Here is a 72,089-nt window from a genome sequence, read left to right on the forward strand (position 1 = left end):
TTTTTGTTTTTTATTAGTTCATTTATATGAAAATGACTAATTTCATCATGTTTAAAAATAACTTATTAAAAAAATATTTAAAAATCCAAAAATTTTATATGTGACAAAATGTGGTAACATTCAATAAAAAAATACATCTATTAAATATAAATATTTATGAAAATTAAGTGTTATTATATAAAATATTTATGAAAATTAAGTATCATTATATGAAGTACTAAACTAAGTGTCATAACATTTAATAAACAATATAATTATCAATTCTATTTTAGTATTTTTTTAATGTTTTTTTACTATATAATTTTACTAATAAAAATATACAAGACAATAAATATAATCATTCAAATATTATATTATATTATTTTTAGTTTTTAATTAATAATTAGATAATAAATTTAATATAAAAATATAACGACAGAATTTTTAATTACAATATTCATTTAAATTTATTTATTTGCATAAAAAATTTAGTAAAAATGTAGATTCATACCAATAGCGGCATGCAAGAGAAATCCATACCAATAGCCATTTGCTGTAGAAGTAACAAATATGCTTGAAAATAATGCTTTTTATATTATTTATTTCGTTCAATAATTATTTAACAAATTTATTGCCTTTAAAATTTGGATGCATAATTTTTAATTTCACCCATTATGATATATTATTTTTAAATATGATTATATGTTAAATAGAGCATTTATAAAAGGTTAAAGTTAATGTTTTTTAAAAGTATATAATTATATTTTGTAATTTTAGTGATTTTTAAGTTGCAATTAGTTTAGAAGGGTTTTCGATTTAAGATTATTTTTGGTTAGTTATAAAAATTGGTTTTTTTAATTAATATGTGAGGTATTTTATAATGAAATATTTTTAATAGTAGTCAGTAGTCAATATAAAGGTTTGAGATTTATCTCAAAAGTATTTATGTTATTTTTCTCTTTGATTTAATTATAACAAATATCTTATACATAAGTGTTATTGAACTCTTCTTGCTTTGTTTCTTTATTAAATTTTTCTTGTTGAATTTTCTTTTAAATGTAGATATGTTTTATTTTTATAAGTTATCTTTGCATTGCGATAGAAAATATTTACATTAATTTAACAAACCTACTACTTTTGGCTTGCCAACTTGGAAATCAGACGAGAGGAAAATAACAACATTATTGAACTGCAGAGTATGTGATAACAAGAAATTTACTCTGAGCATGGAAGTAAAGGAAAATAACAACATTGTTGAGCTACAGAGTCTGTGATAACAAGAAATTTAAACTAAGCATGGAAGTAAAGGAAAATAACAACATTGTTGAGCTACAGAGTCTGTGATAACAAGAAAGTTAAACTGAGCATGGAAGTAAAGAAAAACATAACTATAGCCTAGCTCCATTTATTTCATGTCATTCATGTTTAGGTGGGGAAGGGAGGAAGGAAGACCAAGGATAATGGTTGAACATAGAGAGTGTATCACAACATTTGTCATCTAATAGATTTGTGAAATGATTAGACGATCTACATATATGTGAGGGGATGGCAACATGGATTTGAGGAAGGAGTTGTTTGATGAAATTCAGGAAGCTTTAGAGTCTCCATCTTTTGGGGATTTTGAGAGAGGAGATTCCATAGAGGAGCCATGTAATGAGAGAAGTAACAAGATGAGTATCACCTTCGAGGATAAGGTAAGAGAAATTGAGGGTGGAGGTAATCCTCAACCCTAATTCAAGAACTTTGAGTTCTGGTGCATTATTACTATCGTGGCCTATTTAACCAAAATATAGATGAATATTTCTACTATTTCTGAGCAAAATACTCCCCCATAACCTACAAGACCAGTGTTTCCCTTAGAGGTGCCATCGACATTTAGTTTGATGAATTTAAGAGGGGAAGACTAGTGTGAGGGGGAGGAGGGAGTCAATGAAGTAGGGGGAGATGTGAGTTGGGCAAGGGAAGAGGGAATATTGAGAGCAATGACAATAAATGCCTAAGAGTCTTGGACTTTTTAGTATGAGTCTAACCAATTGGAGATAAGGATGGTTTCTTTGAGATTACAAAGAAATGTGTTCCAAAGACATAGGATGGATTCTTGAAAGTTACAAAAGACACATTCATTGTGTTCTTTCCAAAGAATCCATAGGATAAATCTAGGTGTAAGAATCCAATCTCTATTGAGAATGGGATTGCATAATGGAGAAGAGGCCAATTATTGATCAATTCTAGGGGAATTGTCTCCAATTTGAAAGGTTGTCTAAAGAGATTGAAGAAATGGTTCCAAATATTTTGAACTAGAGGACAAGAGTGGAAAATATGTTCATGGTTTTCTTCACTAGATCGACATAAGAAATAGAAAGAGACCATCATAACCCCTAAGAGAATCTTTTCCCAAGTTAATATTTTTCTATGGAGGACAAGCCTGGGAAAATACGCTATCTTGGGCCAATTATTCTTCCACCAAATTTTAGAATATATCTATTGATTCAGAGTGTGAGTGTTATTGGCCACAAGGAGGTATGTTGATTTAATGGTGAAAGAACCCTGTGGTCAATATCTCTAATGATGTTTTTCAAATCTTAAGAAAAATGGATTTTTTGTTATAGAAAGTTTTCCTTGAATTGTTCAAGGGCTTGGGCTAACAAGGGGATGTCCCAAAAGGAGGGATATTTCCATTGTGCTAATTGGTCTATGGGGTGATGTTTGTAACAACCCTAGTGAAAATTCCATGTAAAAATATATGTAAGGCCATAGTGATGGGACACATATTCCAAGCTAAATGGTGGGGGAAACATCCTAATGGGTTTTGATTCGATTTATTATGGCTAAGGAAATTGGCAAAGGAAATGGAAAAGGATTTAGAAAGGCATGAGGCATTTATTGGCATTTTATTTATGAAAATATTGGAAATTAGGAGAAAAGGAAGGTGAAAGGTCACAGGTTGCATGTGAGGAAGAAATTGAAGGAAAATAATGGAAAATGAAGAAAATAGAGGCGTCATTAATAAAAAGGCTTCTAAGGATCAATGGGCAGGACTTGATAAGTTCAGTATTGGAGCTCTCTCATTATTCTCTCTCTCTCATACTCTTGGATACTTAGATTTTTCTTGGAGAACTCTTGGAGGGTGTGGCATACTTGGAGTTTTGGACCAAGAAGGAAAAGGAAGAGCAGGAAAGTGCAAGAGGGCATCAGTATCAGCAACTATAGTGGGTTTTGTTGCAGGTACCGAGCTGCATGTATGTCTCCTTCACTAGCTTTCGCATGCATGGCATATGCATGAGGTTTGTTGGTTGTGATATGTCATTAGCATGGAGGATGGTTGGGAATGACAGTGGATTGCCTAGCCTTGCCATTTCGTGGATTAGCATGGTGATTGTGAGTTTATTTCCTTGTTGTGTTTTTGTTGGTTCTCATGTTTCCTTAGCTTGGGTTGAGCTATTAGTTCCTGGAAGCCTTGGTTGGACAAACGCTCTGGAGCCCTGTAACAACTTGGGTTGAGTTACTAGTCTCGTAGCCTTGGTTGGACAAATGCTCTGGAGCCCTTGGTGGGTTGAGTTACTAGTCACATAGCCCTGCTAGGACAAACGCTCTGGAGCCCGGTAAAAGTTGTGGGTTGAGTTACTAGTCTTGGAAGCCAGGTTGGAACAAACACTCTAGAGCCTTGGATGATTGGGGATAGAGACCAATATGATGATGGTTTTGTGATGTTCGACCGTGAGGTGGAATTAGTGTTTGATGGATTGAGGTAGATGGCCTCTAGAAGCCATGGATGAGTTTTGATTGATGTGTTCTATGAGATCCCACATTCGTGCTTGGAATATGACACGAGGGTGAATGGATGAATAGAGATTTGGCTCAGCCATTCTACGGTTGGGTGGAATGTGGAAGTTCCATCCCGGGTTTGGATTTTGCATCATTAATGAAAGGTGATATCTCCTGGTATTTTTGTGACTATTATGATGGATTATATGTGGTGTATATGCCTGTAATTTTATTAATATTTCTGTCCCTATTATGTTGGTTATGTATGTATTTTATGACAACAGTTATGTATGGCTCTCATCATGTTCTTACTTGTTATTGAATGATCAATGTGTCTATGACCTAATGGATGGAATGGAAGCTAATGTGATAAGGATACAATGCTTCATAGAGAATCTTAGATAAGTATGAGACCCCTATGCTCAGATTTGTTATTCACACCTGTAGGTTGCATATTTACTAAGTATTTGACAAAATGTCGGTCATGGCTAGTAGGGGTCCCGTCAAGGTATTTAACAAGTATTTGCTTTAGTACTATCATTTCCATTTTATTTTACTGATTTGAAGAGATGGTTCAGTTATGGGCAGTGACCTGGACTCTGGGCCTGAAAAAGTGGCTCAAATCCTAGAGTCGCTAGCATAGCACTAACAATTTGGATCTTTGGTGGCTGGTAAGCAAGCCTGTGAGAGTGAATTTAGGGTCACAATCGCATGCATGCCTTGTCATGGGAGCAAATTTGGGTTTAATTCATCTAAATGCTAGGTTAACTCAAGGGTGGATTAGCTCTTGGGGGCCCTGAAGCACCTGAGGGAGATATGTAAGGGCTTGTTTTGTTGACTCCATTTCCTTAAGGTTACCTAGGAGGTTGAGTCTTATCATATTGGCCTCTTGTCGCATGTTTACCCCTACTAGCCGGTTGCTTGGGTAGATGTGGGAGGAGGGTGTTATAGAGTGGTATCAGAGTTGGTTACGCTCTCCTTGGGTTGTGTGTTGATCATGCTTTCATGCTGGTTGCATATGTTTTCCTTATGCATGTAGTCCATGTGCTTGTTGCATTTGCATGGTGTTGATCATGGTTCTAGTGATGTCTCCCTGTGAAGGTTGAAGGTGTTGTCGTTATGTATGTCTTCATGTGTGAATGGTTGATTATGTAGTTGTTAGCATGTATGGTCTTGGTTATAGTTATGCATGAATAGTAGGGAAAATATGCCTTGTGAAGTCATTATAAACAATTTAGGTCATCATGGTGATATTGGTTGTTATGATGCTAATGTGTTGGCTGAGATAGAATAGGAGATGCAGATCATCATAATAAGGTTGCAACATTGGACTTTGGGGTAAGAGAAGATCATCATACAACTATTGTATGTTTTGCATGCATGTATGTAAGTCAAGGATTGTTATATGTTATATGCATTAGGTTTATATGCATGTCTTTTGATGTTATGGTTACATTCATGATAGATGATAGTTGATTAGTATAGTCATATGCACATGTGTCAGATAGTCATGAATGATAGTAGCATGTGGTTGTATGCATTGTTATTTTTTTATGTTAGATAAATTGATGATCATGTTATATGTTGTTGATGGGTATGCTATAGGTTAACTTGTTGTTGTTATATGTTAGTTAACTTGACGATTAGGGTTATGACATTAATATTTTGATGTTATATGTATCATTCTAAATTGGATTGGACTATGCATATGGTTATGGTTGCGATATTCAGGTATGAGTCAACATATTTGTGATATGGTGTTGTACTAATCTAGATTGATTGTACATATGTGAATGTTATGCATGAATGACAAATGCTTATGAGCTTATGATGTGAACATGTTATTTAGTTACTATTATGGATATCATGATTTATGGTTAAGTTGATATGTTGTGAAGTCATATCGTGCTAATCTGGATTGATTGTGCAGAAAAGATAGCCTCCCCTAAGGTACACTAAGGTATGAGTTTTCTTATGCAATATACTTAGTGCTTAATTCTTGATTATTTCATCTATTTGGTGTTTGAGTGTTTGGTGTCTAGTTAATTTATTTAACATGGTATGTTGCAAGTTGGTTGAATGTTTGATGAGTTGCATAATATGAGTATGGCTTCAAACGATTTTGTTTTAAGATGATTGTACTAACATATATGTGATGAGACAGTTGATATGTACTTGAATGTAGTTGACATTTGTAGTAATGTGTCTAATGACTATGAGTTGACTATGGATTATGACATGATTATTTGTAAAAGTTGATTCCAAATTGATAGATATGATTGTCCTCATATTTGGAACATGTGGTTAACATGCGTGAGTAGTTGCAGGGTAACATGCTTGGTATTAGCATGACAAGGTAATAGTTGACGTGCTTATATAACTAACAATTGGGTGATGTGACAGTACTAGTAAGCCTTGATTGCAATAGAATAAAAAGGAAAAAGGAAGGAATTGGACAAGAATTCCTTTGGCTATGTTTCAAAACCCTAATTCCAAACGAATAAGTGCTTGCATACAGGAAATATTCTTAACCTTGATTTTGTCTGACATTATGTGGATACCTGTTATATTCATGAAGACATACTTGACAGGTATATTAGCTAGTTTCTAGTTACAGGTAGATCCGTCAAGGGAATTGGAGTCCCTTGAGACATGGCACAAATGTGTTCAGCTACAAGGCAGTGTGCTTGGCATAACAAGATAAGGTAATTGGTGTATTGTTATGTAGAAATTGCCATGAAATTTTGAAGAAGGCTCAGGTTGTGCTTTCCTTGGGAACCATGGGGATTGAGTCATGGTGTCTGTTGCCAGACTTATGCTTTTGGTATTTTATGAATTGTTGAGCTTGATTGTGGTTTTTCTTATGTCTGGTGTAAGGCCTTGCCACTTTGTTGTGGTGTCATATGTTTATCGACTTTCATGGTTTTCTTCTTAGTTGTTTCTTGTCTTGCCTTTTATGTTTTGAGTCTTGGAAATTGTTTGGGAAAGAGGAAAGTTGATGGAGCTTGGGAGAGTTGTGTGGTACCCAAAAGGTAATCTAAGATTCATATGAGGCTTTGTGCATGAGTAAGCGCAACGAAGGGTAAGACTATGACATCCATTTGGACTGGCTGGGTCCATTGGTGTAAATGGACAATGATAAGATAGGCAGGAGAAAGGTAACCAAAAATGGTAAAGTAAATGGACCTGAGATGTCGGATGTCTTGACCAAGTTGGGAATGGTGGTTATCAATGTTGTGCATGAATAAATGAAGTTCTCTTAACCTTGACTTTGATATCTAATATTTATGTTGTGATAATGATTTCTTTATGCTAATTATTATATGCATATATGTATGTATGTACGTTGTTATCTGACAGGGTCATCATGGATCATGATTGTTTTATGCTAATGTTTATGTATATGTATGCATGTTTCTATGTATCTATGTCACTGTCTGACAGGATCATCAAGAATCATTCTTGTGGAGGGATGATTTCTTATGCAAACAAATGACATGAAGAGGTTCTTGGTCTTATGAGGAATCAACTGGGAAGAGTAGTCATGAAAAATATATGAGGTCAGTATTATGTGGTTATGAGTTGATATTATGTGATTATATTATGTCTATGTTATGGACAAGTAATACCAAGGGATACATCAGTGAAATGAAAGCAGTGTGGTCTGCAACATGCTGGGAAAAGCATGGATAAGATAGTGGAAGCAAGGTTGCTTGGTGAAGACAATGTGTTTTTGAATGTATGGTACTATTTTTGTGCATATGTTGTATATGTTGTACATGTTTCATCTGTGATGATTATGCACATCCATTATTGTGCATATGTAGTGTGTGTACATGTTGTTTATGCAGTATTATCTACAGGGTGTTAGTATAGATAGTGTTGTATGAATGTTGCATATTTAGTGTTGGGTATAGATGGTGCTATGTACATGTTGGATATACGATGTTGTGTACATATTGTACTGTGTGCATGATGGATATGCGGTGTTGTATGCATATGATGATCTGTGCGTGTTGGATATGAGGTGTTGTGTACAGATGATGCTATGTACATGTTGGATATACGGTGTTGTGTACATATTGTACTGTGTGCATGATGGATATGCGATGTTGTATGCATATGGTGCTCTGCGTTGTTGGATATGTGATGTTATGTACAAATGATGCTATGTACATGTGGTGTTGCATGCATGTTGTACATGTGGTGCTATGTACATATGGTGTGGTGTGCATGATTGTAAAAGTGGCTCTATGTACATATGGTGTTGTGTGTAGGTTGTGTTGTGTATATGTCTTGCATGTGATGATGTGTACATGTGGTGTCGCATACATGTCGTCTATGTGGTACTATGTATATGTGGTATTGTGTACACATTGTATAGTGGTGTAGTGTACATGTTGTGCAGGTGGCGCTGTGTACATGTGATGTTGTGCACACGTTGTGTAGGTGGTGTCGTGTACAGTTGGTACTGTGTACATGTTGTACATATGGTACTAGTGCACATGTGGGATTGTGTTCATGTCATACATGTTGTGTTGAGGGCATGTGGTACTAGGTATGTGCATTGTGTAGGTGCATGTATTGTGTGGTGTTGTATATTGGGTATAGATGTATTGTGTTCTATTGTATGCCAGATGTAGGTGTATGTATTATGTTATGCACTCGATGTCGGCGTATGTATTATATTGTATACATTAGGTGTAGGTGTATGTGTTGTATGTCAGGTGTATGTGCATGTATTACATGGAGTTGGATTTTGGGTGTGGTCGTATACATGTGTGTGATGCACATTATGTATATGTGCACCTGGTTGAGGAGAAGGAACTAGGTGTTTGATGGGTATGGAAACCGATCCGGTGTGCATAGGAAATAAGAACAAAGGCAGAAGTAAGGATCGATTAAAGGATAAGTATCAATATATTATTTCAGTTTTATTATTCATGTGATTTATGATCCTGGTATATGATGATTACATGTGATCTATGATTTTGGTTTATGATGATTACATGTGATCTATGATTTTAGTTTATGATGGTTATATGCGATTTATAATTTTGATGGTTATTTTTTGAGCTAACCCGATGTGATATTTTTCTACATGTTGATTTGGTCAAATATGTTAGTTTGACTTGTTGTGATAGGAGGAAAATAGGATTGCAAATGTACCTTATTGATGAGCTACCAATGAGGTATGATGTGAATTTATTTCAATTTATTTTGAATCTAATGGAAGTTATGTGCTTGGTATAGGAATGCATGAACATGCCCAGTTGGGTGGTTGAATCAACTGCAAGAATTGGCAACAGTAACAAAAGAAATTGGAACATGCAGTAGTATGTTGGTAAAGCACTTCGAGAACAGGGCCATTGTGGGACACTGGTACCCAATTGTTTCCATTGATTTCCATGAGAATTCTATGACCGGTATGATGGTTTTGAGGCAGGGATATGCCTTAGTTTTTGTATCTTCTGATATGAGGAAGCCTTGACAAGGGATGGACTTACCAAGATGGGGGTGCCAGCAGAAATTGGAAGGTGAGTGACTGCACAGAAAGGGTGACCGGAGTGCCTCAGGGGCTATGTAGCAGAGAAGGGAAGGTAGAGGATGGAGTTTTTTTGGTCATTAGCATTACTAGGTGGATTCAGATACACATTGGTAGTACACCCTAGAAAAATGAGACGGTAATTGTTCACTAAGAGGACAAGTGTTGGAGGATTATAGTTTTGGACATTAGATGCAGTTTGATTATGGTAGTGGATTCTTGACTTCCTAGGAAGGAGGTGAATCCTAGAATTACTTGAGGGTGGACGTATGATCCTTTAGATTCCCTTGTTGCGGGTGCAGGCATCATATATTTTTATTTGATGGTTGAGCAAATGTATATATGCATATATTATTGTAAATGTTGTATCGAGATGTATTTATAAAAATCAATAGATAGTATGGTTATTTTCTGGTTGAAGAAAATGTGTATTTGTATATGTGGTTATTGTAAATAACGTAATGAGCTGTGTTATAAAGCTCCAGTAAACCGCATCTTTGTCATGTTTCAACATTGTTCATTGTAAATATTGCAATGAGCTATGTTATAAAGCTCCATGGGAAGTATGTTTTGTTTTCAACAGTCTTGTTGGTTATAGGTGTCATTGAGCATTGAGGACGGTTTTCCCCCAAGGGGGAGGGTTCTGTAACAGCCCTAGTGAGAATTCCATGTATATATATATATATGTATATATATATATATATATATATATATATATATATATATATATATATATATATATAGATATATATATATATATATATATATATATATATATATATATATATATATATATATATATATATATATATATATATATATATATAGATAGATAGATAGATAGATAGATAGATAGATATATATCTATATATATATATATATATATATATATATATATATATATATAAGGCCATGGTGATGGGACATGTATTCCAAGTTGAATTGTGGGGGAAGCATCCTAATGGGTGTTGATTTCGGTTTATTATGGTTAAGGAAATTGGAAAAGGAAATGGCAAAGGCTTTGGAAAGCCATGAGGGATTTATTGCCATTTTATTTATGAAAATAATGGAAATTAGGAAAAAAGTAAGGTGAAAGGTCAAAGGTTGCATGTGAGGAGGAAAGTGAAGGAAAATAATGGAAAATGAAGAAAATAGAGGCCTCATTAATTAAAAGGCTTTTGAGGATCAGTGGGCAGGACTTGATCAATTCAGTATTGGAGCTCTCTCATTATTCTCTCTCTCTCTCATACTCTTGGATACTTAGATTTTTCTTGGAGCACTCTTGGAGGGTGTGGCATACTTGGATTTTTGGACCAAGAATGTAAAGGAAGAGCAAGAAAGCACAAAAGGGCATCATATCAGTAGCTACAACAGGTTTTGTTGTAGGTACTGAGTTGCATGTATGTTTCCTTCACTAGCTTTGGCATGCATGGCATATGCATGAGGTTTGTTGGTTGTGAACTATCATTGGCATGGAGGATGGCCAAGAATGACAGTGGATTGCCTAGCCTTTCCATTTCCTAGATAGCCATGGTGATTGTGGGTTTATTTGCTTGTTGTGTTTTTGGTTGATTCTCATGTTTCCTTAGCTTGGGTTGAACTATTAGTTTCTGGAAGCCTTGGTTGGAAAAATGCTCTAGAGCCCTGTAACAACTTAGTTTGAGTTACTAGTCCCATTGCCTTGGTTGGATAAATGCTTTGGAGCCCTTGGTCAGTTGAGTTACTAGTCCCGTAGCCTTGGTTGAACAAACGCTCTGGAGCCCTTAGTGGGTTGAGTTACTAGTCCCGTAGCCTTGGTTGGACAAATGCTCTGGAGCCCGGTAAAATTTGTGGGTTGAGTTACTAGTCCTAGAGCCTTGGTTGGACAAATGCTTTGGAGCCCGGTAAAAGCTGTGGGTTGAGTTACTAGTCCTGGAAGCCAGGTTGGAACAAACACTCTGGTGCCCTCGATGGATGGGATAGAGACTGATCTGATGATGGTTTTGTGATGTCCGACTGTGAGGTGGAATCATTATTTAATGGGTTGAGGCGGATGGCCTCTAGAAGCCTTGGATGAGTTTTGATTGATGTGTTCTATGAGATCCCACATTCATGCTTGGAATATGGCACGAGGGTGAATGGTTGAAGAGAGATTTGGCTCAGTCATTCTATGGTCGAGTGGAGCTTAGAAGTCCCATCCCAGGTTTGGATTCTGCATCATTAATGAAATGTGATATCTCTTGGTATTTCTATGAATATTATGATGGATTATATGAGGTGTATATGGTTGTGATTTTATTGAAATTTTTGTCCCTATTATACTGGTTATGTATGTATTTTATGAAAACAATTATGTATCGATATCATCATGTTCTTACTTGTTATTGAATGATCAATGTATCTATGACCTAATGGATGAAATGGCAGCTAATGTGATAAGGATACAATTCTTCAAAGCGAATCTCAGAAAAGTATGAGACCCCTATGCTAAGATCTGTTATTTACACCTGTAGGTTGCATATTTACTAAGTGTTTGACAAAATTCCTGTCATGGATAGTATGGGTCCAGTCAAGGTCGTGAACAAGTATTTTCTTTAGTACTGTCATTTCCATGTTATTTTACTTATTTGAAGAGATGGTTCAGTTCTAGGCAATGACCCGGACCTTGGGCCTGAAAAAGTGGCTCAAATCCCAGAGTCGCTAGCATAGCACTAACAATTTGGGTCTCTAATCACTAGCAGGAAAGCTTGTGAGAGTGAATTTAGGGTTACATTCACATGCATGCCTTGTCATGGGAGAAAATTTGGGTTTAATTCATCTAAATGCTAGGTTAACTCAGGAGTTGGGCACCTAGAGTGGTGGATTAGCTCTTGGGGTTCCTGAAGCACCTGAGGGAGGTATGTAAGGTCTTGTTTTATCGACTCCATTTCCTTAAGGTTACCTAGGAGGTTGAGTCTTATCATCGTTGCCTCTCGTCGCATGTTTACCCCACCTGGCCGGTTGCTTAGGTAGATGTGGGAGGAGGGGTTTACAATGTTTCCCAGTAATTAGACGTAAGAATCCCCACATGAGATTCCATAACATAGTGTATATCTTGAATATGCTCCTAGGAAGAATGTTTTCAAAATCGATGCCAAGAATCATCCCAAAAGTGAGTAATTATTTCATGCTTGACTTCCTAGAAGAAATTTTATTGTATAAAATGTTTTTCATTACAAGCCAGATTCCATATAGATGATCCTCTTGGAAATATAGTTGTATAGATGCACTATTCATTAGAAATGCAGTTGTTGTATTTACTGGACCATATTTTCTTCCAAAAGTCTTGACCTTCTTGTAGCCAACACCACCAAAGGTTTGATCCTAAGATAATGTTCAAGTTTCTAAATCCTAGAATCCCAATACATCTGATTTTTTGGGGATATATACTTTCTCCCAAGAAACTAGTTCCCATTTTTTCTCTTTTTTTGCTTCTCCCCATAAGAAAGTTCACCAAAGGAATTTGATTAGATGAAGGATGATTTTGGGAGTACAAGGGAGGAGAGAAGATACATGGGTAAGAGATGCAGGACAAATTTAAGGAGGATAGATATGTTAATTGAGCAGAAAGTCCATCTATACAATTGGTTGGTAAACTTTGAATGAGGTTAGGCCAAAGTTTGGTACACATGGAACTGGGATCTAAAGGGGAACCTGGATAGGTAGTGGCTAAGGTTCTTTTCTTGAAAACAAAGATATCACTGAGATGACAATGAATAGGAAGGGGAGTATTGAAGAATAAGACCTCAAAATATTGCAAATTTATGTCCATGCATAAGGTAGCTAGGAAATCATCCAAGACTTTTCAAAAGGCCAATGATTCTTAGATAGTTTGAATACCCATGAGAATCGTATTATCCACAAATTGTTTGTGCGAAGCTTTCTCATTAGAGTTGGAGAAATGTAGACCCTTGCTAGCACAAGTAGTAATAGTTTGTTTTAGGTCTTGTCCCAACCCTTCATCCCTTAGGTTGAAGATAAAGGGGGAAACATGATTTCCTTGATGAATTCCTCTAGGAGGTTTAAAGGCCTTATAAGGAGAGCCACTAACTAAGATAGAGAAGAAGCCATACGAGATAACGGAAATGATCCAAATGATCTAGGCTTCCAAGGAAGCAACAATCTAATGTTTTTTTGAAATGTAACACTAACTTAATTTATCAAAATCCTTAGATAAATTGAGCGTGATGAACATACCTATTTTTTTGAAAGATGAAGGGAATGAACCAACTCTTCAGCCACTATTATCCCATCCAAAATCTGTCTTCCTTCAACATAGTATATATGCTTCAGAGAGATGAGTGATGGAAGAAGGAGTTTCAAACGATTGGAAATGACTTTATAGATAATTCTGTAGATAGTGTTGTAAAGGGAAATAAACAAAAGCCATTAATGTCCTATAAATTTTCTTTTTTTGGCACAAGGGTATGAAGAGTAGCATCTAGGGAAGGTAGGGAAAATTTTGTTGATCAAGTTTCCTCAACAACTATCTAGACATCCTCTTTTATGAATGGCCAACATGCCTAATAGAAATTAGAGATCAAGCCATCAGGCCCTAGTGCTTTTCTTTTAGGCATTCCAAAGGTGGTTCCTTCTACTTCTATAGTAGTATAATGAAGTAGAGCCTAATTTTTCTCCAAAATGACTAAAGTAAGGATGCAAAGGTGATTTTTCTAATTGCTTCAACTTTTAAAGGGGAAGAATCCAATAAGAGATGTTGGTAACATGAAACGAGCTTATCTTCAATATGGATGTGCTTTAGAGTTTGATGCCTACTGAAATTCTTAGGGAGAAGATTTTATTTCTACTTTTGCGATTAAGTATTTATAAATGGAAAATTTTAGAATTTTTTGCACCTTCTTTGAGCCATATTATGCATGATTTCTAATGCTAGAGAATCTCATCCTAATTTTTTTGATCTTCGAGATGAGTGATGAGGGTTTCTTCCTTTGTCGCAATGCCTTTTTATCTATCACCCATGATGATTTTTTGTTTTATTTCTTGGATGCAATCTTCAAGAGCTCACTAATCCTGCAAGACGTTGCCAAATTCATTCTTATTCCATATTTTCCCAAATTCATTCTTATTCCATATTTTGATATAGCTTTCTAGATATTTGAGTTTTTGCTAAAAAGACTTCATGGGAAAGCTTGTATCTGAAGGATCATTTAGAATATAAATGTTTAAAAAAATTGAGACCTTAGAAGCAATTTCTCCTTTGATACAATTTCTACTTTATTATACAACTCTTTAATATAAAATTTATTTCATTATCATGTAATTATGTTAGTAATATCTAATCAATTTATTTCATTATCATGTAATTATGTTAGTAATATCTAATCATTTCCTAAGACAACTTTTAATTAATTATCATCAATTACATTTATAAGTTTATTTATTAAATCTCTTAACTTTTATATTTATATTTATATAATTTTCAAAATATTTATTTATATTAATTATAAATAATAAATATATAAATATGAGATTAATAGAATTTTTTCACTTTAAATTGTGAAAGATTAAATATTTAGAAATATATGGAAGTGGTAATTATATTAATTTTGATATATAAATATTTTTTTATATAATTTTTATAAATTATAATTTCTAAAAATAAAGAAAAGTAAATACTTAATATTTTGAAAAGTAAATACTTAATATTTTATTTTTAAAATCAATTTAAATTTAAGATTCCATTATTAAATTGTATTTTATATATTATTATTTTTTTAATATTTCCTAAATTAAATCCCTTTAACAATTGAGTGATAAATTAAGTTTAATATATATTTCTGTTGTTTTTTATTTTTATTTTATATATACATATACATATATACTCTATAACCCTAAATATATTTTTATTTTATATATACATATACATATATACTCTATAACCCTAAATAACAAGGGTAACATTGCACGAAAAAAAACTAACTTTATTTTACACCTTATAAAATTAAATTAAAACATAAAATAAAATAAAATAAATAATTAATAATTAAATATATATAAGAGAGATAACTTTTAAAAAAATTAAAACCAATCAAAATCTATTTTAAATTAAAAAATTGTTAACATTATTTTTGGAGAAAGATGGTTCGGATTTTCCACACTATTACTTAAATTTTGTCAACAATTGGACAGAAGAGGATTCTTCATCAAAACAATGAATGAACATTACTAAATATTAATTTATTAATATATAAATTCATTATCGTGATTTTAAATTTGATCTCTATTATTATTTGACCAATCAAATTTATAATGGATCTTAACTAACTTTTCAGCATAGCATTTTGTTTGTTGATTAGTTTGTTGTGATAAATTCTCTGTATTGAATTGTAAAATATCTTGGTACTTAAATATAAATCACTTTGAAAAATAAGAAAAATTTCGGTAAAAATCACATCATTAAAATTTTGTTGACGTGTTTCCAACTATTTAGTTTGATTTATTTTGAAAACAAGATAAACCACAATGGATAGCTCAAAAAGCGTCCATAAAACTTTGATAATATGATTTTTACAGATTTTTTTTTACCTTTCACTTTTCATAATATAAATCACAAATCACATTATATAACCTAAAATAAATTCCATGCCATCTGTATATCGAGATTGTAATCCTTTTCGTGATCTAGTTATTACGATGAGTTCATTTTATTAAGGGGGTAATGAAATCTTTGAATCTGAAACGAGCAGTCGAAAAGTTTATTGTTTGTCTGAGGATTCGATCAGGTGTCCACCGATCTGAGTAGGCTAATGTGAATATCTGAGCAGGCCAATGTGAATGTGAGGTTGCTGTTGATAGTCAACAAGGTCTACTGGCATAGCGGCAGTCCCTGCCGATGTGCAAGATGTGCAATTTCAAAACAAAAATGCAATTTCAAAACATAATTTTTTGTTGCTTGAATGTCACAATATTTATGTTATTCAACCCACTCTGTTATACATATTTTGTCCGCTGCCATCATTGCGCAGCATGTCATTGCACATCGCTTAACCCTTGCTACATTCACACTTTATCCCGCAAGCAATATAATGAAACAATGCACAGAAAGTCAATCTCATTAATTTTTGTCAATGCACACATCAATATATAATCATTTTGATTCCATTTCTTTGTGTAACTCAAGTAGGCACAGCGACATCAATCACGCTCTCATCAATGGCCCCATACCTACTTTGTCCAGTGCAAAGGTCAAATATGACTCATATATTATATGAGGCAGTGTCAGCAGAAAATCATAATTATGATTAACCTTACATTGGAAAATGTCTATGAACGCGGGTCCATACGTGAAGAAAAAGATAACCACGTGGTCGTTCATTTGCATGTACCCAACAATTGTCTTCACATGGCACTTGCATGAAACAAACAATGTTCTCGCATGGCACTTACATGAAACAAACAGTGTTGTAGGATGCCATTTCCATGAAATGGCAAGAATGAAGATAACAACATCGATTATTATTGACAATCTTTTTCTTTCGGCCTTTCGAATATTTTTCTTTTGGCGTTTCACCTCTGTGTGCAGCGGCCATTATTGACAATATTTTTCTCTGTACCCAATTTTTAGGGCTCTGCAATAGCCATATATACTCCTAACTGTGCCTATTCCCTAGTTAGTGGTGTGAAACATAAAATCACCCCACATGCATGATACTTCTCTTGGCTGTGGTATAGCTTTGGACTCGCTCTTTCCTGGGGATGCGAGGGGATATAATTCATTTGTAGAGCCCTGAAAATATGTGACTGCATTCATGCCGATATGGTCGATAAAGCTCATCGACTTGCAAATTCAATCTCGGAACAACATAACGACCAACTCGTAGCCATTATTTCCCATATTCAACGCTCATGTCATTACCAATAGTGTCATTGCTAAATTTAGAAGCTTAAAAACCAAAAACAGAGATAGAGTCAGTGGATGTAACATAGATATATGAATCTAAAAACGATGCATCGCTACATCATTAGTCAAACCAAATCTAGAAGCGTAAAAACCAAAAACATAGATAGAGTCAGAGGAGGTAACATAGATATATGAATCTAAAAGCTCTGCATCGCTGCATCATTAGTCAATGGGGGTCATTGTCGACCATCCAACACCTGCAAGCATTGTATGACTATTTAAATTAAGGACTGCAAGTAGGAAACATCTATTTCTAAACAGATACTCCTTCGACGTGCCTTTGTTTCATCGCCTAAGATAGCCTATGTAGAAAAAAATTTATAACACGGTGCATCAGTCGATGGCTTCTTCTGCTTCGTTACTTTATGGATGGAGAAAATTTGGGGAGGGACAAGTTACTCTATGGATGGAGTAGCTTTGGAGAATGACAAAGACAGGTATGAGGAACACGTGGAAGGAAAAAAATACACATGCATGGCCAAGATACACATGCAAGGTCATGCTATGTTAGCGTGGAAAAGAGGTGAACAGATGGGCACATCCAAGACATCTCCTGTCACCTAATTTTGTGATCTTCACCGTTGGTTGATGGTTAATTAAGGGTTGTGATAATTTGAGGTACATGCATAGTCAATTCCAGCCATGTATTACGGTTTTTCTCCATCCCTGTTCTCTTATGACACCCACACCAAGCCCCTTAATCAAAATTAACAAGAGGCAGTCGCGAAGACCGTCTGAGAATCCCATAGGAAGCAGATCCACTGGTTTAGGGGCTATGGTAGCAACTGATATGGAGGCTAGATTGGGACGGAGGCGAAGGCGTCAGGGAAACTTGTTGTAGCAAATGCCAGTGGATCAACTTGACCAGTGAAAAGATACAAGTGTGTGGGGGTAAGCTCAACGAGGTTGCACTCGCCAGGTTACTGTGTTTGGAGAAAAATGAAATATAAAAATCATGCAGGAGCCCTAGCAAAAGACAACTGCTTTCAACATAAACCAAGGCTGGTCGAAAGAAATTGAGAGCTAGTCCAACCTTCGGCTCAGAACATTTAATGCCTTTGGCTTGACGCAAGTTGAGTTGATGCATCGAACCCATTAGTTGGGAAAAGGGTCGGTTGGTTGAAGTAAACCTAGGTTGGTCAAAAGAAATTGAGGGCTAGTCCAACTTTTCTCAGGCTCGAGCGGGTTTTGGTTTATGTAGCAATATTTGATGCTGCTAAACATTCATTTTTATGCATTTATAAAACGTTGTTTATATTCTTACTGGCTAACGCATATGTGTATGGTTATGCAGGGGAGGGTGTTAACTCTTTGTTAGATCACGTATGCATTTATGGTAGTAGTTGCAGATATGTGTTTATACCAAGAAGATGCAAACTCGTATGCATAATGATGAGGTGACGTGACTCTGTTCAGAGGTTCAGGAATTTTTGCACCTTTGTTATACATGCTAATGCGATGACGGAAGAGTCCAACTCTGCAAATTATAACAATAGAGGTATGAATAACCAACATTTTGAAATGCTTACAGATCATAACAGAGTTAAAATGCTTATTCCTTCCTTAACATTTGTACCTATGATTGAGGCCACCATTTACCTTCTTATTCAACATTGAAAGCATCAAAACGAAAACAAAAACATTGTTTTCCAGTTTTTCCTTCCTGCAAGTTTAAATTACATTTTTCTTCTTTCCTAAACATATTTAGGTATGACTGAGGCCACCATTTTTTCCTTCGACCATTCTCTCTTTGTACATTTGCACCAATTCCATTCCCTCTTTATATATTTGTATGAAGTTATGTAGTCTATGACATCAACGCCAGGGAATGATACAGTGAATAGAGATAAAGTGATTTGCAAGTATAAACAAGAAATAAAACCTAGAAAATGTAAGCATGTATTGCTATTGCTTTTTTTTAATTATAACAAATTACTGGTGATTGATATTTTTACTCTAGCTCTTTTACTATGTATTGAATAATTGTTAAAATTTGAACATACCTTTCAGTGTGTTGGTTTCAGTTTTTCCATTGTCTTCGTTTTTGTTTTTTTCTTTGAACATCGTTGAGCTTGCCATGAACACTTTTGGGCAACTTTTGGGATTTCTTTTTTCTTTGAAGACTGTTGAGTTTGCTATGAACACTTTTATTATCAACCCTATAATGAATAATACAATATCTACAATGTAAATTTTAATGTTTTTTCATTTTTTTTATTTACTATTTTTTATTTTATTGATGATGATGATGATGATTAAAGTCCACTAAGATTAATCTAGACCTCAAGAAAAGAGAGTCTAATTGTCATTCTTCAAAATCTTGTTTATGTGATCAAATAACAAGGGAAAAAACATTCCAATATCGCTATAGTTTGGCGGGCATAATAAGTCAAGAATATTGGAGGTGGGGTTGATGATAGGGAATTGAGAGATGATATGGGCAAGAACCAGGCACTCTAAAAGGAAGTGTTTTTCATCTCCCACCTTCATATTATCACAAATCTGACAAATTCTATTGTCCCACAGAGTCTTGGGAGTAGACCACCTCCCAGTCTCACTCTGAAGCTCAAGAGAGTTAGTTCTAATCCTAGCAATGTTCATTTTTTTCTTGGTGCTAGTCAACTCTCAAGCTCATGAGAGTTAGTTCTAATCCTAGGGATGTTCATTTTCTTCTTGGTGCTAGTCAACATAGAGAGATAATTCTGGTTATAAAGGGTGGAGTTGATAACCTCCTTATAGTACCTTAGCTTCCTTTTACCCTCCAGCTCCTTAGCATCTCACATCTTGTCCTTAAAATTGGAGGTACTAATATCTTTGATATTGTCCTTGCTTCCCATGATAATTTCTTCCTTAATCCCCAAAGGTTGAATCAAGACTGAGCTAGTGCAAGTGGGGGTTTTGACTAAAGTTAGAAGCAATTTTTGAGAGCCTCTTAAATTCTATATTGTAATGATTAGATTTAAAGACTAAGTAATGATTAGATTTAAATATTAATTTTCATTCAAAAAAAAAAAAAAAAATTTCCTGAAAAATAATATACTTAAAACATTTATATATAAATATTTATATCTAAGTTAAAATAGTTATTTACATATAAATATTTATATCTAAGTTAAAATATTTATTTATATATATTATATGTATGATAAAATAAAATACTTATTACTATCGATTAAGATTATATTTAAAAAAAAGTCTCATTACATGTACAATCAATTTATGTTAATATAAAAAAATAATATTTATTGTAAATATTTAATTAAATACTTATGAATATTTAGCCAAATTAATGTTTGTATATTTTTTCCATTTATTAATAATTAAGTTTAAATATTCAATTTTCACACATAAAAATCTAAAATAAATATTTTCCAAAAAATTAATATATTTATATCCCAGATAAAATATTTATTTATATATTATATCTTATATAAAATATTTAATTTAATAAAAACTTGTTATTATTGATTAGGATTATATAAAAAAACTAATTATGTGTTTTTAACAATATGTTAATATAAAGAAATAGCGTGGGTGGAATTGTTTGACGGTTAAAAGATTTTTTTCAAAAAATATCGCCCTGTTTGAATCATGTTTTTGATGGTGGAATAGATTCAGCACCATCAAAAACCTCTGGAGCACCCAAAATCTTGAAGTTTGACAATTGTAACCTTGCTAGGTGGTTAGGCTACTACTTATTTATTCTAAATATTTAATTAAATACTTATGAATATTTAGTCATATATATATAATGGTTAAATAAATGAAAAAAAAGTGTAGTGTCTCACAAGGAATTTTCGTTGAAAGCAGGTAAAAACATTTAGATTGTATGAGATTCAAAAGTCCTTGTAAATTAGTTTAATGGAAGAGTTGTCTTAAGAATCCTTCATTTAGAATTGTGGCAAAGGAAAATCTTCTAGCTATAGGAGCAATCTAATAAGCAATATAATGATGTGCAAATTTTTCATACATAGAGGGAAAATAATGCTTTGGGGTGTGTTATCCAAGAAGCTTTGCTATTAGATCTTGGGTTAGTATCCATCTCAGAAGTGTCTAATGGTAATGCGTTATCTATTTTGTCTTTTAAACTGTTTGATCCTGTTCAAATAAGATTTAGTTAAGCTTCATGATATGTTTAAGATATAAGATATATCTCGGATTTTGTTCTCAACTCAGTTTTTAACTTATCATGTTTGTTGCTACGAAACCAAGAAATTGTTTTTTTTTTTTTTTTATATGAAATATCATAAGTGTGTTTTCTTTTCTTTTCTACTTTTAATTTTAATATAAATTTATATATATATATATATATATATATAAAACAAATTATATTATTTTTATTAATTTTGTTGAATTAAAATTATAAAAAAATATTATTAATTTATTCATTACAATAATATTGTTGCTAGCTTTTTCAACGTTATTATAGATTATTATTTTGATTCATTACGATAATATTGTTATTCACTTGTGCTACCTACAGCGTATGAAAATGGCAAACATACGAATAATTTTTATAAAAAGGCTTTGAGAATTATCTTTTCAATTTTAGTCGATAATAAAATTTGACTATTTGCCTATAAACGTGTTTATATCGACCCCGCCATCAATCACCAAAATATTTAAATCTGTGGACGCCCGCCATTGAACCCAATAGAATTTTTTTCGTCTGAGTTCGAGATCAATGGCTATGGCGGTGGGGACCATGAACCGTTGTTGTGAAAAATATTGTTGCCCATCTATGCCAAACTTTTAGACTCATGCGTCAGCGGGTCCACTATGTCGCCAGCACAATCACAACCAAGCTGCCATGAGATAGTGATTAATTAATGAAACATTAAACAATAATGAAACATTAACATTAATGAAACTTAATTAAACGTTAATGAAACAATATTTAAACATTAACATTAACGAAGCATTAAACAATAATGAAACTTAACATTAATTAAATGTAATTAAACATTAGTGAAACATTAACATTAATGAAACGTAATTAAGCATTAATGTAACAGTAATTAATTTTTTTAATTAAATTAAACAAATAATTAAAAATTAAATTAATTTATTTAAATTAAAATGAAAAAATTGAAGCACCATATTTGTTTAGAGGATTCTAAGGTCTTCACGAGGGTTGATTATTTCCATCACTGAAAATTAAGAGAAGCCATTGAAATTGAAAAGAGGAGAAAAACACTTAATAGGGACGATGGATGGAAATTAAACAACTAGTGGGTCCCTTTTCCTTGTTAGTTTTTTTTTTAATCTATCATTTTATTTATTTATTCGATATATACAAATATATTTTTATATCTTGATTTTATTTATTTATTTGTTTTATTTTTATTTTTATTTTTTTGATTATATATATATATATATATAGATATATTCTTTTAATTGAAATCTGTTATTAACAAAAATTAGAATCTAATTAAATTAATTAATGAATTTAATAATAATAATAATAATAATATTATATTTACATATAGTAAAAAAACATCGTTTAGGGCCTCAAAACGGCTCAGGAATTTCAAGACCCGAAAAACTGCCAAAAATAGTAAACTGTGCTACAATTAAGGAAACTGAAAAACTAAAAGAAACAATGATGGGGTTCATGTTGAATAGGCGGGTGACCACCAATATCCACCTGGATCATTCTTCCCCCCTTTGGAGGCAATGGTCTCCATTGCATTGAGTTCCTCCGTGAGATGAGGAAACTTCTGCTGAACTTGGTCCCTAGTGAGCCATTTTCCTTGGTGCAGGAGTTGGCCGGCTTTGACAACTCGATACAGTTGGATCTTCTATTGGCGAGTGTTCTTGATTTGCATGTCCATGATCCGATCAATTACAGCTTGTTTTATGCAGTCTAGATTTAACTCTGTTGGTGTGAGCTGTTCTGCAATGTTGGATGTGTCCAGTAATGGTGGAAGTATGGCCGAAGGCGATCCATATTAAACACTAGGTGCATGCCAAGGAATGGAGGAATGTTGAGCTCAAAAGCATTATCTCCCACAACCTTAGTTATTGTGTATGGCCCATATCGAAGCAGTTGAATCTTGCGGTGGGGCCTAACGAGGCGCTCCTTCTGCAAATGTTGCCAAACTTTGTCACCCACGTGGAACTTGTGTGGCACCCGATGCTAATGATGCGGCTACTTGTACTTAGCACTGGATTTGTCCAATATGTCATGGACCTATTGGCGGATGTGTTGAATGTGCTCAACGAAGCTATTTGCCTTGTCGGTATCGGACTGGACATGAGTCGAATCTGCCTGAGTCACTGCAAATGGTATGGCCACATCAATGGGACATAGTGGTTGGAATCCTAAGCCCACCTGAAAAGGGTTGTGGCCAGTCGAGCTGTGGAGAGCCCAGTTGTAGCTGTGCTGGACATAGGGGAGGCTCTCATCCCATGTGCGTGGATGCTTTGAGTTGTACATGCACAAAATGTGTATGATCATCATGTTGACGACCTCTAGACAGGACCCCTCTGCACGACAACAACAGATGGACAAGGTTGTGGAGGAGTACGAGGACATCTTCACCTCCCCCGTAGGGGTGCCTCTGCACTGTCAGGTCAAGCACTCCATCGATCTGACCCCAGGTGTGTCGTTACCCAATAGACCAATCTATTAGCGCTCCGTTGATACTCACACCAACAACTAACACCAACATATTTAAATCCAAAATGTATGGAACAAGCTGCAACTGATCGGATCATGGACAAGTAGATCAAGAACACTCGCCAACAAAAGATCCAACTATATTGAGTTGTCAAATCCGTCCAACTCCTGCACCAAGGAAAATGGCTCACTAGGGACCAAGTTTAGCAGAAGTTTCCTCATCTCATGGAGGAACTCAACACAATGGAGACCACTGCTTCCTAAGGGGGGAGGAATGGTCCAAGTGGATATTTGTGTCCACCCGCCTATTCCACGTGGATGCCCACCATTGTTTCTCTCAGTTTTTCAGTTTCCTTAATTGTAGCACAATTTACTATTTTTGGCAGTTTTTCGGGTCATGAACTTTTGGAGCCGTTTTGAGGCCCTAAACAATGCTTTTTTGGAAATATCTCTTCAAGCGATTTCATTGAAATCACATTTTCAGTTGTAGTCCTAGGAGAGATCTTTCCAACGAGGTATCATGTGCGTCAAACAGAGAATATGACCAAGTTACGACCTCGGGAAGTTGGCTACCCAACTAACACCAACGGGGCCCATAAAATCTTGGTGTTAGATCTCCTCAGGTTAGGGTTTTGGTTGTTTATGGTTTTCTCTTATTGTTTAATAATAAAAAGGCCATTGAGCCTCATTGTAACTCAGTTCAGAGGCATGTAGCTATCACATCTCTTTTCAGAGATAAGCTACCATCGCCCGAGCTAGTCTCATTTCCATTCTGTTTGTAAGCATATTTCATTATTTGATATTAATGAAAGATAATGTTATTTCTATTGCATCTTTGTATTTATGTTTATATCTTTAATTTGTTGTGTTCCTGTTTAAATTCGGATCATACTAATAGATAGAGTCTGAATAAATTGAAATGATAGACTTTTGAAGAATCAGTCCACCAACATTTTTCTTATTTTGTTTCTACTTCTCAATAATTTGTTTATGTGAATCTTCCCTTGATTCTAAATTTGAATCTATTCTTATTCTCATTCTCTTTGATGTTGAATCACTTTTATATTACTCCATTGCATCATATTCTTGTCTATTTTTCCTAAGTACTTCTACTTTCCTTGTAGTCTCCATGATATAATCCATCTCTTTCATTGTTTTCCCATTATATGGATCCACTACCATTGTTGCAATAAAACTCACTATTTAACTTACTATGTTTGAAGGATAGTCATCATCGATTGAAATAATCCCATTCAATATCTACTTCTTATGGGCTAGTTCTTTTTAATTAGCTTGTCTTACATTTGATATAACATGATGAGTTTGTAGAACCTCTTTGAACTTCTAACAAGCTCTTCTTATTTGATAATATCCCTATTTTCATATTAACATGATGAATATAAAGTGCGAAGCTAATGAAAACTCTCAAGTTATAAGTAACCTTATATGTATGACAAGTCCAACCCTTCCCTCGTATAAATTAAAAGATTTCATAAATTTCTCCACCATGGGTAGAGCATAATTTATTCTGATCATAAAAGAGAAAACCTTAGTAGGTAAGAAAAAATAATATTTTAAATTTTTGTAGCAAAATAATAAAGAATAAGTTTAATATTTGCTTAATATACTTGAAAGGAAAAAATTCTAAGAGTTAGGAAAACTTGAAAGTAGGGGTGGTTGATCTCTAAACCAACTACTTTATTACTCTAAAATCAAGATTCAATTGAAACAGATGTTGTCATTCTAAAAATAATCTTAGTGTGTACTCATAGTGTACACATGTACAAACAATAAATATGATATCATTTATAAAAAAAATTCAAAATCATTTTCTTAACCTTGGTTTTGGAACAATCCTTGTCCACTCTAAAACCAAAAAAGGTTTACCATGCTAATAAATTGTGTACAACCCTAAATGCTCAAAATTAGAAAATTGGTAATACATAATCAAATAAATCAAGTAGGATGGATAACTAAAATATTTTAGTCAATAAAACTAGGAAAATTGATCATGGATGGCATTGGATAAATATTTGGCATAGCTTACTAATTTGGACTATGATACCATAAGATAAACTTTATGAATGTGTTATCAATAGTGTATTCATTATTATATCCCATTATTAAACAAGACATTGAAAGTTGAGTAGTGTTAGTTGAGGAATGATTAAATTTTCTAGTAATAAATTTACCAATAAAAATTTCCTATGTTCAATTAATAGGAAAATTGAAATATGTAATCAAAACTTTTTTATTAAGAGATTTCTAGCTATTGGGTAGTAGAAACATTTCAAATATGGTATCTAAATCAATAAGAAAACAAGTGTAATTCAAATATGGTATCTAAATCAATAAGAAAGCAAGTATAATATGCAGGGTGGTTGTTTAGTATTTGTCTCTTATGTAAAGATAAATTAACACTTTAATTAAAATAAAAACAATAGGCATATGAAGTAGAAAGAGCCATGGATATTCAAGCCCCAAGAGTTAGCTCAATCGGTCAAATCAGTGCCTCACCAATCGGGAGGTCACAGGGTCAATTCCCGAAAGCTCTTGGGGTCAGGTCAGCATAGGCCGAGGGGTGTGCTCCCCTTCGGGGTATGAGCTACCCAGTTCTTACCGTGGACGTAGCGGCTGCCCATTGACCATGGGTATCCGTGAACCACATGTGAAAATAAAAATAAAAATAAAAACAATAAATAACTAAAATTGTAAATAGAAAAATGTTTTCAACAATAAATAAATTGGTTTAAATGATTATATTAAGAATAATAACATTATATAAAATATTAGTCACTAGGTTGTTGTTGGCATGTGACTCTTAAGAAATTAGTCACTAATCATTTAAAAATCCATGAGGTAAACTTTGGTAATATGCCTAATTTTATATTTCACATTTCTAACTTTCTAATAAATTTACAATTTTAATAGCTATAATAATTATTATAGTTTGAATTTTAATTATTAAAATGATATTAATAAAATTATTATTAATGGTATTACTTCATGTTTTTTATTGTTGATTTATTATTATTGTTTAAAAATTCACATTATATTAAGTGATTTATTAGTAATTTTTAAGAAGATAACATAAATATGTGAAGTAAATTAAATTGTCTTTTTAAATATACAATTGAGATTCTTATAGTTAAAATATAAAATATTTGAATAATGTGTTGCTTAATATAAATAAGGGAGATGTATAATTATTTTTATAGTTAATATGAAGTTTACATATAACATTTTAAGAATCAACTTAAATCTATGTTAACTCTAGATTCATCACACATAAAAAATGATCAAAATTTGAGGAAAGGTTTGTAGACTTAAGAACTTAATCCCTCACAATGCATGGTAGCTAATACATTTAAATAAAGTGTTACTTAGCATGAGATAGAAGTGTAATATTTTCGTAATAAACATGGAGTTGACAAGTCACATATTAATAATTAACATAGATCCATATTTAATGTCAAATGAAAAATTGAAAAAAAAAGTACATCTCTATGAATTTGACCATTTTTTATGTACCAGTTATTTTCTAGAAACATATATTTACAATTTATCAAATTTTAAATAATTATAAATAAAAAATAAATAAATAATATATATACTATATATATAATTTAAAATAATTTTAATTAAACGAAAATCTAAACAATAAAAAAAATTGCGATTTAAAAAAATCAAATTTAAAATATATTTAAGTAAATCAAAGTCTAAATGGAATGAAAAATTAATCTGTTTTTGAAGTCGAAAAAAGCTAGATTGCATTTATATCAGAAATATAAATAAAACATTATAAATAAAAAATTAATCTGTTATTTTGTTAAATTTGTACAATTTGAGGACAGTCGGCTACTTGATAAAAGTTTCCAAATACTCATTAAGGTTTAACTAAATCAAAGTCTAAACCGAATGAAAATTTAATCTGTTATTTTGTTAAATTTGTACCATTTGAGGACAGTCGGTTACTTATAAAAATTTCCAAATAATCATTAAGGTTTGATAAGTGACATTTAGATCATCTTGTTCGGGAAGAAACCTCCAAAAGTTTCAACATTGCTGTAATTGTTTTTTATGTGACTTATATTTTTTCATTAATTTTAGTGGCAGAAAATCGTTTTTTCATTACATTTTGAGGGGGAACGATTTTGAAGAACAAATTTGGCGGTAATGGCGGATGGCAGACAGTGATCAGCATAGGGGCTGACTGACGCAGGTTCTTGTACGGTCGTACAAATCTAGGTATGAGTATACCATGAATGGTATCTCATATAACACAATTACTAAGTAAATTCATGTAAATTGGATACGGGATTTACAAAGCATGAGTTAGCTTTAAATGATGTCATTTAGCTTTCCATTTTGTAAAGGTAAAGGGTGATTAATTTTTATTTTTTTTTATTATTATTTGATTTTAAGGTTATAGCTAAGTTAGATATCAAATTGGTGTATAAGATTTTTTTGTTTGTGTAGAGATTTGACTATCAGATATCAAATTGACTACTAAGTCATATATCAAATTGGTGTATGAGACCTTTTTGTTTGTGCAGAGATTTGACTACCAGATATCAAATTGACTACTAAACCAGATATCAAATTCTTGTATGAGACCTCTTTGTTTGTGCAGAGATTTGACTACCAGATATCAAATTATATCAAATTGGTGTATGCGACCTCTTTGTTTGTACAGATATTTGACTACCAGATATCAAATTGACTACTAAGCCATATATCAAATTGGTGTATGAGACTTCTTTGTTTGTGCAGAGATTTGACTATTAGATATCAAATTGACTATTAAGCCAGATATCAAATTGTTGTATGAGACCACTTTGTTTGTGCAGAGATTTGACTACCAGATATCAAATTATATCATATTGGTGTATGAGACCTCTTTGTTTGTACAGAGATTTGACTACCAGATATCAAATTGACTACTAAGCCAGATATCAAATTGGTGTATGAGACTTCTTTGTTTGTGCAGAGATTGACTACCAGATATCAAATTATATCAAATTGGTGTATGAGACCTCTTTGTTTGTGCACAAATTTGACTACCAAATATCAAATTGACTACTAAGCCAGATATCAAATTGGTGTATGAGACCTCTATCAAATTAGTGTATGAGACCTCTTTGTTTGTGCAGAGATTTGACTACCAAATATCAAATTGACTACTAAGCCAGATATCAAATTGGTGTATGAGACCTCTACCAAATTAGTGTATGAGACCTCTTTGTTTGTGCAAATATTTGACTACGAAATATCAAATTGACTACTAAGCCAGATATCAAATTGGTGTATGAGACCTCTATCAAATTAGTGTATGAGACCTCTTTGTTTGTGCAGAGATTTGACTACGAAATATCAAATTGACTACTAAGCCAGATATCAAATTGGTGTATGAGACCTCTTTGTTTGTGCAGAGATTGGTACTAAGCCAGATATCAAATTGGTGTATGAGACCTCTTTGTTTGTGTAGAGATTTGACTACCATATATCAAATTGACTACTAATCCATATATCAAATTGGTATCAAATTGACTACTAAATCTATGAACGCATACATACTCTACCCCTTTTTGGTTTTGAACCTGTAATCTCTTAAAATGAAACACATGCTCTTAACCATTAAGCCCACTCAAATTATATATTTAGAATTTTTTTAATATACAATTACTTTAATTTCAACAATTATTTTATGTTTTTTTTATTCACCATATTTAAAATTTTGACATTAAATTTATGATTAGTCAAAAATAATTCTTTGAATTTAATCAAACTTTTAGTTCCTTTCACAAATATTATCAATAATGAATTTTAAACTACAATTTACCTGAACTTTAACAATAATCATAATAATATTTAAAATAAAATTTAATTGAACTTTAACCATAATCATAATAATATCCTCATAAGAAGACAATTCCATTAGTATATAATCCTTAATCGTGTAAAATCAATTATAGTGGTAACATCGAGCTCTAAATGGGATGATACTTCTCCATGAAGCATCAAAGATTGTACTTCAATGCCTAATTTATTGGGTAATGGAGTCCTTAACAAACTTTCACATGCTGCATGAATTAAGCATCAAATGTGTGATTATCAATTAATCTATCTTTCAAACTTCCAAACGTATAATAATTATTAACTAATAAATGAACATTGAATTATTAAAAGCATTGATATGATAGGAATTTCTTTTTCATTTTACTTTCAAGATTGAATAAGTATTTGTTTAAGATTAAATTTTAATTTAATATCCTTTAAGAATTAGTTGTTACTTCATTTTTTGCGCTTATCCGCTTGAAATGTTGATGAATTATTTCCTTCAATCTAAATGATTATACTTTTATGGAAGTTGTGGGTCTATAATATTGGAAAATTGATCATTTAAATTCAATGGGAAATAAGGAATTGACTTTAGAGAATATTGCTTATTTTGCATGAGTGAATTATGTCTTCAATGTTCTAGTTTTTATGGAAGAAAGTCTCCTAGACAATGAGCTAGCAAGGAAGAAACATTGACGTGCCAAAAGGAATGATAATGTGAATGGAGATATGCATAATGATGAGACTCAAAGATCTAGATCAAGGCTTATTCCTAATTTCAATGCTATAATTGAGAGAAAGATTGATATTCTAATGCCAGATGTTTGTTAAAATCAAACGACTGTTATTCAAATGGAAATGATCAGACGACTAGGTTAAACATGTGTCTAAAAATTATGTTTTTTTGTTTTGAAAGTTATAGAAATTTCGTTTATATTTTGAAAAATGGAGATATGCATAATGATGAGACTCAAAGATCTAGATCAAGGCCTGTTCCTAATTTCAATGCTATAATTGAGAGAAAGATTGATATTCTAATGCAAGATGTTTGTTAAAATCAAACGAGAGCTATTCAAATGGAAATGATCAGACGACTATGTTAAGCATGTGTCTAAAAATTATGTTTTTTTTGTTCTGAAAGTTATAGAAATTTCGTTTATATTTTGAAAAATGAGGCAGGGATTTTTGTAAATCCATGTAAAAGTTGTTAAAATTTATAACTTTAGGTGCTTTAGACGTTTTTGATGGTGATGAATCCATTTCCACTATCGAAAACATGATTCAAACACTGCATCTACAAGATTTTTTGAAATTTTTATGCCCAGATTCCGGCCACTTTTGGCCGTCCAGGCAATTCCTCCGCCTCCGTAGACGACTTTGTAAGCTAAAATTTGTACCCCATTAAAGATATCTTTTAAATAAACAATTGAAAATTATCTTGTTTTTATGCTATTATTATGATTATATATCATCTTTAAATTGTTTGGCTACTATGTAACTCAATATTTCCTTTTCTTTAATAAAAAGTTATGATGAGAATTTATGTGTGTTTTTTTTCTTTTATAGGGTTTCAAATATGAATAAATGTTATGTATTATTGATAAATGTCAATAGTGGTTTACATATTGAAATTAAAACAAAAAAAAAAATATTCTCAATATTAAATAGGTTTATGATAAAATGATGTATAAAACTATATTAAATATTGAATTTTCAATTATAATAGTATAAATGTTTCAATTTTATTTACTTATTATAATTTTTATCAATTATATTTATAGTAAATGCTTAATTTTCAAAAATTTTAAGAAAATATTTCTTTTGATTAATAATTTTTTATTCATTAAATTTATTCTATATAATTATTTTGACATAAATATCTATTTAATAATTGAAATATAAATATATTTCTTATTTTTATAAGATAATTTAGTAAAAAATACTCAAAACATTATCTTCAAAGCATATTGAAATTTCAGAGTTTCAATCAAAAGCATATTGAAATTTGAGAGTTACAATTAAAAATTCTATATAAATAGGTCAATTATGTCTTTTCAATATTTCTTTACTTCATATGTATGATGATAGCGTTAGTGAAGTCATTCTATTACCATATATTTTGTTATGCAGTCCATATAAATCTATAATTTCAAAAAAAACATATATATTTATCCACTAAAAATTGAATTGAATTTTTTTTTTATATTATATCTATATAAAATTAATTTTATAGCTAAGTGGTATCCCTCAAGTCAAATTGGGATGATTTTTTATAGCTAAGTGGTATCCCTTAAGTCAAATTGGGATGATTATGTAATAGTAAATGAAAATTTATATACATTTATATGTTAAAATGTCCATAATTTGATTTTATATTCAAAAGAATAATATTAAGAATTATTGGTTCTAAATAAAAAGAGTATACATTCCATTGAAATTTCTAAAAATTTATTAAAAAGAAAACATGAAATGGTAAGCCATATAAGTATTTAAGAGACAATTTTATTAAAATGCATATCGAGTTTTAGTAATAAGTTTTTCCATAAAATAAGTTATTTAATTCAAAAATTAAGAAAAAAGAGTGTGTAGAACAACAAATTTGAGATTTAAAATTTGTGTTCATATAATTTTTAATATATATTTAAAAAATAAATAAATAAAAAATATTTAGAAAAGTGTCATTCATAAATGCTCTCAAACCTTTTTTTTTTATAAATTTTATAGTGAATAAGAATCTTTACCTTCAACAAATTCTATATAATATAAGACCTTATCCAAGGATTATCAAGCTTCTCATATCTCCCATAGTCCTCTTTTCATTTATCCTCTTGTATTTTGTTATTTGGTTTGTTACATAGGGATAAATCGATTAATTTTGTGTATCATTAGGTTTTTTTTGAATTTCTTGTAGAATTTTCATTACTAGAATTCTTATATGAATGGGTAGAATGATGTGAGCTTTATAAAATACTTAAAATGTGGAAGTACTAATAAATCCTTTAGTGTTTGTTATAATAAAAAAATATTTATTGAGATAAATCCCACTTATCATGTAGTAAGGCGAATTACAATCTCTTTGGTAACTTAGCACAAGGCATAAGCTACATATACCTTAGATGGTATTGTGTTTAAGGTGATGAAAATGGGAAGAAAGAGAGGTGGAGGACTTGTGTGCAAGCCCTATTAGGACCGACCAACATAGATATTGTTCTCCCTTAGCTGCTTAGTTTGCCAAAAAGGACAATACGTTTCTTTTTAGGAAGGAGTTGTGAGAATGAGCTTGTTGATTTTCAAACCCGTGAACTAAAATAAGTTAACAACAAGATGTTCACTTCCTTGTGACATTGGAAAGATAGTCTAAACTTATTATTGAGGTCAATTATTGAGTTTGAAACCAATTAAATAGTGATTGACTTGTGTAAAATTATCAAATTTAGGATTACAAAATACTTAGGAAAGCTATAGCAACACGATTTAACATGACTAGAGATTCTGAATAGAAAGTGTTTTCACTTCAAATGGATTTAAAACTACCCTAAAACTAATCAAAATCACTAAGAAAATGATTTGGGTAGTTGTGTATAAAAATGGGGTTTAAAATCTCAATTCCCTCCCCTCAATAAGCTATTATAGCTATGGAAAAAGGGTAATTGGTTTCCAAAATAAGATTATCAAGATGTTGGGTGGACTAATGCAAGTTTTGTTATTTTAACTATGTATTGTTTTAAGATTTCAATCTAGATAATTAAGCAAACAAGCTACCACTTGGTTATGAAGGTCCTTTTGAGTAGGCACATATCTTTTATCTTGTAAATAGTATAAGTAGAGTGAGTTGGCATACACCACTTTAATGGAACAATGTGTGCTCCATGCACTTTAAAGGAGGGTTTGGCCCTTTATCATCACTAACTCTTTCAAGATCTTAAGAAAGGGAGGGCTCAAGGCCACCACAAGGGATTTTGGTTGAGATTACCTAAGTAGTGTAGTATTCTAATTTGGGTTAAACTATTCACAGTTCAAAGGATGGAAAATATATAGCAAAACCAATGTGAATCAAGAACTCACTCAATTCATATAGGAAAGAAAATTTTTCAAGGGGCCCCTCATGCGAATTCCTTGGCTTTAATTGTTAGTATTCTAAAAGTTTGTCGATGCATAAATGAAAATACCGAACCATCCATGAGGTAAGATCATGTATTGCTTTTACAATCATGTCTCTTTGTTAAAAAAACTAAAATTGAAATATATCTAATTAATGGGTGAATTCATGAATATAAGTTACACTTATGGGCTAAATGTGGCGATTGAATTTCAAAATTTTACTCTTTTCTCAAATTGGAGCCTTCAAAATTCAATAAGAGTTATGAATTTTGATTCGGGGTAGAAAGAAAATTTGTAAAGAATTATGATGTTGTCCTAATGATATTTTTTGCAAAATTAATTGAGTGTCATATGATCTGTCAATTTTTCATTAAATGAAATGTTTGTCCTTGCAAATTTTCGCACATCTTAAGAGGTATGTGTGTGTTCATGTTGCATAACTTAGTCTAATGTGTGTGTGTGTGTGTGTGTGTGTGTGTGTGTGTGTGTGTGTGTGTGTGTGTGTGTGTGTGTGTTTGTGTGTGTGTGTGTTTGTGTGTGTGATCTACATAGAAAGAACTAAGTTATGCAAAAATATATTTTTTATTATTTTTCAAAGTTGGTGAAGTAATATTTCAATTGCATTTTTCAGACACATGTGTTCACGTAAGTTTTTTTTCAACTATTTAAATAAATTGAAAATCCAAGAATACTCTTTTGAAAAGGACTCGTAATTAGTATTTTTTGAAATTTTTTCATTGTGTATATTTTATGTCATTGATTTTTTATTCAACCCCTTTGAAACTATCCAAAAAATTTCAAACATTATTTTTAAAAGAAATTAGATGAAAATTATCACGTGAATTAAAAAATGTGAAACTCATATGCCATTGGATAGAGGATTCCTTCACGATGCAAATTTTCACACATCTTAAGAGGTATGTGTGCGTTCATGTTGCATAACTTAGTCTAATGTGTGTGTGTGTGTGTGTGTGTGTGTGTGTGTGTGTGTGTGTGTGTGTGTGTGTGTGTGTGTGTGTGTGTGTGTGTTTGTGTGTGTGTGTGTTTGTGTGTGTGATCTACATAGAAAGAACTAAGTTATGCAAAATTATATTTTTTATTATTTTTCAAAGTTGGTGAAGTAATATTTCAATTGCATTTTTCAGACACATGTGTTCACGTAAGTTTTTTTTCAACTATTTAAATAAATTGAAAATCCAAGAATACTCTTTTGAAAAGGACTCGTAATTAGTATTTTTTGAAATTTTTTCATTGTGTATATTTTATGTCATTGATTTTTTATTCAACCCCTTTGAAACTATCCAAAAAATTTCAAACATTATTTTTAAAAGAAATTAGATGAAAATTATCACGTGAATTAAAAAATGTGAAACTCATATGCCATTGGATAGAGGATTCCTTCAGTGTCATATGGTCTGTCAATTTTTCATTAAATGAAATGTTTGTCCTTGCAAATTTTCACACATCTTAAGAGGTATGTGTGCGTTCATGTTGCATAACTTAGTCTAATGTGTGTGTGTGTGTGTGTGTGTGTGTGTGTGTGTGTGTGTGTGTGTGTGTGTGTGTGTGTGTGTGTGTGTGTGTGTGTGTGTGTGTGTGTGTGTGTGTGTTTGTGTGTGTGTGTGTGTGTGTGTGTGATCTACATAGAAAGAACTAAGTTATGCAAAAATATATTTTTTATTATTTTTCAAAGTTGGCGAAGTAATATTTCAATTGCATTTTTCAGACACATGTGTTCACGTAAGTTTTTTTTCAACTATTTAAATAAATTGAAAATCCAAGAATACTCTTTTGAAAAGGACTCGTAATTAGTATTTTTTGAAATTTTTTCATTGTGTATATTTTATGTTATTGATTTTTTATTCAACCCCTTTGAAACTATCCAAAAAATTTCAAACATTATTTTTAAAAGAAATTAGATGAAAATTATCACGTGAATTCAAAAATGTGAAACTCATATGTCATTGGATAGAGGATTCCTTCACGAATCCAACATGATCAACTCCTCAACTTAAGAACAAATTCTGCCCTAAGTCCGTTAGGGTAAAAAATGGTGTTGCAGAGAAATGTACAAAAGGGCTACTAAAATTGTGATTTTTAGGACCACAGGAGCTCAATCAAGCACTTAAAACATTTGATCAAGCACTTGAGTTATAAAATTCAAATAACTTGATTAAGGGTTTAAGAAAACCTTGATGGAGCCCTTAATATGGTTAAACAGATGCTCGATCTAGCTTTAAGGCTTAATCAAGCTCCTAGATAACCTCAGGTCACACAAGAGCTTGATCGATGATTTGTTTTAATGCTTCATCGAGCTATATTTAGGCCCTTAAAAAACTCGATCGAAGGTTGAAATATTGCTCAATCAAGCACTTAAAATGGCTCGATCGAGTTGTTATACACCCAAAATGCACCCTTTCTTGCCAAAAAGTGTAACCCAACTTCATGCATAGACTCACATATAACATATATGTATATATGCAAGTACAACAACTAGATATTTTTGTTTTCTCTTGTTGGATGGATGCCAACCTCTTGTTTTTTAATGTTTTGGGGTTTTTTGCGCTTTTTTTTTTTTGGTATGTGGGGCCCTTTAGGAGGAGAAACAAGTGAAAAATAAGTGATATATATACTAAAAAGAGTGCCAATTCATCCATCCCACTAAACTCAAGGTTAAGCACAATAGCCATGATGTGAAGAGACTAAATGATCACTTAGTCATAGTGTTATGAAGCCTTTTCCTTTGACTCAGGTGTTGTGGAACTTATGGAGACCTAAGTGTTGCCTTCATGTTATATTGTTTCACACCATCTTCCATGTGCCTTTCCCTTGGCACCAATTCAACTTATGATGAGTGAGATATGGGTTTATAAAAGTTATGCAAAAGAATAATTAAAAGGCCAATATAGGCGGGGATTCAGGGGATTCTAAATTAAACCAAAAATTTGAAACAAATTCTAGAATTGATATGTTGCTACAATATAACTAAAATAGATTCCTTTTGATTTGGTGAAATTTGTTCATGGAGGCATCCAATTATGCCCCCTTCTAACACCTACCTCAAGGAGCAATTTAGTGCCCATATAACTCTTGAATTTTTTTATGAGAATATAGGTTGAATTACTAAGTAATATGGTTGTAGATGCCTTCAATGCTTTTGTGTGATTTCTTGAACATGGTAAAAAAAACAGCTTTGCATGAGGAATATGTAATGTTACTTTGCCCAATAACCTTGAGGATGCAAGAAAAATTGAATTTTTAATATAGAGTTTTAAGTATATATATATATATAATTTTTTTTATTAAATTCATATATATATGTGTGTGTGTGTGTGTGTGTGTATATATATATAAATAGATATAAAAGGAAACAACAAAGAGAATTGAATTAAGATAGGAAGATATCAAAAATAGATCTGTGATGGCGAAGATCTGCAACAATAGAGCATCTGAGGAGTTGGTGATCTATGGCAATGGAAGGCGTGAGGCAAAAGCGAAGATTTGCAATGGAGGATCTGTCAAGAGAGTGAGCATCTACAACTCCCTCCTCCACCATGATGCGAATCGAAACTATGCTTACCTTCAAAGGATGAAGAAAGCTAGGGTTTCAGAGATCTCTGCAGTTGAGGAGATTGTTGACATTGGGATTGCATCTCTTGCCCAGTATGCAGATGGAAATATCTATAACCTTTGTATTGAGCTGGATAGATCAGTAAGCCATGAGATCTCCCTCTGATTTCTTACGGACATCATATCTGATTTGGTTCCTATCTGGGAAAGGGAGGCAAATTTCTATCTTCTAATTGACTTATTGTTCTGGGCTAGATACACACTTGTAGAGACTCGTCAATGTACACTCGGATCTACCTTTTGCGCTATCTGGGTTTGGATATCTGCATCCGTGATTGCACTTGCCGAGATATCTTATCAACTTACTGAGATTTTTCTCTCTGTCGAAGAGGCTATCTATTTCATCCAGGCACCACCGGGAATGCAGATAACCAGTACAATGCAAAGTCGATCTATGCTAGATCTGTCCATTTTAGATCCAAAATTTTTCTCTCCCAGCCAGGTTGAATCAGTATCAAATCTATGCCCACTAGAACTCTTTTATGCGGCTCAACCCTATTTCGTTAGAAAACGCAACACAATATGGATTATTCCCACAATGAAGACTTCGTTGGAGGCTTCTGAGGTGACATATATCACTGATACTAAAAATGTATCATACGTCCCCCTGGATTAGGAAGAATTGGTAGAACAGAATACTGTACAATTTTTTGTAAAAACCCCTATTAGAAAATCATCATAAGTTTGGGTATAAACATTGGACAAGGTTTCTCAACTGAAGCAGAACATCATGATCAATCTAGGTTATTCAACGCATCTACAAAACCTGATCTATGGTGGCAGATCTCTGCAGGATGATCGGAGTCTACAAGATTACAACATTCATCCTGCGACCACCATCATCCAAAATCTATGACTGAGAGGCAGAGTTGCAGGATCAAGTAAGTCAAAGGCAGCAAGTGAGGTTGTCGGATCGAGTTTACCCAAGGGTACAAAACCAAACAAGGAACTTATCAAGGGTGGTCTCTTCTACAAAAAGATTCTACAAGGGGATCCAGCAACTACAGCATGGCCAGAAAAAATTCCTAACACTCTCAGTCCATACATAGTGGAACAAGTGAATTACGTTCCAGAACTGGTCATAGATATTTTAGAAACAATCAATCTATGCACAACTTATGAAGCACAAGCCATCATCTGCAGATTTAATAGTTTCTGGCCAAAACCAATGGATCTATTCTAGTGGATCTTCACAAAATGGACAACAAAATATGAAATACATCTTTGCTCTAAAGGATTCTTCATCGTAAAGCATCATCGAGGATCAAGAAATTGTACTTTAGGAAGGCCCGTGGTTTTGGGGATCTACAAGGCTTTTCATTACCCCATGGTTCCCAAAATTTGATGCAAACACCATGACTGTATAAAAAATTCCGTTATGTTTAGACTTCATAACCTCCCCTTACACTTCTGGCATGACCAAGTGCTAGAAGGCATTGTGAATATTTTAGGATGATACATAAATATAGTTACACAAAGAATGGAGGAACAAATCTACACTTTTTCTCGAATATGCGTATAAGTGGACTTCAGTAAAGGCCCGTGGGATCGCATACAATTGATACACAACAAGCAGAACTAGACTCAGCTCCTATATTTCGAGAACACAACCTTTAGATGTCGAATATGCCGACAAATAGGACATCTATAAAACTTGTGCCTTGAAGCCAAGAAAGAACCATGAAGGAAGAAGAAACCAAGGAAGCAGCCCAAAGGATGGAAATTTCGACCAAATGAGCTAGATGAGGAAGAGGACGAAGCAGAAAAAGTACCCACTCCCAATGTGGAAAATCAGAAATCACAAGACAATGAAGGAAAGGGGGAAGTATCTCAAGAACTAACTGATTTACAGGTCACTGTGACATAGCTAGCCAGGATATCAGAAGCAAAGGATCCTAGTGGATACAAATGTCATCACACATCAGATAATTCTAATTCAGACAAGGAAATCCAAGAATAGAAGAAGGAAATTAGCTAGCCATCATCTCCCCATCGCCATCTCAAGGAGAATGGTGAAAGGTTGAAAAAAAGAAATGGAGAAAAGTTTAATCTATTCTCTTCATCTAACTAGTTGACTATTTTGTATGAATTTATGATCATCAGTCATTAACTAGATGATGGAATGCCGCAAGCAATGATATCCTTGGATGATAGGACCATTTAGAGGGGTTGGGAGGTAGGTGCTTGAAGTTGTTTGATGGAGGTTAGTTGCATGCACTATTTGCGGATGACGGGTGGAAAGCCCCATATATATATATTTACACCCCTCATCCTCGAATAACGGGGTTTTCATTATAGTTCAATACCAAAATTTGAGGGGAAGAGGTCACCGGTTTGAACCCTTCCTCTAATTTGATTTGCTTTTATGGAAATTTCCAATTGAAAAAAGGTGAGGCAGGAAGAGGTCAAGGGATCAACCCCGCTCCCTTTAATTTGTAGGTACATAAGTGCATCTAAAACTATTATTATACTTATATTATAGGTACATAAGTGCATTTAAATTTAGGGTTGGTATACTTATATTATTATATTTAAATTTAATTATATATATATATATATATGGGATTATATTACATATTTTTTAGTTATAAAAAAGTTATAATAATAAAAAAAGAATAATACAATATCTACGATGTAAATTTTAATGTTTTTATATTTTTATCTATTTATTTTATTGATAATGAAGATGATGATGATTAACGTAAGTAAGATTAATGTGGTCTATTGGACCTCAAAAAAAGAGAGTCTAATTGTCATTCTTCAAAATCTTGTTTATGTGATCAAAGAGCAGGGGAAGAAGCGTTCCAATATAGCTATAGTTGGGCTAGCTTAATAAGTCAAGAAGATTGGAGGTCGGCTGATGATAGCCAATTGAGAGCAGATATGGGCAAGAGTTGGGCACTCTAAAATGAAGTGCTTTTCATCTTCCAACTTCTTAGTATCACAAATCTGACAAATTCTATGGTCCCATAGAGTCTTGGGAGTAGACCACCTCAGAGTCTCACTTTGAAGCTCATGAGAGTTAGTTCTGATCCTAGCGATGTTCATTTTCTTCTTGGTGCTAGTCAACATAGAGAGATAATTCTGGTTATAGAGGGTGGGGTTGATAACCTCCTTATAGTACCTTAGCTTCCTTTTACCCTCCAACTCCTTAGTATCCCATATCTTGTCCTTAAAATTGGAGGTACTCATATTTTTGATACTGTCCTTGCTTCCCATAATGATTTCCCCCTTAATCCCCCAAAGGTTGAATCAAGATTGAGGGGGTTTTGACTAAAGTTAGAAGCAATTTTTGGAAGCCTCTTGGATTCTATATTGTAATGATTAGATTTAAAAATTAAGTAATGATTAGATTTAAATATTAATTGTTCACACATAAAAATAAAAAATAAAGATTTTCCAAAAAATTAATATACTTAAAACATTTATATCTAAATTAATATAATTATTTATATCTAAGTTAATAAATTTATTTATATATATAAAATATGTATGATAAAATAAAAACTTATTACTATCGATTAAGATTATATTTAAAAAAAAAAAACTCATTAAATGTACAATCAATTTATGTTAATATAAAGAAATAATAGTTATTTTAAATATTTAATTAAATACTAATGAATATTTAGCCAAATTAATGTTGGCATATTTTTTCCTATTTACTAATGATTAAATTTAAATATTCAATTTTCACACATAAAAATTTAAAATAAATATTTTCCAAAAAATAATATACTTAAAACATTTATATATAAATAGAGTTGTTTTAAGTGTGATTTTTTGGAAGCTTTTACGGTAGGTTTTTTGGGTCTAATTTCTTTAAAATCCGGCAGGGAATTCACTGAAATCACAAGCTTGATGGGTAATCTTGTGCAATCGAAGTGCTGACGGGTTTTCCACGGTGCTGAATCCATATATATCAAAAAACTAGTTTAAATAACAAACATCAGTTTGCCATGGTGCTGAATCCATATATATCAAAAAACTAGTTTAAATAACACACATCAAGATTTCACCTCAAATTTTTCCACTAGATTCCGGCACCGTAAAGTCCAAAAAATCGCACTAAAGACAACTCCATATTTATATCTAAGTTAAAATATTTATTTATATATTATATCTGATATAAAATATTTAATTTAATAAAACCTTGTTATTATTGATTAGGATTATATTAAAAAAGAATTAATTATGTGTACAATCAGTTTTAACAATATGTTAATATAAAGAACTTGTTATTATTGATTAGGATTATATTAAAAAAGAATTAATTATGTGTACAATCAATTTTAACAATATGTTAATATAAAGAAATGGCGTAGGCAGAATTGTCTCAAGGGTAAAAAGTGGTCAAAAGTAGTGAGATTGTTTAAAAGTGACTTGAATTCAGCAATTTTTTTTTCAAAAAATCTCACTGTAAGAGTGTTTGAATCATGTTTTTGATGGTGGAAATAGATTCAACACCATCAAAAATCTCCGGGGCATCCAAAATCTTGAAGTTTGACAATTGTAACCTTGCTAGGTGGTTAGACTACTGCTTATTTATTCTAAATATTTAATTAAATACTTATGGATATTTAGTGATATATATATATATATATATATATATATATATATATATATATATATATATATATATATATAATGGTTAAATAAATGGAAAAAAAATGTATAGTGTCCCACAAGGAATGTTCGTTGAAAGCAGGTAAAAACATTTAGATTGTATGAGATTCAAAAGTCCTTGTAGACTAGTTTAATGGAAGAGTTGTCTTAAGAATTCTTCATTTAGAATTGTGGGAAAGGAAAATCTTCTAGCTATAGGAGCAATATAATGAGCAATATAAAGATGTGCAAATTTTTCATACATAGAGTGAAAATAATGCTTTGGGGTGTGTTATCCAAGAAGCTTTGCTATTAGATCTTGGGTTAGTATCCATCTCGGAAGTGTCTAATAGTAATGTGTTATCTATTTTGTCTTTTAAACTGTTTGATCTTGTTCAAATAAGATTTAGTTAAGCTTCATGATATGTTTAAGATATAAGATATATCTGGCATTTTGTTCTTGATTTCCTATGAAATATCATAAGTGTTTTTTTTTCTCTGATTGGCTAAGAGTTTATTTTACTCAAAAGTAAGGAAAACTCAAGAGCATATAGCACTATAAAAACCTGTCCCTTATAGACTACTAGCTAATAATTCTCGGTAATGTAATTTACCTTAAATAATAGTAATAAAAATATCCCTATTACTTATTTGGCAACTAAATTATAATAAATTTTTTAACTATGTAAAAATAGTAATAATAATAAATAAAAACATTTCCCATATCAATTTTTTTATTATGTTCTAATGATCTTTATATTATGAATTATGTTATGAATTGACCGTAAAATCGTATATATATTAAGTAAAACATACTTGTGGAAACTTTACCTTTGGCCGTAGTCTACAAATTATGCATTTTGCCTTGAAAATTTGTGGAAATTTCGGCTATATTTTGAAAAAATTTCGCAGGGATTTTTGTAAATTCAATTAAACACTGTCAAAATTCATAATTTAAGGTGTCCAAAATGTTTTTGATGGTGCTGAATCTGTTTCTACCATCAAAAACATGATTCAAACACTGCATCTTCAAGATTTTTTGAAAAATTTTAACCTAAATTCCCACTACTTTTAACGGTTAAAACAATTACTCCGCTTCCATGTATTAATCAACTTTCAGCAAGAGAGACATCTACTCCCGAGATTCTTGTCTTATAAAAGGGCGACAAGAATTCTTGTCAGTTTCGTGGCAGATTGAAAATGTTGACAATGTGGCGTTATTAGTGAACAAAATATCATTAATTTTATGGAGGTCGATCATACCTTTCTATTGGGAAGTGTATTGGGAAGTGTGTGCGTATGAAACTTACGAAGTTAGTTACATTTATTTATTTATTTGAAAATGCGGTTCCTCCGGCTGGTTTACAGGTGCAGAGTTACGGTCAATCACATCATTTTAAAGTATAGTTTCGAACAGGCCGTAGTCTAACCAGCGGGAGGAATAGGATAGAAATTTTTGGAAATTTTGGTCGTATTTAAGAATATTGGGCAAGGATTTTTGTAAATCCAAGTTATAGTTGTTAAAGTTCAAAATTTTAAATATCCTAAACATTTTTGATGATGCTGAATCCATTCCCACCATCAAAAATACCATTCAAACACTGCTTTTACAAGATGTTTTGAATTTTTTTCCGATTCCGGCACCTCGGTAGACGACTCCACTTAGGGTGCCCGATCCAATTCTTGTTATATATAGATGTGACGAGCCTGTGGAGTACCTCATTCGTTGTGGGTGGCTAATTTGCTAGCAATCGCGAATTTGTTGTATTCTGAGCGGCCAGTGTTGGAATGTGCCGAGTTTTGTATAAAATTTTCCTTTCCTATCCTACTTGCATTGGCGGTGTCATGGGCATTCTTGTTCCAAGTGAGAAAACGGCGGTGGCCACCGGGGCCGTTTCCGTTGCCGATCGTTGGAAACCTACACCTCCTGCTCGGACACCTTCCACACCAAGCCCTAGCAACTCTCTCTCTCAAATGCGGGCCTCTCATGTCTCTGCGCCTGGGGTCCTCTGCCCTCACCCTAGTCGTCTCCTCCGCAGATATGGCCAAGGAATTTCTCAAGAATAATGATCGCCTTTTCGCTGGAAGACCTCAATCCATGGCTGCTAAGTATTTGTCGTATAATTTGTCTAACGTGGGCTATGATCCGTATGGTCCTTACTGGAGACAAATGCGTAATATCTGCGTTTTACAGTTGCTCAGCTCAAAACGCTTGGAGTCCTTCCGCTTCATAAGAGAAGAGGAAGTGTCTGCTATGATTCGTTCTATTATTGCAGAAGTGAGGGCTCTCGTGTTCCCGTAAGCATTAGCAAAGCTGTGTCAACACTTGCGACTTCTATTATCTGCAGGATGGCCATCGACAGAAAGTCGGACCAACGGTCAAATGAGAGCATCAAAGAAAGTTTTCTGTTAGCCGGTACTTTCAATATCGCAGATTATATACCATACTTGGCGTGGCTGGATTTGCAAGGTTTGGGACGGTGATTTAAGAGAATACACAAGACGGTAGACCATTTCTTCAACAATGTGATAGAGGAACACGTTGCGAGGAATGACCCCAACGTCACCCCTGATCTTGTGGACGTTTTGATTGCAATCTGTGCAGATAATGATACGGAATTCCAAATTAAACGAAAACATATTAAAGGCGTCATTGCTGTACGTTAAAAGTTTTTTCACAATAAAACATTCAATTTCAATGACTTTTAAAAAGTAAAGATTGGTGTACGTTGTCTTTGCAGGATATGTTCGCCGCGGGAACGGACACGTCATCGATTGTGATAGAGTGGGGAATGTCCGAAGTGCTGAGAAACCCGCCATTGCTGAAGAAGCTTCAGGAGGAGCTTGAACGCGTGGTTGGAATGGAGCGTATGGTACAAGAATATGATCTGCCTTGTCTCGTTTATTTACAAGCTGTGGTGAAAGAAACGCTTAGACTCCACCCACCAGGGCCTCTTGCCATTCTCCATTTATCTTTGGAGGATTGCAGTGTATCGGGCTATGAAATCCCTGGTGGCACTTGCGTTCTGCTCAACCTTTGGGCGATTGGGAGGAATCCAAAGTCGTGGGAGGATGCAGAAAGTTTCAAGCCAGAGAGGTTCATGCAGGAAAAAACTGGGGCGGAAGAGGTGGATGTAAATGTTCAGAACTTTGAGTGGATTCCATTTGGAGCGGGACGGAGAGGATGCCCCGGACAGCAATTGGGAATGCTGGTTGTAGAGTTTGGGATGGGGCAGCTGTTGCACTGTTTCAACTGGAGGCTCCCGGGGAAGATGAATGGGTAGGAGTTGGATATGAGTGAAAGGTTTAATGTGTTAGAAATCTGCTATTAGAAACAGCAAATGGCTGTTTCTAATCTTAAACTGCAAATGCTGTTTCTGCTTTTAATGTTATGCAGTTTCTAATCTTAATGTGACCCGATAAATCATTCTATAATCTGTGATTAATCTTAAGCGTTGAATTGGTATATGATGGACGTACCAGATTAGAGTTAAATGATATATAAAGAATTGGGTCCTCTCTCTCCCACACAAGAGTTGTATTCTTCTCCATCAAGAAACGCATGAAGGAAGTGAGGGCAAGAGGAGAGAAACCGAATTCTGTCAAGAAGAAGAGTAACCGTCAGGAGTCAGAAGAAAGAAGATGGCAACCATTATATCTTCCGCAGTTAACCAAGGTATGTCATCTTAAATTAAGTTTTGTTAGTGAAATATTCGGTATTGATGATCTTTGGGCTGTTAGTAGCTATATTTTACATTTGGTATCAGAGCCACCAATCAATAACTGAATATTTCCTATGATTGCCCTTGCGAATGAATATAATGGAAATTTGATTAATCAAGAGATTTTGTAGCTGTGCATGTCGATGCCGAAGGGGATTCTGGACCTCTGTGTTTTTCTTTAATTTTACTTTCGGCAGAAGCGTGCAAACCGAAATATTACTGTGCTTTTCCTTAAGATTTTTACTAGTTTAAACGCAATATCCCTAAGTTTCATCGTTTAATCTAGCGTTTTATATGCCCTGCGATCATCCATTAAGTTTTTGATATTGATCCATAGTTGTCGCGAAATGTCTTTGGAATTTCTTATAACCGTGTTTTGGGAAATCCTGGAGGTTTAACATTGCCATTTTCATAAATGATATTTGGGAATAAACATTGAATTAATTACGTCTTTCCTTATTGGATTAATTCTGTTTTGAATGCGTCATATTGTATGATATTTAAAAGTTAATATCAGTATTTGTATAACCCAAGACTGAATTCTTAGAACGTTTTTTTGGAAATTGGGATTCTTTCTTTGGTATAGAGATGCCATATAATGATGATCCCTGTGACAAAGAATGCGGTGAATATAAGTTATTGAATCCTGGTAGATAGTCGAATTTGTGCACTGAAAGAAGACTAACAAAGCAATCATTTTTTGTCAAGAGTTGAGTAGAACTCTTGTAGGAAAATTACAGTTTCGATTGACGTTTGAAATTTGGGCATAAAAATAATCGTTCTGTGACTGATTGTTTTGCATAAAGTATGTGTCATAAATCATTTATGCACATGAGATTTATGATTTTGTTAATCACCAAAGTGGTCAAAATCAGAACAATCATTTAGTGCATAAGTGACATAATGATTATTGATAGAAATTGCCAGTTATAATAATACCAATTAAAACTGGCATCACTAATGATAGAACCTGAGAACTTACCCAAAGGAAAGTCTTGTCCTATAAATAGTTGACATGATGAGGTTTGATAGATATTTTGATTAAATAAATATTGATCATCCAAAGATGTCAGTTCTATTTGATTGAATATATTTATTACCTACTTATGTTTTGGTATTTAATTATGTTAAGTATAAGATAGTATCTACCCAAAGGAGTGCTATATTATGCTATTATGTCTACATCTGAATCGCGTTAGTTATGAGCTTATAGTTATTTCATTTTTAATTTGCAGGAGTTCCTATGAGTACACATGCTTCATCTGTTACATTGTTCACTGGTGTTAATTTTTCTGAATGGAGAGAACAAGTCAATTTCCATTTAGGTGTTCAGGATCTTGACTTGGTACTCCTTGAGGATAAGCCTGTTGCTCTTACAAAAGATGGTACCGAGGCAGAAAAATCACACCATAAAGCATGGGAACGCAGTAACAGATTGAGCCTTATGTTCATTAAGATGACTGTTGCTAACAACATCAAGTCAACAATTCCACAGACAGAAAGTGCTAAGGAATATATGCAGTCTGTGGAAGAGCGTTTTCGTTCAGCTGATAAGTCACTCGCTGGTACTCTTATGGCAGAACTCACGACCATGAAGTTTGATGGGTCGCGAACTATGCAAGAGCACATTATAGAGATGACTAATCTTGCAGCAAAGTTAAACTCCCTGGGACTTACAGTAGAGGATTCTTTTCTTGTTCAGTTCATCCTGAACTCGCTACCTTCTGAATATGGACCTTTTCAGATTAACTATAACACTATAAAGGATAAGTGGAATGTTAATGAATTGGCCAGTAGACTTGTTCAGGAAGAAGGACGTTTGAAAAATCAAGTGAATCACTCAGTAAGTTTTGTGAGCAATAAAGCTGGTAAAGAAAAGAAAGGAAAATCAAGTCATTTCAAGAAGAAAAAGGCACCTGCTAAGAATGGGCAGGATAAGGAAAAGAAGGAACTAAAGGATATTCAATGTCATTTCTGTAAAAAGAAAGGACATTATCAAAGTGACTGTCCGAAAAGGAAAGCTTGGTTCGAAAAGAAAGGTAATTATCTATCTTTCGTATGTTTTGAATCAAATTTAGTTGAAGTTCCTATTAATACATGGTGGCTTGATACTGGTGCTACAACTCATGTTTCCAACAATATGCAGGGATTTCTTACGATCCGAACCATAAATCCAAATGAAGATCGTTTTCTCTTTATGGGAAACGGAATGAAATCTTCAATTGAAGGCATTGGGACTTATCGTCTAATTCTAGAAAGTGGATATGTATTAGACTTATACAATACCCTTTATGTACCTTCATTATCTAGAAACCTTATTTCCGCAAGTAAATTGGATATTTCTGGTTTTAGATGTATGATTGGATCTGGTTGTTTTGATTTATATAAGAATACTGATAATGTTGGTTCTGGTATTCTAATTGATGGTTTATATAAATTGAAACTGAATGACACTTATGCGAATTCCTTGTTGAATATAGTAAATAATGTTGGATGTAAACGTAGCATGTTGAATGAAAATTCTGCTTTCTTGTGGCATAAACGACTAGGTCATATATCCAAAGAAAGAATGATGAGATTAGTAAGTAATGAAATTTTGTCAAATTTGGACTTTAGTGATCTAGAATTATGTGTGGATTGTATTAAAGGTAAACAAACCAAACATAATAAGAAAGGAGCCACTAGAAGCAGCCAGCTTCTTGAAATAATACACACTGATATTTGCGGACCTATGGACACTCCAGACTTTAATGGAGAAAAGTATTTCATCACTTTCATTGACGATTTTTCCCGTTATGGTTATGTCTATTTGCTTCATGAAAAATCTCAATCTGTGAATGTCCTAGAGACGTTTGTAAAGGAAGTTGAGAGGCAATTAGATAAAAAGCTGAAAATCATAAGGTCTGATAGAGGTGGTGAATATTATGGTAAATATAATGAGTCAGGCCAGTGTCCAGGTCCATTTGCAAAATTCCTCGAAAGTCATGGCATATGTGCGCAATACACAATGCCAAGTACACCACAGCAAAATGGTGTAGCAGAAAGGCGCAATAGGACGTTAATGGATATGATTAGGAGTATGATGTCAGATTCTACACTACCTAAGAATTTGTGGTCGTATGCTCTCAAAACCGCTAACTATTTATTGAATAGGGTTCCTAGTAAAGCTGTTCAAAAGACTCCTTTCGAGTTATGGACTAACAGGAAACCTAGCTTAAGACACCTGCATGTTTGGGGTTGTCCAGCGGAAGCGAGAATTTATAATCCACATGAAAAGAAATTAGATTCTCGAACGATCAGTGGGTATTTTTTAGGTTACCCTGAGAAATCTAAAGGGTATGTGTTTTACTGTCCTAATCATAGTCCAAGAATTGTAGAAACTGGTAATGCAAGATTCATTGAGAATGGTGAAGTCAGTGGGAGTACTAGAAGAGAAATAGTAGAAATAAAGGAAACAAGGGTGAATGTTACATTGCCTAGAATAGTTCCTCCATCTACTATTACTCCAAATGTTGTTCCAGCTGTTGTAGAACAGCATGATGATAATGAAAAACATATAAATGAAGAAGTACTTCCTGAAGGAAATGACTTACATAATACTGATATGCATGAACCACAACAAGTAGCATTAAGAAGACCTCAAAGAAATCGTAGGTCAACTATTTCTGATGATTATGTGGTTTATATGCAAGAATCAGATTATGATATTGGAATCAATAAGGATCCAGTTTCATTTTCACATGCTGTAGAAAGTAAAGAGTCAAAGGAATGGATTAATGCCATGAAAGAAGAAATGAAATCCATGCAACATAATGAAGTTTGGGATCTCGTTGAGTTACCACATGGCTGTAAAAGAGTCGGATGCAAATGGGTTTTTAAAACCAAACACGACTCTAGTGGTAATATCGAACGGTATAAAGCTAGACTTGTTGCTAAGGGTTACACTCAGAAAGATGGTGTTGATTACAAGGAGACATTTTCTCCTGTTTCGAAAAAGGACTCACTAAGAATAATAATGGCATTAGTAGCTCATTATGATTTGGAGTTACATCAAATGGATGTGAAAACAGCCTTTCTGAATGGAGATCTTGATGAGGATGTTTATATGGATCAACCTGAGGGTTTTTCTGTAGAAGGTAAAGAACAATTGGTGTGTAAACTTAAGAAGTCAATATATGGGCTTAAACAAGCATCCCGGCAATGGTATATTAAGTTCAATACCATTATTACATCTTTTGGTTTTAAAGAAAATACGGTTGATCACTGTATATACCAAAAGATCAGTGGGAGCAAGTTTATTTTTCTGGTCCTTTATGTTGATGACATCTTGCTTGCTGCAAATAATTTAAGTATATTGCATGAGACTAAGGAATTTCTCTCAACGAACTTTGAAATGAAAGATATGGGAGAGGCATCCTATGTGATTGGAATAGAAATATTCCGTGATCGATCACAAGGTATATTGGGATTGTCTCAGAAAGGATATGTCGAAAGGATTCTAGAGAGATTTGGAATGAGTAAGTGTTCACCTGGATTAGTTCCTGTACAGAAAGGTGATAAATTCAATCTCATGCAATGTCCTAAGAATGATGTTGAACGAAAGGAAATGGAATCAATTCCATATGCATCTGTTGTTGGTAGCCTAATGTATGCTCAAACCTGTACTAGACCGGATATCAGCTTTGCGGTCGGTATGTTAGGGAGGTATCAAAGTAATCCAGGAAGAGAACATTGGCAAGCTGCAAAGAAAGTTTTGAGGTACTTACAAGGCACGAAAGATTACATGCTCATGTATAGAAGATCCAATGAAGCGGAGGTGATTGGATATAGCGATTCAGATTTTGCTGGATGTATTGATACTAGAAAATCGACTTTTGGTTACCTGTTTATGTTTGCTCAAGGTGCCATATCATGGAAAAGTGCGAAACAGACTATCGTTGCTTCATCCACTATGGAGGCAGAATTTGTGGCATGTTTTGAAGCTACAATTCATGCATTATGGTTGCGGAACTTTATTTCAGGACTTGCGGTTGTCGACACCATTAGCAAGCCGCTGAAAATTTATTGTGATAACTTTGCAGCAGTATTTTTCTCAAAGAACGACAAGTACTCTAAAGGTGCCAAACATATAGAACTGAAGTATCTTGTTGTGAAAGATGAGGTTCAGAAACAAAGAGTGTCAATCATGCACATCAGGACAGAACTTATGATTGAAGACCCTTTGACGAAAGGGTTACAACCAAGACAATTTAAGGAACATGTTCAAAGAATGGGTCTTGGTTGTATTAATAATAATTGATGTGTGACATTCTGAGCTCTTTTATGTGTTTCTGATATACAATTATGTGTCTCTTGTTTTAATGTAGTAGTACGTATTTTATGTAATTTTAAACAAGAAAGAGTCTTATAAAGATATTATGTTTAATCATTATGATATAAGACATTATGTGGACCATTATGCTGTTTTATATAAATTATGAGTATGAATTGATGGATTGCTGGTATTGTAGTATATGGAAGGGAATGCATTGAATTAATAGTGCACAACCGCCATAATTCTCAGCAATTTATCATAGTATGATGTTCAACAATTAATATTATGAATAGTCGGGTCAAGTTGGAGAATGTTAGAAATCTGCTATTAGAAACAGCAAATGGCTGTTTCTAATCTTAAACTGCAAATGCTGTTTCTGCTTTTAATGTTATGCAGTTTCTAATCTTAATGTGACCCGATAAATCATTCTATAATCTGTGATTAATCTTAAGCATTGAATTGGTATATGATGGACGTACCAGATTAGAGTTAAATGATATATAAAGAATTGGGTCCTCTCTCTCCCACACAAGAGTTGTATTCTTCTCCATCAAGAAACGCATGAAGGAAGTGAGGGCAAGAGGAGAGAAACCCAATTTTGTCAAGAAGAAGAGTAACCGTCAGGAGTCAGAAGAAAGAAGATGGCAGCCATTATATCTTCCGCAGTTAACCAAGGTATGTCATCTTAAATTAAGTTTTGTTAGTGAAATATTCGGTATTGATGATCTTTGGGCTGTTAGTAGCTATATTTTACATAATGGACTGACACTGCCCCGGGCTTATGAACTCGTGGCTGTTCCAACTCCTCGACTCTCTGTACTCTGATTTTATGTTGACGTTCCGAACGGTCTTCCTTGGTTTCAATAAAATAGACACATGTTTATCGTGTTTGGTTTAGGTTAATGTCGTGTTGAAATAATAGATCTCTCGAAGCCACGCATGTTTTCGGACCTAAAACATGGGAGGACCCGGTCTTTTGCTCTGGGATTGCTGAGAAAACTAAGTATTATGGTTGTATTGAGGAGGCTTAAGTTATTGTGAATGTTTTGTATTTTTACTACCGGGAAGTTTAGAGAAGCAATTGAGATTGAAAAAGGTCAAACAATCTCAATAGAGATAACGGCTGGAAGATCAACTGTTGTTGGATCCCTGCCCTCTCCTCCTAGTTGGTTTTTTTCCCGTCTTCTTACCAGTCTTCTGAGTTTATTAGAATGATTTGAGTTTTATTTAATAGGCTCTATTAATAAGTTATACAATATTAATATCAAGAAAAACATTACTATTATTAACTATTAAATAAGAATATTATAATAATTAAAGTTATAATATCAATGTCAAAGTTTTAGGAGTTATAAGTCCATAATTTTTGTTTTTGTCCTACTAGTCTTTTTATAATTTTCCATCAGTTCCTTTCCCTTAGATTTATTTGATGACCCCTTTTATGACTATCATAATGGGATTATAAATGATTATTAATCTAAAATTTATTAGATAAATTAAATATACATGTTTAATTATTGGGCTCTACTAATAGGTTATACAATCCATTAGTAACATTAGGATAATACTATTACTAACTATTAGATAATAATATTATAATTTTAAATCTATAATATTAGTATTACAGTTATAGTGATATTAGGGTAATAGATACACACTATTATTAATATTAATCACTATTAAACATTTTAACTTAAATATAGTAACTTTTTACTTATTTATTAACATTCCTATAACTATTCTTAATATAAGTTAGTTAAGCATTATAATATTAAAATGAAATATTCATAAAATCATTAATTTAACATTCAGAACTCAAAATATATTTTAATAATATATACATATTTGTCTATGTCCTTATCCCTTAGTCCATGTCTAGTCTAATTGTCTAGTCAAAGTTAGCTGTTACTTAGTCAAATATAATCATCAGTGGCTTGTAGCCATTTCCTAGTCAATCTTAGCTGTTGGAAGATTTGTTCTCCCTATTAAAATGCAGCCATGATCTGATTCTTCAACTTGTTGAACCACACTCTCGTTAGTTCGAAACATGTGGACAAATATTTTATAATGTGATTTACGCAAAAAATTTTTTCATACTTAATATGGATCACAGAAGCCTCATTCCAACAAATAATTATAATAATATTTAAACTAAAATTTCACTAAACTTTAACCATAATCATAATAATATCCTCATAAAAAGACAATTACATTAATATATAATCATTAATTGTGTAAAATCAATTATAGTTGTAACATCGAGCTTTAAATGGTGATGATTCTTCTCCATGAAGCATCAAAGATTGAAGTTCAATGGCTAATTTATTGGGTAATGGAGTTCTTAACAAATTTTCACATGCTACATGAATTAAGCATCAAATGTTTGTGATTATCCATTAATCTATCTCTCAAACTTCCAAACGCATAATAATTATTAACTAATAAATGAGCATTGAATTATTAAGAGCATTGATATGATAGGAATTTCTTTTTCATTTTACTTTCAAGATTGAATAAGTATGCGTTTAAGATTAGATTTTAATTTAATATCCTTTAAAAATTAGTTGTTACTTTATTTTTTTGCGCTTATCCACTTGAAATGTTGATGAATTATTTCCTTCAATCTAAATGATTATACTTTTATGGAAGTTGCGGGTCTATAATATTGGAAAATTGATCATTTAAATTCAATGAGAAATAAGGAATTGAGCTGCTGCCTGAGTGAATTATGTCTTCAATGTTTTAGCACTCATGTCTTCAATGTTTTAGTTTTTATGGAAGAAAGTCTCTTAGACAATGAACTAGCAAGGAAGAAGCATTGACGTCCCAAAAGGAATGATAATGTGAATGGAGATATGTATAATGATGAGACTCAAAGATCTAGATCAAGACCATGCCCAATATCAATGCTATAATTGAGAGAAAGATTGATATTCTAATGCAAGATGTTGCTAAAATCAAACCAGAGCTATTAAAATGGAAATGTTCCAACAAGTAAGCTAAAATTTGTGCCCCATTGAGGGTCTAGTTTACATAAACAATTGAAAATTATTTGTTTTTAGCTTATTATTATGATTATATATCATCTTTAAATTGTTTGGCTACTATTTAACTTAATATTTCCTTTTCTTTAGTTGAAATGTATGTGTTTGTTTTTTTTTATAGGGTTTCAAATAATAGTAAATGTTATGTATTTGAGATATATGTTAATAGTTGTTTTACCAATTGAAATTTAATAAAAAACTATGATGAGAAATTTATGTATTTTTTTTTTAAGGGTTTCAAATAATAGTAAAGGTTATGTGTTTGAGATATATGTCAATAGTTGTTTTACAAATTGAAATTTAATAAATAAATAAATAAATTATCAACATGCCAAATAATATATTAAATAGGTTTATGATAAAATGATGTATAAAACTATATTAAATATTGAATTTTCAACTATAATAATATAAATGTTTCAATTTTATTTACTTATTATAATTTTTGATCAATAATAGACATATAAATATAAAATACAATAATTATATAATAGTAAATGGTTAATTTAAAAAATAAAAATAAAAAAAAATATTTCTTTTGATTAATGATTTTTTATTCATTAAATTTATTCTCTATAATTATTTTCACATAAATATCTATTTAATAATTAAAATCTAAATATATATTTTTTTATTTTTATAACTTAATTTAGTAAAAAATACTCAAAACATTATCTTCCAATCATATTGAAATTTGAGAGTTACAATTAGTTTCAAATAATAGTAAATGTTATGTATTTGAGATATATGTTAATAGTTGTTTTACCAATTGAAATTTAATAAAAAGTTATGATGAGAAATTTATGTGTGTGTGTGTTTTTTTTAAATAAGGTTTCAAATAATAGTAAATGTTATGTGTTTGAGATATATGTCAATAGTTGTTTTACAAATTGAAATTTAATAAATAAATAAATAAATTATCAACATGCCAAATAATATATTAAATAGGTTTATGATAAAATGATGTATAAAACTATATTAAAATTTTCAACAATAATAATATAAATGTTTCAATTTTATTTACTTATTATAATTTTCGATCAATAATAGACATATAAATATAAAATATAATAATTATATAACAGTAAATGGTTAATTTAAAAAATTAAAAAAAAAAATTATTTCTTTTGATTAATGATTTTTTATTCATTAAATTTATTCTCTATAATTATTTTCACATAAATATATATTTAATAATTAAAATCTAAATATTTTATTTTTATTTTTATAACTTAATTTAGTAAAAAATATTCAAAACATTATCTTCAAAGCATATTGAAATTTCAGAATTTCAATCAAAAACATATTGAAATTTGAGAGTTACAATTAAAAATTATATATAAGTAGGTCAATTATGTCTTTTCAATATTTCTTTACTTCATATGTATGATAATAACGTTTGTGAAGTCATTCTATTACCATATATTTTGTTATGCAGTAAATATAAATCTATAATTCCAATAAAAACATATATATTTATCCACTAAAATTTGAATTGAATTTCATTTTCATATTATATCTATATAAAATTAATTTTATAGCTAAGTGGTATCCGTGTAAGTCAAATTGGGATGATTATCTAATGGTAAATGAAAATTTATATCCATTTATATGTTAAAATATCCATAATTTGATTTTATACTCAAAAGAATAATATTAAGAATTATTGGTTCTAAATAAAAGATTATACATTCAATTAAAATATTTTAATACGGAAGTGTTGCAGTTATTAGTGAGCTCTGAAACAAAAAGCCTAATGGTGGAAAGACGGTGAAACCCTTGGCGCAACACGAAGGAAGGCCCAGAAGGCCGACAGCAACCCTGACCAGTAGAAATCGGCAGCGAACCGGGAAACAACGGTATGACAGAAGATGTCAGGAGGGGAGAGATCACCTCCTATCAAGATACCATGGCAGGAGAGGGACAGAGCAGCCAGGAGACAGAGGAACGGAAGAGCGCAGGACCAGTGCTAGGAACTGCCTAGCAAACATGCCGCAGAGGAAAGTGCCTGCCATGTGCAGCGGAGAGACCCAGATTCATGATTCCAGTGAATAAACTGGAAAAGTACAGAAGCTATATGAGGGATCATGCCCTCATCTGCAAGTTCGTAGGAGTCTGGCCGTCGGAAAGAGATCTTTCCAAGTGGATCCAACAAAAATGGCAGCCCCAAGGCCACATCGAGCTCAAGCTAGGAGCGAAAGGCTTCTTCACGGTAATCTTCTTTAACCTACAAGATAAGGAAAAGGTCTTTGAAAATGGCCCATATTTTTATTACAATGCTGGTTTGTTCATGCGTTTCTGGGAAGAATGTTACAACCCTCATAAAGAAACCTTTCTAGCTGCGCCTATCAGGGTTTGCTTGTTCGGGCTCCCCATAGACTTCTGGGACCCGGAAATCTTGGAGGGGATAGAAAACTCCATAGGCAGCTTCATTAAAATAGCAGAAACCACGAAGAAAGGAAGATACACCTCGTACGCAAGGATATGTGTTTATATGAACCTAAAAAACCCAATCCTAGACACCATAGAACTTGAATATCATGAATATGTTTGGCAGCAGAACATAGACTACGAACACATCTCGTTTAGGTGCCGTAGGTGCCATGTCCATGGCCATCTGGCAAAGGAATGCCCGATAACATGGGAGGAAGAAGAAAGTAGAAGTTCCCTGAAAAAAAAGAGAGCCAACAGATCAGGAGGAATACCAAGAGGTGAAAAACAAAAAGAGAGTAAACAAGGAAACCCCCCCGAAAGGAAGGCAGGAAAAACAACCAGCCCCAGAAAAACCAAACAGCTTTGCAGTTCTGCAAGTAGATGATGAAGAGGAAGATCAACCCATGGAAAATCAAGAGGATAAGGGGTCGGACAGTAGTGAGAGCAGCGAAAGAAACCACTCAAAAAGAAAAGCCCCAAGCGAGCCAACAGAGAAAGGTAAAGAACAAGAAGAACAAGCCGAACAGATGGATACAGACCAAGAGAATAGCAGAGAAGACCTAAGCCAAGAGGAAGTAGTCTTGAGAAAACTACTGAACGAATGGAAGAACCTGGATGAGAGGTTTATCCCGGAAGAACAAAAGAGGTTGTACGCGGAAACCTTCTAGCAATACAAAGAAAAACTTGAAAAAGGCAAAGCCTCCCCCGAAGAACTCCAAGAGACCCAACAGGAAAGCAGACCTGATCAGCAAGGCCAAGGTAAAGGGGGGGAAAAAGAGAGGAAGAAAAAACCTTAAGGACTCCATCCAACTCATGGGAGAAATGTTAGTCAACACAGGGAGAGTAATCCCTCTATCAGTAGTTTTCCAAAACCTATCCCAAGTTAACCAATGATCTTGACATCTTGGAATATTAGAGGCTTAAACAACAAAGGAAAATAGAGACATCTGGCAGCAAGACTGAAGAAGGACAAACCCCAAATTATGCTAATCCAAGAAACTAAAATCTCAGGCCAAAAGATGGAGGAAATTCTCAATAAAATAAAACTGAGATATGAACATGTAACTATAGATGCCAAAGGGAGTGCAAGAGGGATAACAATTATCTGGAATCCAGCAGAAGTCCTAACCAACTGGTGGATAGGTATGCCAAGAATCCTGATAGGGAGATTCAGGCTCATAGGGCAAAGAGAATGGGTGGCAATCTCAGCTATCTATGGGCCCCATACCTGTGATGATAAAGGCCTATTCCTTAACCAGTTGGTAAAGGTCAGAAATATGCATTAGGAGCAGAGATGGATCCTGGTTGGTGACTTTAACTTAATCACTTCCAGAGAAGAGAAAAAAGGTGGCATAAACGGAGAAGACCCGGAGATGGAAAGATTCAGAGACGTTCAAACAGAATTAAGAGTGGTTGATATCACAACCATAAACGGGAAATTCACCTGGAATAATAGAAGAGGCGGGACCAAACAAATTGCTTCAAGACTAGACAGATTCTTAGTCTCAGAACACATAATTGGGCTGGACATCTTCTACGAAGCCTCCATCCTACCCTTAATAGGGTCCAACCACTGGCCAATAAAGCTTGAAATAGCCCTGAACAATTCAAATAAAAAGAGGCCCTTCCAGTTCGAGTCCTTCTGGCTTAGAGCCCCTGACTTCATAGACAAAGTAAGGAGCTGGTGGCAGGATAGCAAGAGTGGAAAGGAAGGCCACAACAAAATGCACTCCTTTCAGCCCAGACTCAAAGAAATCAAGAGCAAAATCAAGAAGTGGAACAGGGAAGAATTCGGCAATATCCAATAGGAGCAAGGCAAACTTCAGTCCAGATTAGAAAGAATACAGCAGCAAATCATCTCGGAAAGCCAAAATGAAGAACTGGCTGAAGAGGAAGGCAGAGTAGTCACTCAACTGGAAGAAAGACGAAAGTAGGAAGAAATTTTGTGGAAGCAGAAATCCCGGGTCCGATAGCTAAAAGAGGGGGAGAAAACTCCAAATTCTTCCATAAAGCAATGTTGAGTCACCGCCAGCACAATAGAATCTTCTGCTTGAAAGACAGTCAGGGAAATAGACTGACACAGCAGACAAAAATAGAACAACTCTTGGTGAATCACTTCAAAGGTATTCTCACTGAGCCAAATGTCAACAGATCTGAGGACATAGACAAGGTCTGCCATCATATCCCTAAGAAAGTCTCCAGAGACCAAAACCTGGCTTTGCTTAGGGTAATCACCAAGGAAGAAATTGAAGAGGTAGTTAACAAAATGTCGAAAAATAAGGCCCCGGGTCCTGATGGCTTCACCATTGAGTTCTACCAGGCGGCCTGGAGTTTTATGGGGAATGACCTGCTAGACATAGTGGAGGAATCCAGGTGTTCAAAGTGCATGCACCACGGCCTAAATACGACATTCCTAGCTCTAATCCTGAAGAATGGCTACTCAGAGGAACCGCAGGGCTTCAGACCCATCTCCCTTTGCAATGTTGTTTATAAAATTTTAGCAACAGTCATGGTTAACAGGCTAAAGCCAATCCTACCGAATCTCATTGCCCCGGAGCAAACAGGCTTTGTCAAAGGGTGCCAGATCACAGATGGCATCATCGTGGCCCAAGAAGTGATTCACTCCTTAAAAAACTCCCGCACCTCGGGTATGCTTATTAAACTTGATTTGGTTAAGGCGTTTGATCGCCTTAGCTGGGGATATCTGGAAGGCATTCTAAAATCCTATGGCTTTGACCAAAGATGGATAAACTGGATCTTATCCATGGTTGGCACTCCCATGATGTCAATACTATTAAATGGCACCCCCTTCGAAGCCTTCACTCCCTCCCGTGGGCTTAGGCAGGGAGACCCCCTATCTCCTTTTCTCTTCATACTAGCTGCGGAAGGCCTGGGTAGCTTGGTTAAGGCTTAAGTCTCTAGGGATCAGCTAAAGGGTGTTCGAATCTATGGGAATGATACACCGGTTTGGCACCAGCAATTCGTAGATGATGTGATGTTGTATGGTCAAGCCACGCTAAGAGAGGCCCAAGGCGTCATCAAAACTCTATCTAATTTTAGAAAAGCTTCTAGGATGGAGATTAATAAGGAAAAATCGGAAATGTTTTACTTCAACGCCTTGCAAGCTGCCCAAAGGTTCTTAGCGCGCACTCTGGGCTTCAACATCAGAACCTTCCCGTCAAAATACCTGGGTATTATGTTGCATGAGCATCAATACAGGATGGCCAACTAGGAACTTCTAAACAAAAAAATCCGAAAAAAGATGAAAACTGGACCTTTCTCTCGTTGAATGCCCCAAGCCGGCTAATCCTTCTGAAAGCTGTTCTGCAGGCTATGCCAATTTACTAGATTTCGTGCCAAGCCATCCCAAAGACAGCAAGCCAAAGCTGGTCGCCATGTTCAAAAACTTCCTATGGCAGGGCACCAGCAAATCCAGAAAGTGGGCCCTAATTTCTTGGAAGTGGCTAAGTCGACTCCCCAAAGATGGCGGTTTAGGGCTCCGAGACCCCTTCGTCCTCAACCAAGTCATGGGTGCAAAGCTCTGGTGGAGATGGACCCAGGGAGGCCCTGACCTGTGGAAGGTGATATGGAAAAGAAAATATGATGCGGCAGGGGAACCCAAAGGAAGACTGAGAAGTGACACGGAGATTAGAGGTTCCGCGATTTGGAACCTGGCGAGGGGAAAGAAAGACCTGATAAGAAATCACAGCTTTTGGGAAATACGAGTCGGGGACAAGGCCAGGTTCTGGGAGGAATCCTGGCAGCAACGCGAAAGACTCATCCAAAAGGACAACCTTCACGACATCCACGCTTTCACGTCCTAGGATGAGGCAACAACCGTCGACAATTTCTGGAAACCAGACAAAGAAGGATATTGGCACAATTGGAAACAGAAAGAGGATTGGGAAGGGGCCCCAGAAACTGACAGATGGAGCGAGTATTACACAAAGATGGCATCTCGTAAGGTAGCAAGGAAAACAGGATTTGACATTCTTACATGGGGTAAACGAATTCAAGCCAATTTCTCAATAGCAGAAGCCTACTACCAAAAAGTCAATCAAAATCAACAACCGGAAATAAAAAAATGGAAAAAATTTTGGAAAATCAAACACTGGTTGAAAGTTTCATTCTTTGTTTGGACTTTACTACACGACATAGCACTTACCTAGGACCAGATGCAGAGGAAAGGGCGTCAAGGTCCATCCCGTTGTGCACTCTGCAATTCCCAAGAAGAGATAATGGAACATTTGATGAACCGTTGCCCAGTCAGCAACTCCCTGTGGGAAAGTCACTTCAGATTGTTTGAGCGCCGCCATAGAAACTACAGGAACACAGTAAACACCATAACAAATTGGCCAAAAAAACATTACCAAAATCTGGTAGTCAATCGAGCATGGCTCCTTTCTATCGGCTTCCTGCTATGGAACATCTGGAAAGCACGAAACAAGGCAATCTTCAAAGCGGAATCCAGAACCACAACATCCATATGGGAACAAACCACCAGGAACATACGTGAAACAATCCTAACGAAAAGCTGGAAAGAAGAAGACTGGCAGGCGTCACAAATGGAGGAGGCAATCCTGAAAAAACTTGAGGTAAACCAGAGTATGCTAAATGGGTGTGTCAAAGGATCAGACCAGGCCAGGGAAGTGGCGGAAAGAAACCAGTATCGCCACCCCCCGCAGGGATTCATTAAGCTTAATTTCGATGGCGCAACAAAACATAACCCGGGAGAGGCTGGCATTGGGGGAAGTTTTTAGAGAAGTTGGGGGCAAAACTCTACGAACCTTCGCGACGGACTGCGGGGAAGCCTGAAATAACGAAGCCGAACTGCATGCCTTAAAACGTGGCCTGGAAATTGCTCTTCGGGCTAACTACAAGTGACTCCAAATTGAGGGGGACTCGAAGTTGGTGGTCGACATGGTTAGGAAGCTATAGCAGCAACAACCAGCGGACAAAATCAGCAAGAGCTGGAGAACGGCATGGCTTGTGGGAGAAATCGGGAAGCTCCTGCCTAAAATCAACTACCTAATTCCTTCTCACATTAGACGCTTCGGAAACAAACCGGCGGACTGGCTCGCGAACTGGGGCAGTCGGAACAGAGGCAAAGAAATCAATAGTGAAGGTCTATCTCAACTGCTCCCGGAGGAGTGAGCCAGCCTTCAACAATTGCTAGATGTCGACAAAGGTGGTAAAGACAGGCCCGAGGTGAACGACCAGGATCAGGCGGCACACAGCAGCTGTGGGGAAAGATCACAGCGGATGGGAATGGATAGCACATCCGTGGGAAAGGACGACAGTCATTGGAATGATAGACTCGGGCAGATGACGGGGCAAGGTAGGACAGGACGTGGAAACGAAGGAGAAGCGAGCCATGATACACCACCAAGGAAGGATCTGGAGTTAGCTTGGGAAGTCGGGATAAATGACAGGGGAAGGATGCCAAGTGGCACAAGGAGTATAGAGAAGTTATGGCAGGAGCAACCGGGAGAATATTGGAGTAATGACGAATGAAGCAGGGCAGTCAAGTCACGCCCCATCCCGAGGTAGGGATCCAGGGCTGTCAGTTCGAAAATTAAATGGCCAAGTGGAGGCCCTGTTGGCAGGACAACGGGTTCATAACAAACATATGCCAGAGGGGACAGAGGGAATGCTCATTCAGTTAAGTAAGAACCATGAAAAAAAAATGGAAAGGTGACAACTCAACCCTGTGACTTGACTCCTTCTCAGGCTTCGGCAAGAAAAGGTGGTATGTATTCTATCATCCCTGTCCTCCAAGCATTATGTTAGCTAGCAACTACATTATCCTTGTTCGTCCAGAAATTCTTCGCCCCAGTGAGTAGACTATCAGTAATAGAACTGATAGTGGCCTTCCCGGTACCCTGTCGAATCTCCTCTTCCTCTCCCGAGAAGGGGAGGCTTTACATGGCGCTAGTTCTGGTTATTATTCAGAGAGATGGGAGGCGAGGGGGGCTTTGTTGAGTCTCGCCATGCCCCAAGATTGGTACCACAGCCCCAACCTTTTTTGTTCGAGGGTGTCGAGCACCAGCCATGCTGAAGCCGGGCTAGCTAGCGAGCGGATTAGGACAACATCTCACCTCAATAGCTCTGACTTGTGGTTTTTTGTTGTGATAGGTAGACAAGCGCATACAATTTCAAAGCACCAGGCCCGTGGCAAGATGGCACCGAGGAAGGCTAAACCTGCCAAGAATCGGGACGAGGGCACCAGTAGCCAACCAAGCAAAAGGGGTAGGAAACCAGATTTTGAAAAGACCATGCACACGATAAACGCGTACATGGTTGGGATCCCTCCGGAGATCCACTCCCAAATCAATGGGTGGAAGCGTGAGCTGTAGGATATCAGTGATAACAAAGAAATCCCTCGCAAATACTGGGAGGATCTGATCCCGGACCCAGGAACTACAAGAGGCTGAAACTCCCTGTTCAATCAAATGCTTCAGTAGTACTCGATAATGAAGCATGTGGTTGGCCAGGCTATGGAGGTGAATCAGGCCGTCCGCGAAGAGGAAGACGAGGAACGCAAACAGGCAGAGGAGAAACTCAAAAGCCAGCTGGTGAAAGAAGCGGACAATATCAAGACCACTCTCCTGAACGAGATTGCGGCCGTCCAAGTCCAGGCAGCAAGAAACCATCTAATGCTGAAGAACATGGAACAAACGTTGCTGGACCTAAAATGGGCCATGGAGCAGAAGCAGCTGAAGCTTGGCACCAGCGCCTCAACGCCTGCCCCGGTCAACTCGTCGGACGAGGACTAGCTGAGCTGAGTCTTTTCTTTTTGTTTTAAATGTTGATAAATCAGAACTGTGTCTGGTTGTGTCCTGAAGTTAGCTTAGTTAGTAATAGGAAAAAACATGGTTATGACAGGAAAAAGGAAAAAAACATTTTCAAATTTTAGTAAGGCTTCAAAGCCGAAAGGTGGCAGTCTGGTTTCCTGTAGGCAGACCCGCCGCCTGAACTTTAGTATGCTGTAATTTTTTTTTGTCATATGGAATGAAGAATGCCTAACCTTACAAAAAAAAAAAAGATTATACATTCAACTGAAATTTCTAAAAATTTATTAAAAAGAAAACATGAAATGGTAAGCCATATAAATATTTAAGAGACAATTTTATTAAAATGCATATAGAATTGATTTTTAGTAATGAGCTTTTCCATAAAATAAGTTATTTTATTCAAAAATTCAAGAAAGAAGAGTGCATACAAAAACAAAATTGAGATTTAAGATTTCAAAACCACAAACTCAAAATAATAAAAAAAACATATTATTTAAGAAAATAAAATAAAATAAAATTTGTGCTCATATAATTTTTAATATATATTTGAAAATAAATAAATAAAACATATTTAGGAAAATGTCATTCATAAATGTCCTCAAACTTTTTTTTTTAATAAATTTTGTAGTGAATAAGAATTTTTACCTTCAACAAATTTTATATAATATAAGACTTTATCTAAGGATTATCAAGCTTCTCATATCTTCCATAGTCCTCTTTTCATTTTTCCTATTGTATTTTGTTATTTGGTTTGTTACATAGGTATAAATCGATTAATTTTGTGTATCATTAGGTTTTTCTTGAATTTTTGGTGGAATTTTCATTACTAGGATTCTTATATGAATAGGTAGAATGATGTTAGCTTTATAAAATACTTAAAATGTGGAAGTACTAATAAATCCCTTAGTGCTTGTTATAATAAAAAATTATTTATTGAGACAAATCCCACTTATCTTGTAGTGAGGCCAATTACAATCTCTTTGGTAACTTAGCACAAGGCATAAGCTACATATACCTTAGATGGTATTGTGTTTAAGGTGATGAAAAGGGGAAGAAAGAGAGGTGGAGGACTTGTGTGCAAGCCCTATTAGGACCGCCCAACATAGATATTGTCCTCCCTTAGCTGCTTAGTTTGCCAAAAAGGACAATATGTTTTTTTTGGGAAGGAGTTGCAAGAATGAGCTTGTTGATTTTCAAACCTGTGAACTAAAATAAGTGAACAAAAAGATGTTCACTTCCTTGTGACATTGGAAAGATAGTCTAAACTTATTACTGAGTTCAATTATTGAGTTTGAAACCAATTAAATAGTGAATAACTTGTGTAAAATTATCAAATTTAGGATTACAAAATACTTAGGAAAGCTATAGCAACACGATTTAACATGACTAGACATTGTGAATACAAAATGTTTTCACTTCAAATGGATTTAAAACTACCCTAAAACTAATCAAAATCACTAAGAAAATGATTTGGGTAGTTGTGTATAAAAATGGGGTTTCAAATCTCAATTCCATCCCCTCAATAAGCTATTATAGCTATGGAAAAAGGGTAATTGGTTTCCAAAATAATATTATCGAGATGTTGGGTGGACTAATGCAAGTTTTGTTATTTTAACTATGTATTGGTTTAAGATTTCAATCTAGATAATTAAGTAAGCAAGCTACCACTCGGTTATGAAGGTCCTTTTGAGTAGGAACATATCTTTTATCTTGTAAATAGTATAAGTTGAGTGAGTTGGCATACACCACTTTAATGGAACAACGAGTGCTCCATGCAGTTTAAAGGAGGGGTTGGCCCTTTCTGATCACTAACTCTTTCAAGATATTAAAGTTGCATAGATGACAATAGGATACATGTTGAAAGGGAGGGGCTCAAGGCCACCACAAGGGATTTTGGTTGAGATTACCTAAGTAGTGTAGTATTCTAATTTGGGTTAAACTATTCACAATTCAAAGGATTGAAAATATATAGTAAAACCAATGTGAATCAAGAACTCACTCAATTCATATGGGAAAGACAACTTTTCAAGGGGCCCCTCATGAGAATTCCTTGGCTTTAATTGTTAGTATTCTAAAATTTTGTCAATGCATAAATGAAAATACCGAACCATCCATGAGGTAAGATCATGTATTGCTTTTACAATCATGTCTCTTTGTTAGAAAAACTAAAATTGAAATATATCTAATTAATTGGTGAATTTATGAATATAAGTTACACTTATGGGCTAAATGTTGTGATCAAATTTCAAAATGTTACTCTTTTCTCAAATTGAAGCCTTCAAATTCAATAAGAGTTATGAATTTTGATTCGGGGTAGAAAGGAAATTTGTAAAGAATTATGATGTTGCCCTAATGATATTTTTTGCAAAATGAATTTAGTGTCGTATGATTTGTCAATTTTTCATTAAATGAAATGTTTGTCCTTGCAAATTTTCGCACATCTTAAGAGGTATGTGTGTATTCTTGTTGCATAACTTAGTCTAAAATGTGTAATATATATATATATATATATATATGATCTACACAGAAAGAACTAAGTTATGCAAAAATATATTTTTTATTGTTTTTCAAACTTGGCGAAGTAATATTTCAATTGCATTTTTCAAACACGTGTTCACGTAAGTTTATTTTCAACTATTTAAATAAATTGAAAAACCAAGAATACCCTTTTGAAAAGGCCTCGTAAATGAGATATTAGTATTTTTTGAAAATTTTTCATTGTGTATATTTTATGTTATTGATTTTTTATTCAACCCCTTTGAAACTATCCAAAAAATTTCAAACATTATTGTTAAAAGAAATTACATGAAAAATATCACGTGAATTCAAAAATTTGAAACTCATATGTCATTGGATAGAGGATTCCTTCATGAATCCAACATGATCAACTCCTCAACTTAAGGACAAATTCCGCCCTAAGTCCATTAGGGTAAAAGATGGTGTTGCATAGAAATCTACAAAAGGGATACTAAAATTGTGATTTTTATGACCACAAGAGCTCAATCAAGCACTTAAAACATTCGATCAAGCACTTGAGTTATAAAATTCAAATAACTCGATTAAGGGTTTAAGAAAACCTTGATGGAGCCCTTAATGTGGTTAAACGGATGCTCGATCTACCTTTAAGGCTTGATCAAGCTCCTAAATAACCTCGGGTTACACAAGAGCTTGATCGAGGGTTTGTTTTAATGCTTGATCGAGCTATATTTAGGCCCTCAAACAACTCGATCGAAGGTTGAAAGATTGCTCAATAAAGCACTTAAAATGGCTCGATTGAGTTGTTGTTTTACACCCAAAATGCGCCCTTTCTTGCCAAAAAGTGTAACCCAGCTTCATGCATAGACTCACATATAACACATGTGTATATATGCAAGTACAAAAACTAGATATTTTTGTTTTCTCTTGTTGGATGGATCCCTACCTCTTGTTTTTTAATGTTTTTGGGGTTTTTTGGGCCTTTTTTTTTGGTATGTGGGGCCCTTTAGGAGGAAAAACAAGTGAAAAATAAGTGATATATATACTAAAATGAGTGCAAATTCATCCATCCCACTAAACTCAAGGTTAAGCACAATAGCCATGATGCGAAGAGACTGAATGATCACTTAGTCATAGTGTTATGAAGCCTCTTCCTTTGACTCAGGTGTTGTGGAACTTATGGAGACCTAAATGTTGCCTTCATGTTATATTGTTTCACACCATATTCCATGTGCCTTTCCCTTGGCACCAATTCAACTTATGATAAGTGAGATATGGGCTTATAAAAGTTATGCAAACGAATAATTGAAAGGCCAATATAGGTGGGGATTCGGGGGATTCTAAATTAAACCAAAAAATTGAAACAAATTCTAGAATTGATATGTTGCTACAATATAACTGAAATAGATTCCTTTTGATTTGGTGAAATTTGTTCATGGAGGCGTCCAATTATGCCCCCTTCTAACACCTACCTCAAGGAGAAATTTAGCGCCCATATAACTCTTGAATTTTTTTATGAGAATATAGGTTGAATTACTAAGTATTATGGTTGTAGATGTGTTCAATGCTTTTGTGTGATTTCCTGAACATGGTAAAAAAACCACCTTTGCATGAGGAATATATAATATTACTTTGCCCAATAACCTTGAGGATGCAAGAAAAATGAATTTTTAATATAGCGTTTCAAGTATATATACAATTTTTTTATTTATTAAATTCATATATATAAGGAAAAAACAAAGAGAATTGAATTAAGATAGGAAGATATCAAAAATAGATCTGTGATGGTGAAGATCTGCACAACAGAGCATCTGAGGAGTTGGTGATCTGCGGCAATGGAAGGCTTGAGGCAAAGGTGAAGATTTGCGACGGAGGATCTATCAAGAGAATGAGCGTCTACAACTCCCTCCTCCACCATGATGCGAATCGAAACTATGCTTACCTTCAAAGGATGAAGAAAGCTAGGGTTTCAAAGATCTCTATAGTTTAGGAGATTGTTGACATTGGGATTGCATCTCCTGCCCAGTATGCAGATGGAAATATCTAGAACCTTTGTATTGAGCTGGATAGATCGGTAAGCCATGAGAACTCCCTCCAATTTCTTACAGACAACATATCTGATTTGGTTCCTATCTGCGAAAGGGAGGAAAATTTCTATCTTCTAATTGACTTATTGTTCTGGGCTCGATACACACATGTAGAGACGCGTCAATGCACACTTAGATCTACCCTTTGCACTGCCTGGTTTTGGATATTTGCATCTGTGATTGCACCTGCTAAGATATCTTATCAACTTACTCAGATTTTTATCTCTGTCGAAGAGGTTATCTATTTCATCGAGGCACCACCGGGAATGTAGATAACTAGTACAATGCAAAGTCGATCTATGCTAGATTTGTCCATTTTAGATCCAAAATTTTTCTCTCTCAGCTAGGTCGAATCAGAATCAAATCTATGCCCACTAGAACCCTTTTATGCGGCTCGACCCTATTTCGTTAGAAAACGTAACACGATATGGATTATGCCCACAACGAAGAGTTCATTGGAGGCTTCCGAGGTGACATATATCACTGATACTAAAACTGTAACATATGTCCCCCTGGATCAGGAAGAATTGGTAGAACATAATACAATACAATTTTTTTTAAAACCCCTGCTCGAAAATCATCATAAGTTTCGGTACAAACATTGGACAAGGTTTCTCAACTGAAGCAGAACATCATGATCAATCTGGGCTATTCAACGCATCTACAAAACCTGATCTATGGTGACAGATCTCTGCAAGATTATCAGATTCTACAAGATTACAACATTCATCTTGCGACCACCATCATCCAAAATCTGAGACTGAGAGGTGGAGCTGTGGGTTCAAGTAAGTCAAAGGCAGTAAGTGAGGTTGTTGGATCAAGTTTACCCAAGGGTACAAAAACAAACAAGGAACTTATCAAGGGTGGTCTCTTCTGCAAAAACTTTCTACAAGGGGATCTAACAACTACAACATGGCTAGAACAAATTCCTAACACTCCTAGTCCATACATAGTGGAACAAGTGAATTACGCTCCAGAACTAGTCATAGATATTTTAGAAACAATCAATCTATGCACAACTTATGAAGCCCAAACCATCATTTGCAGATTTAATAGTTTATGGCCAAAACCAATGGGTCTATTCCAGTGGATCTTCACAAAATGGACAACAAAATATGAAATACATCTTTGCTCTAAAGGATTCTTCATCGTAAAGTATCATCGGAGGATTAAGAAATTGTACTTTAGGAAGGCCCATGGTTTTGGGGATCTACGGGGCTTTTCATTACCCCATGGTTCCCAAAATTTGATGCAAACACCATGACTGTATAAAAAATGTCATCGTGGTTAGACTTCATAACCTCCCCCTACACTTCTGGCATGACCAAGTGCTAGAAGGCATTGTGAATATTTTAGGATGATACATAAATATAGATACACAAAGAATGGAGGAACAAATCTACACTTTTTCTCGAATATGCGTATAAGTGGACCTCAGTAAAGGCCTACGAGATCACATACAATTGATACACAACAAGCAGAACTGGACTCAGCTCCTATATTTCGAGAACACAACCTTTATATGTCAAATATGCTGACAAATAGGACATCTACAAAACTTGTGCCCTGAAGCCAAGAAAGAACCACGAAGGAAGAAGAAACCACGGAAGTAGCCCAAAGGATGGCAATTTCGACCAAATGAGCTAGATGAGGAAGAGGACGAAGTAGAAAAAGTATCCACTGCCAATGTGGAAAATTAGAAATCACAAGACAATGAAGGAAAGGGGGAAGTATCTCAAGAACCAACTGATTTACAGGTCACTGTGACACAGCTAGCCAGGATATTAGAAGCAAAGGATTCTAGTGGATACAAACGTCATCACACATCAGATAATTCTAATTCAGACAAGGAAATCCAAGAATAGAAGAAGGAAATTAACTAGCCATCGTCTCCCCATTGCCATCTCAAGGAGAATGGCGAAAGGTTGAAAAAAGGAATGGAGAAAAGTTTAATCTATTCTCTTCATCTGACTAGTTGATTATTTTGTATGAATTTATGATCATCAATCATTGACTAGATGATGGAATGCTTTCAAGCATGTGCAACATGTAATTTTGTTTTCATTAATAAAATTACAAATTTTCCTTGGGAATATATATATATAGATATAGATATGGGAAAAAAATAAAAAATTAACATAAATAAAATAAGAAACTACATATTAAATAAACAAAAACCAAAACCCTTGGTGGTGGACAAGAGTAGTTATGATGGCTCCACACAAGTGGTAAGATATGCCCCTAATCCCTTTGCATTGCAAAAACTGATAGAGAAGTGACAGTGATGATTGATGAGTGGTAGGTAAGAAATGGTAGAAACCATCACTGAAGGAGGTTTTCATGTCGTGAGCAATGATATTCTTGGATGATAGGACCATTTAGAGGGGTTGGGAGGTAGGTGCTTCAAGTTGTTTGATGGTGGTTAGTTGCATGCACTATTTGCGGATGAGGGGTGGAAAGCCCCATATATATATATTTCCACCCCTCATCCTCGAATAACGAGATTTTCATTATAGTTCAATACCAAAATTTGAGGTGGAAGAGGTCACCGGTTTGAACCCTTCCTCTAATTTGATTTGTTTGTATGGAAATTTCCAATTCAAAAAGGGTGAGGCAGGAAGAGGTCAGGGGATCAAACCCCCTCCCTTTAAATTTGTAGGTACATAAGTGCATTTAAAATTTTTAAGAGAGATTAATGCTTGGGCTTGTGCCCAAAAGATATTTGAATCTCTTTTTTCTTGCAAAATTTCCCTAGGATTTGACTCAAAAATAACTTATAAACAACAATAATATTTTGAAACAATTATCCTATCAAAACCAAACTCATCCATGGCCATTTAAACTAACAAACCAAATCTAAATTACACTCAACCTAAACATAAACTTGAAAAAAATCCAAACTGAAGCACAAATTCAATTATTTTCTCGTAGATATCCGACCCAAGACATAAACTCAACTAGCAACTTCAAAGACATTCAATCAAACACTAACACTCATACCAAAATTGCCCACAATACTAAACATACATTGAACCAATATATGATGTTTTAGAAGCCTTATTGAGGAGATGAGTTAAGGGTATTTGTTCGTTGTTATTGGTCGATGTAGTATAATCTATGTTGAAACTCTCCTACCCATGAATCAGAGTCACGAAGCCATAACATCCTCTTTTCTCAACTTTTCTGTTTTTATTATTATTTTTCACGTGTCATGTCATTTTCAAATTTGATTTTGATGAATGGGTCTTACAATAACAAACTATGATGAATTCTTTGGTCTTGTAGATGTAAAACTTTTATAATCATAAAATTTCTTTAAAAGTTTATAAATTTTAAATTAATAAATTTAAATGTCATAATCTTTTTTATCATTACAAATAAAAATCTGATGGCAAAAATGCCTTCCATTTTTATTAGTGACTAATTTTATTTCTTTCTTCTTTAAAGTTTTTTTCATAAATTATAAATTTTTCACAATATTTTCAATCTAAAGTAACTTATTATTATATTAAAAACATATTTTAATAAATTTAATTATAAACAATTAGATATATCAATAAAAATAAATATGTATCTTAATATAAACAATATTAGTTAATTAATTTTTTTAATTTTTGGTGATGACATTCAACAATACAATATTTTATTAGTGATTTTATTTTGTGATGAAATCTTTGTCTTTGTTATTTTTTTATTTATTAAACTCTATTTAAACTAAGTGGCAAGTACTAACTACTATATAAACTTTTTTTTAATTATTGTTCGATTCTAACTTGTTATTGACTCTATTTAACACTACTTTGAAAAGAGTATTTATTTACATTTAGGAGAGAGAATGATAATCTGTTTAATGATCTTTGATGAACGTACATGCATTTCTAAATAACATTTCATGCCCAGGCCACAGAGACTCTTCAGACCTACTCTTGTTTTTTTCTAATGGTCCCCGGCTTCATCAGACCTTCGCATCGTTCATGTGACTGCTCACGCTGCAATTGTGTTTCTTGGTCGTGCGTTTTCCTCAGTCGAAGTGTTGCTGGAACCCTAATCGAGCAGCACGTCCTCACGGGCATTCGAATTTTTTGGTAGAGTCAAAATTATTGAACACATGCAAGATCATGACAGGAATACGTGTAATTCTCAGGTTCAATTATAAGACCATCATTGATGCTTTATGACCAAGAATTCATTAG

At 34.0% G+C, this 72,089-nt stretch overlaps 1 protein-coding gene and 1 pseudogene across 1 annotated transcript; both read left to right on the top strand.

Moving 5' to 3' along the window:
* The first annotated feature begins 37,213 nt into the window (after positions 1-37,213).
* LOC149233197 (cytochrome P450 71AU50-like) lies at positions 37,214-56,162 on the top strand (annotated as a pseudogene).
* Positions 56,163-60,715: 4,553 nt separating this feature from the next.
* Positions 60,716-61,300, top strand: LOC149233198 (uncharacterized). Its single transcript, XM_089382121.1, has one exon. The coding sequence runs from the start codon at positions 60,716-60,718 to the stop codon at positions 61,298-61,300; it is 585 nt and encodes a 194-aa protein (XP_089238247.1).
* Positions 61,301-72,089: the final 10,789 nt, after the last annotated feature.

The sequence above is a fragment of the Pinus tabuliformis genome, chromosome J (genome assembly GCF_031772625.1).
Source record: "Pinus tabuliformis cultivar Carrire ecotype Pingquan chromosome J, CPIR1, whole genome shotgun sequence".
Taxonomy (NCBI): Eukaryota; Viridiplantae; Streptophyta; class Pinopsida; order Pinales; family Pinaceae; genus Pinus; species Pinus tabuliformis.

What these genes read in the sequence shown, in the direction of transcription:
- LOC149233198 (XM_089382121.1), top strand. Translation starts at nt 60,716, where the DNA reads ATGCAGAGGAAAGGGCGTCAAGGTCCATCCCGTTGTGCACTCTGCAAT.